General features: G+C 42.5%; 2 protein-coding genes and 1 non-coding gene across 3 annotated transcripts; 2 read left to right on the forward strand and 1 right to left on the reverse strand.

Annotated features, from left to right (window-relative positions):
* The first annotated feature begins 1,564 nt into the window (after positions 1-1,564).
* Positions 1,565-20,876, forward strand: ANKRD66 (ankyrin repeat domain 66). The gene is given in 4 exon segments (XM_038750865.1): positions 1,565-1,601; positions 12,354-12,512; positions 16,947-17,175; positions 20,366-20,876. Coding segments are annotated over 4 exon segments (603 nt in total). The 3' UTR covers positions 20,544-20,876.
* A 3,721-nt stretch (positions 20,877-24,597) lies between these two features.
* MEP1A (meprin A subunit alpha) lies at positions 24,598-53,608 on the forward strand. The gene is made up of 13 exons (XM_038750866.1): positions 24,598-24,613; positions 32,222-32,275; positions 35,193-35,233; positions 35,354-35,429; positions 37,991-38,108; positions 38,748-38,923; positions 42,086-42,307; positions 43,390-43,539; positions 47,130-47,345; positions 47,851-48,315; positions 50,144-50,317; positions 51,263-51,554; positions 53,140-53,608. Exons 1-13 carry the CDS (start codon positions 24,598-24,600, stop codon positions 53,285-53,287), a joined length of 2,148 nt encoding a protein of 715 aa, XP_038606794.1. The 3' UTR covers positions 53,288-53,608.
* On the reverse strand, positions 40,022-40,159 carry LOC119932659. The gene has a single exon (XR_005452403.1). It is a non-coding gene; the product is annotated as a small nucleolar RNA SNORA7 (small nucleolar RNA).
* Positions 53,609-53,886: the final 278 nt, after the last annotated feature.

Below are 53,886 nucleotides of genomic sequence, written 5' to 3' on the forward strand. Positions count from 1 at the left end.
CCTGCTTACATTTCAAAAAAAGTCAATATGCCAACACACATATACATACATATACACAAAATAATGCCTTTCTCTCTAATGCCAAAAATGAAAGAAGTCATATTTTACAAACAGAATCCTTTTCTTTTGCTACTTTCTCTCTTGTGGTCTGATATCTACAAAGCTCTAGGCAGTGTCTTCTGATGGGGCTTCTGCCTGACGTTGAATTCCCTGCACTTTCAGTTTGGCTTGAGTAACCCATTCTTCAGCTTCTACTTCGAATCCATGCCTTGAGTCCAATCTTCCAAAGGTGCCTGGTGTAAATTGCCTAGATGTCTGCTGAACCGCGGGCTGTAATAGTGGGGGTGGCACAACTCCCTGTTTTTCCCAAAGCAAGTCATTGTACTTTATCATCCGTCTTGTCAGACCAGTCTGACATTTCAATACACCCATGTTGTGAACACATGGAGGACGTCGTGAAGTCATTCACTCACAGAGTAAAAACTAGCAGCAGTCACTGAGGCAGCAGGGTCAGAGAGAACTTTTTTACTTCTCACCAAGGCAGGAATGGTCCTGTTCATGCTGAGTTATTTCCAGGTGGATCATTCTTGCTTTTATTTAAAACTGATACATCAGAAATTATTCTGGTTAGGGATCGTGATTATCCCTATTACACTCTCCTAAGCCTTTAGTACAATGCTCTGCACACAAGAGAAGCAGCGTGGCTCAGTGGAAAGAGCACGGGCTTTGGAGTCAGAGGCCATGGGTTCAAACCCCTGCTCCACCAATTGTCGCTGTGTGACTTTGGGCAAGTCACTTAACTTCTCTGTGCCTTAGTTACCTCATCTGTAAAATGGGGATTAAGATTGTGAGCCCCCCTTGGGACAACCTGATCACCTTGTAACCTCCCTAGTGCTTAGAACAGTGCTTTGCACATAGTAAGCACTTAATAAATGCCATTATTATTGTCACTTAACTTCTCTGTGCCTCAGTTACCTCATCTGTAAAATGGGGATTAAGATTGTGAGCCCCCGGAGGGACAACCTGATCACCTTGCAACCTCCCCAGCACTTAGAACAGTGCTTTGCACATCGTAAATGCTTAATAAATGCCATTGTTATTATTATTATTATTAAATACCTTAAATGGTTGACCATCAGACACTGTTACTAGCTTTGGCCTTTTTGCAGAAGAGTGGGAGAAAAAAATATGGGTTTAAATTCTCCCAACATGCTGTGGGACATCAACTGAGCATGCTAAGTTAGCCCCAATTCTGGAGCATTTGTAAATTATTATTATATCTGTTAAGCACTTACTAGGTACCAAGCACTATTCTAAACACTGGGGTAGATGCAGGTTAGTCAGGTCAGACACAGTCTGTGTCCCACATGGAGTTCACTGCCTAAGTATATATTTTCTATACATTTCCAAGGACAGCCTATTGAATCCCAGAATGAAGGCATAGATAGAGTCTGCCAGCATGGCCTAATGGAAAAATCATGGTACTGGAATTCAGGAGACTTGGGTTCTAATTTAAAAAAAAAAAAATTTATAGAATTTGTTAAGCGCTTAATAGGTGCCAGGCATGGAATTAACCGCCTGGTTAGATACAAGCTTGTCAGGTCGGACAAAGTCCCTATCCCACATGGGTCCCAGCTCTGCCACTGGAAGACTTGGGCAACTCATTTCATTTCGTTGGGACTTAGTTTCTTCAACTGTAAAATGGGGATAAGATTGGTTGTGATTGCTGAATGGGACAAGGGTTTGTAGATCACCTTGCTGCTAACCCAATACTTATAATAATGGTAAGAGCGATACCTGTTAATCAGTGGTATTTCTTGAGCACTACCTGTGTGCAGAGCACTGTACTAAGTGCTTGGGAGAGTACAACAGAATTAAGCACTTACTATGTTTCAAGTACGGTAGTGGCTGCTAGGATTGATACAAATAATCAGGGCAGACACAGTCCCTGTTTCATGAGGGGCTCACGGTCATAGTGGACTAGTAGTGGAGAAAGCAGGCATTTCATCCACATTTTACAGATGGGGAAAATGAGGCCCCCAAAAGTGCAATAATAAATAATAATAATAATGGCATTTATTAAGTGTTTACTATGTGCAAAGCACTGTTCTAAGTGCTGGGGAGGTTACACGGTGATCAGGTTGTCCCACGTGGGACTCACAGTCTTAATCCCCATTTTACAGATGAGGTAACTGAGGCACAGAGAAGTTAAGCGACTTGCCCAAAGTCACACAGCTGACAATTGGCAGAGCTGGGATTTGAACCCATGACCTCTGACTCCAAAGCTTGGGCTCTTCCCCCTGAACTATGCTATTTCTTGCAATAAATAATAATAATAATGGTATTTGTTAAGTGCTTGCTATGTGCCAAGCACTGTTCTAAGCGCTGGGGTAGATACAGGGTAATCAGGTTGCCCCACGTGGGGGCTCACACTTTTAATCGCCATTTTATGGATGAGGTTACTGAGGCCCAGAGAAGTTAAATGACTGGCCCAAGGTCACACAGCAGACATGTGGTAGAACGGGGGTTAGAACCCACATCCTCTGACTCCCAAGCCCCTGCTCTTTCCACCAAGCCATGCTGCTTCTCTTATGATGGCCTGCCTAGTGATTCATACCATCATGTCCACCAGAATGGTTTGTGGCATATAAGTTCTTCCACTGAACAAACACATTGCCATTATGAATCCTTGGATCTCACATGATATATTGTACATTTTGTAAGCACCTTTTGGGGCTCTAAATTGTAGAGAAAAGGATTAGTTCCATTTGGGGGTTTCCTATCACCCTGAGAAGGAGTCCCTTAATAATGCTTTCAAAGATTGCAACTATAATACTGTCAATTGCACTTGTGAATCATTTTGGAAGTCCTCATCCAACCTGAAAACAATTTTAGGCAGTGTGAATTTCTCTCCCATAAGAACGTGGATCTAGACCTTCCAGTCAAACACTCCAGATGCATTGCAGCATCCAAACTAAGGGGTTCTCATGGTGGAAAAGGGTCCAGCACTGTGGTCTATACACACAATTGATTGATCGATCAATGGATTGATGGATTTGTGTTTGAGCTGTGGAGTGGCGGAGAAGAGCAAGATAAATAGCTGAAAAGGGAGGAATAGAAACTTATCACTCTCTTCCTATCAGCAATTTATCTTAATGTCTATCTCCTCCTGTGGATTGTTAGCTCCCCGGTGGCCAATTGTAATTTTACAAACATTTAGTACAATACTCTGAACACAGTAGGTCCTCTGCAAATACTACGGGTTGATTCTTGGTGATTTATTGAACTAAGTCCATTGTTGACTGAATAGCCTTGAGGCTCAGGAAAGGTAAACAGGATACTCCTTAAAGCAGACTAAATGATCACCAGCTGCTGCTGATGTCTTAGCCTAACAATGAATGAACAATCATTCACTAGAGGACTGTGAATCTCAATTGTTTTCAGGACCCTGGAAAAGAATGCTGACTTCATTTATTTCCCACTCTATATATATTTAAAGGGTGTTTTTAAGCACTTTCTGTGTGTCAAGCACTGTACTCTGTACTGCATTAGATACAAGATAATCAAGTTGGATATAGTCTGTGTTCCTCTTTGGGTCCACAATTTAAGAGGAAGGACAGGTATTTAATCCTCATTTTTCAAATGAGGAAACTGAGGTAGCTAGAAGTTAATTGATTTGCTTAAGGTCAAACAGGCAGATGGCAGAGGTAGGTTTAGAACCCAGGCCTCTGACTCCCAGGCCTCAACTCCATTATGCAAGTGGCAGAATAAAGTTGGGAGGCTATGCTTCCTCTTCTGTTTATAATAATAAAAATGATATTACCAATAATAATGGCATTTGTTAAATACATGCTATGATGATGATGGCATTTATAAAGCGCTTACTATGTGCAAAGCACTGTTCTAAGCACTGGGGAGGTTACAAGGTGATCAGGTTGTCCCACATGGGGCTCACAGTCTTAATCCCCATTTTACAGATGAGGTCACTGAGGCACAGAGGAGTTAAGTGACTTGCTCAAAGTCACATAGCTGACAATTGGCGGAACCAGGATTTGAACCCCTGACCACCAACCTACTCACTGTACCTCCATCTTGTCTGTCTCACCAACTGCCTCTCACCATGTCAAGCCTCTGGACTGACACTTGCTCCCCCTTCACATCTGACAGACCGCCCCTCTCTGTCTCCACCTTCAAAACCTTATTAAAAAGTCACATCTCCACTGAGAAGCTTTCCCAAATTAAGCCCTAATTTCCTCTACTCGTCCCTCTCCAGTTTGTGTAGCCCTGTACTTGGATTTGTAATAATAATGATGGTATTTGTTAAGTGCTTGCTATGTGCAAAGCACTGTTCTAAGCGCTGGGGGAGATATAGGGTGATCGGGTTGTCCCACGTGGGGCTCACAGTCTTCAAGCCCACTTTACAGATGAAGAAGCTGAGGCACAGAGAAGTTAAGTGATTTGTCCAAAGTCACACAGAGGACAAGTGGCGGAGCCAGTTGTGTCAAGCACTGTTCTAAACACTAGGGTAGATACGAGTTAATCAGGTTGGACACATTTCCTGTCCCACATGGGGCTCACACTCTTAATCCCCACTTTACAAATGAACTGAGGCACAGAGAAGTGAAATGACTTGTCCAAGGTCACACAGCAGATATGTTGTGGAACTGGGGTTAGAACCTAGGCCCTTCTGACTCCCTGTGCTCTATCCATCAGGGTATTCTGCTTCTCATCCATTCCATATGTATGGTTATAAAGATAGTCCTGTAATCAATAAATAGTATTTGAATATATTTTATGGGCAGAGTACTGTACAAAGCACTTGGAGAGTATAAATAGAGTTTGTTGGCATGAACCCTACTCTCAAGGAGCTAAAATCTAGAAGAAGAGACAGACACTAAAATAAATGGCAGATCAATGAGTTTAAAGGAATCTACCCATGTGCAAGGGAGTGGAGAGGTTAGGGGAAGTAGATGAGTAAATAAGTGTTTAGGTGATCCAGAAATATTGAAATGGCAGTAGTTGGAGAAGCAGCCTTGCCTATTGGAAAGAGTACAGGCCAGGGAGTTGGAAAGACCTGGGTTCTAATCCAGCAATTTGTGTGCTGAGTGGCCTTGGACCAGTCACTTAGCTTCTTTGTGCCTCAGTTACTTCATCTGTAAAATGGGGATTAAGTCTGTGAGCCACACATGGGACACGGACTTTGTTGTCCACTAGCGGACTTGACATGACTGACTCCATTTTGTGTATGCTGACAGTAACCCTCCATTTTGTGCAGGCTGAGAGAACAACTCCTTTTTGTATTTTCTGCAACAGATGTCTTCAAGGCCATTAACAAGTAACACCTATCTATACAAGGTCATACGGCAGATAACAACAACCTGCACAAGACAGTGAAAACAGAAGATAACGAGAATTTAGAACATCCTGTCAGTCCTAATTGAATTCATGAAATTCCCAAATGCTCCACTCCCATGTTGCTGTAACTCAATAAAAGAAACAGTGTGCATGGGATTGGGGCTGCTTGTCACTGGTACCTCTCCCGGGAGGTGAACGGGCAGGTAGCCACTTTCCTTCTTTACTGCTCTATCTGAACTCATGTCTCCGAGTCATTTTTCCTATTTGCGTCACCACCTTGGGTACCTGAACCGTGCCGCGGATTTACACCGATTAACCTATTTTGCACCCTACTTGTCGATAACAGACTGTCCAACATAATTAGCTTGTATCTTCCCCAGTGCTTAGAACAGTGCCTGGCAGATAATAATAATTATAATAATGATAATAATAATGGCATTTATTAAGTGCTTACTATGTGCAAAGCTAAGTGCTGGGGAGGTTGCAGGGTGATCAGGTTGTCCCATGGGGGGCTCACAGTCTTAATCCCCATTTTACAGATGAGGTAACTGAAGCCCAGAGAAGTGAAGTGACTTGCCCAAAGTCACACAGCTGACAGTTGGCGGAGCTGGCATTTGAACCCATAAACTCTGACTCCAAAGCCCGAGCTCTTTCCACTGAGCCACGCTGCTTCTCTGGCACATAGTAAATGTTTAACAAATATCATACAAAAAAGAAAAAGAATGGTGGGGATAGCAGGAAAATTGGGTTGGGGATTAGAGATTAATCAGGGAAGGCTTCCTGGAGGAGATGGTTTTTTTTTTTTTTTTTTTTTGGACAGTGAAGATGAGGAAATCAGTGGTTTGCCAGATGTGAAGCGGGGGAGAGCTGGGCAGGAACTCAAACATTTTTAAAGACAGAAACAATCTTAGATAATCTGTTACAGCTTTTGTCTGTTCTTGTGCTGATGATCACATTATCACATAGAGGTTTTTATCTTCTGGTAAACATTATTATTATTGTATTTGTTAAGCACTTACTATATGTCCAGCACTGTCCCAAGTGCTGGAATAGAAGTAATCATATTTATTGAGTACTTACTCTGTGCACCCGATATATAGATATATACATAAGTGCTATGGGGACAGGGAGTGATGTAAGTGCTTATGGGGTGAGGACTAAAGTGCATAGGTGAAACAGTAAATTGGGGAGATGAGACACTAGTAAGGGAAGGCTTCCTAGAGGAGGTGATATTTGAGTAGGCTGTGAAGATGGGGATCTGTCAGTGAGTAGGTTGGTGTTAGAGAAGCAAAGTGGGAGACCTGATTTGAGTGCTGATGGTCAGAAGTTTCTGCTTGATGTTGAGAAGGATTTTTCATTCATTTGATAGCATTTATTGAGTGCCTACAGTGTGCAGAGCATTGTACTAAGTGCTTGGGAGAGTACAATGTAATATAATATATATTATAATATATATTATATGATATTGAAACAGATGCATTCCCTGCCCACAGTGAGTTTACAGTCTAGCCACCACTGGCTGATTTTGAGGAGTGGGAGGACATGAGCAGGACACTAAAAAAAAAAAGATCCAGGCAGCAGAGTGAAGTATGGACTGGTCAGAGGAGAGGCTGGAGGTGGGGAATGAGGTTGATGCAGTAGTTGAGACAGAATATAACCATCATCATCATCATCATCAATCGTATTTATTGAGCACTTACTATGTGCAGAGCACTGTACTAAGCGCTTGGGAAGTACAAATTGGCAACATCTAGAGACAGTCCCTACCCAACAGTGGGCTCGCAGTCTGAAAGGGGGAGACAGAGAACAAAACCAAACATACTAACCAAATAAAATAAATAGAATAGATATGCACAAGGGCTCTGGCACACAGTAAGCGCTCAATAAATCATCATCAATCCTATTTATTGAGCGCTTACTATGTGCAGAGCACTGTACTAAGCGCTTGGGAAGTACAAATTGGCAATAGCAAGGTGGCAGTTAGGATGAGAGGAAGGGGTGGTTTCTAGTGATATACTGTCTAGATAGAACTGCAGGATTTGGTGGCTGACTGAATGTGCAGGTGGAAGGACAGAGATGAGTCAAAGCTGATGCCGAGGTGGTGGGCCTGAGAGACGGGGATGATGGTGGTAATGTCTACTGGGATAGGAAAGTCATGGGAAGGAGCGGGTTTGGGGAGGGAAGATGAGGAGCTCAGTTTTGAACATGCTGAATAAGAATCTTTGAGCTCCCTCTGGGTGTAGTGCAGTGGACTACGCATTAGGGAAGACTGACCTGCCACAGAATTAGAAGCTAATTTCATAAGAGTAGTAAGCACATAATAAGAACTCAATAAATACCACTGACATTGATTGAACAGAAACTTTGTGAAGATTGTGAGACAAGTAGGTAGGTCTGCACACAAACATGAAGGCATAACAAGAGATGTCCTTTATGTTTGCATAGTGTGATTAAGACTGTGAGTTCTACACGGGCTTTTCCACTCCAAACACCACCCACAACCGGAATTGTCTACTTTGAGTAATAAGGAAAACTAAATATGTATGATGTATTTTAGAAGAGACCTCAAAGCTTTCTCCAAAGTGAGAAGCAGTGTGGTCCAGTGGTTAAAGCAAGGGCCTGGGAGTTAGAGCGACATGGGTTCTAATTCCAGCTCTGCTACTTGTCTGCTGTGTGACCTTTGGCAAGTCCCTTAATTTACCTATGCCTCAGGTACCTCACCTGTGAAATGGGGATTAAGACTGTGAGCCCCATACGGGACGGGGACTGTGTCGGATCTGATTACCTTACATCTGTCCTTGTACTATGAACAGTGCCTGGAACAAGGTAAGTACTTAAGGGCAGGGAACTTGTCTGCTAATTCAGTTGTACTGTACTCTTTCAAATGCTTAGTACAGTGTTGTGCACATAATAAGTGCTCAAACAGTACCATTGATTTTCTTATTAACAAATACCATTAAAATGCATTACAATGATCACAATTCCCTTTAACCCCATGGCAATTCATATAAAGGGATTTTAGATTCAAAGCATAATGAACACCAGGTACATTCAGACCTATGTATGCACTTAGTACAGTGCTCTGTGCACAGTGAACACTCAATAAATATCACTGCTTGATTTCATGATTTCAGGGAGGAATAGGGGAGAGTTCCCCACTAGGGTCTCGGTGGTTTAGTCCCCTAAGGCTGAAGTCGGGCTGATGAACTTGTAGCTTTAAGGAGGGAGGAGTCAGTTGTCATGGTGAATGACAACAAAAGAGTGCTGTGGTCTGGGACATTTTTTCATCCCTTCTGCGTTCGGTTCTGGGTGACACAACATTGCATCCTTTCCAGTTTTCTTCCCCTTCCTTCACATCTGACCAAGTAAGTCCAGTTGAAGAAGGCAATATTGATTGTTATTAGTTCTTTACAGAGAATTTTCTATTTTCAGAGACCTTCATGATTACAACTTTCTAAAACCTCGTTTAATTAGATAAGTCCATCAAATTTAGCGAAAGATGCAAGGCTGCAGTTTGCAAGAAAGAGACAAGAAATGCCAGGATTAAACTCGCTTATTATTGTAGCATTTTAAAATAAGTGACTTTGTGTTTGGCAGCTGTGTGACTTTGGGCAAGTCACTTAACTTCTCTGTGCCTTTGTTACCTCATCTGTAAAATGGGGATTAAGACTGACTGTGAGCCCCACGTGGGACAAGCTGATCACCTTGTAACCTCTCCAGCAATTAGAATAGTGCTTTGCACATAGTAAGCATTTAATAAATGCTATCATTCTTATTATTATTATTTACATACTGCACTAAACTCTGGGGCTAGTACAAGATAAGCAGTTTGGCTATTTCTGTTTTCCCACTCCCTTCTGCATCACCCTTGCATTTGGATTTGCACTTTATATTCACCAGTCCTTCAGCACTTGGGTATATATCCACGATTTATTCATTCATATTAATGTTGGTCTCACCCTCTAGACTGTATGTTCATTGTGGGCTAGGAACATGCCTACCAACTCTCCCAAGCACTTATTACAGTGCTCTGCACACAGTAAGCACTTAATCCATATCTTGTTAAGCAGCCCATACAGAGAACAATAGATCCCTTCCCTTGAGGATCTTAGGAGAAAAGTTACAGGTTGAAGTTACGATGAAAGCGGAGTAGCCTAATGGAAATAGCACAGGCCTGGTAGTTAGAAGACCTGGGTTCTAATCCCAGCTCCATCACTTTCATTCATTCAATTGTATTTATTGAGTGCTTATGGTGTGCAGAGCACTGTACTAAGCGCTTGGGAAGTACAAGTCAGCAACATATCAAGACGGTCCCTACCCAACAACAGGCTCACTGTCTAGAAGGGGGAGACAGACAACAAAACAAAACATGTAGACAGGTGTCAAAATTGTCAAAACAAATAGAATTATAGCTAGATGCACATCATTACCAAAATAAATAGAATAGTAAATATGTACAAGTAAAATAGAGTAATAAATCTGTACAAATATATACAAGTTCTGTGGGGAGGGGAAGGAGGTAGGGAAGGGGGGATGGGGAGGAGGAGATGTGGCACTGGACAAGTCACTTAATTTCTCCGTGCCTCAATTACCTTATCTGTAAAATGGGGATTAAGACTGTGAGCCCCATGTGGGACAGGGACTATGTACAACGTGATTATCTTGTATCTATCCCAGTGCCCAGTACAGTGCCTGGCACATAGTAAGTGCTTAACAAATACCCTGAAAAACATGAAGATAAATAAATACAATTGACTGATATGGTCCCTGTCCCACAAGGGGCTAATTGAGGGGAAGAAAAGAATCCTAGAAAATAGTAATGAATTACAAACAATAAAAAATTCAAAGTTTAAATTAACAACATTTTAAAAAGTAGCAAAACCAGTACTTGGAGAGGACAGTAATTAATTCAACTGTATTTACTGAGCATTTACTGTGTGCAGAGCATTGTACTCTTCAGAGAGTACAAATCAATAAACAGACACATTCCCTCCCCACAATAAACTTACAGTCTATAAACAGTCCTTAGACTCCTGGACAAACTGGACATACTACTGGACAAACTACTGTCCCTACTGGACAAACTATCCTTTAGCAGATTCAAACTGGCTGCATGTTCTACATTCTGACCTGCCACAGAATTAGAAGCTAATTTACTTATTATAGGAGTTTGTGGAATCTTCATTTCTGGAGGTCTTTAACTACAGCTGTTGTGGTCAGAGAACATGTCTACAGAACATGTCTACCAACTCTGTTATATTGTATTCTCCCAGGCGCTTAGTACAGTGCCCTGCACACAGTGAGTGCTCAATAAATATGATTGATTGAACAGGAAATTTCTCAGATTTTAGAGTCTGGAATGATAATTGTGATCCAAACTGAAGGTGGGACAGTAGAAGGGGTTCAAAGGAGTGATTCACTTCACATCTCTGGGCCTCAGTTCCCTCATCTGCAAAATGGGGATTCAATACCTCTTCTCCCTCCTACTGAGACTGTGAGCCCCATGTAGAACAGTAAGCGCTCAATAAATACAATTGAATGAATGAATGAATGTAGAACCCGATTATCTTGTATCTATCTGAGTGCTTAGTATTCATTCATTCAATTGTATTTATTGAGCGCTTACTGTGTGCACAGCACTGTACTAAGTGCTTGGGAAGTACAAGTTGGTGACATATAGTGACTGTCTCTACCCAACAACGGGCTCACAGTCTAGAAGGGGGAGACAGACAACAAAACAAAACATGTGGACAGGTGTCAAGTCATCAGAATAAGTAGAAATAAAGCTAGATGCACATCATTAACAAAATAAATAGAATAGTAGATATGTACAAGTAAAATAAGTAGAGAAATAAATCTGTACAAACATATATACAGGTACTGTGGGGAGGGGAAGGCGGAAGGGCAGGGGGGATGGGGAAGAGGAGAGGAAAAAGGGGGCTCAGTCACATCCTTAATAAAATAGAGTAGTGATAGTAAGCACCTAATAAATGCAGCAATTACTATTATTGTTTTTACTACACACAATACATAGTCTGTGATTATCATTATTACTAGTAATAATAATAACAGTGATGATCACAAGACTGTGTTATTATGTCTTTTTTTTCCCTCCCAGTTTAATGGCATTCTCCTTTAGATTGTACATGTTACCTGCGGTTGTTTCCGTGGAGGTTATTTTGACATGAACTGAGTATCTTCACTGTGAACGAATATACCAGACAAACATAGAGCAGAGTCGTGAAGAGATAATGAAGAGTAGGATGGGATGGGAGGCAGAGGGATAACTGGATGAAGAAGGGCGTTAGTGTGGTTTAGTGGATAGCGCACAGACCTGGGAGTCCTCCTGACTCCCTCCAGACCTGCCACTTGTCTGTGTGACCTTGGCTAAGTCACTTCACTTCTCTGTGCCTCAGTTACCTCACCTGTAAAATGGGGATAAAGACTGTGAGCCCCGTGAGGGACAGGGACTGTGTCCAACCTGATTTTCCAGTATCAACTCCAGCACTTAGAATAGTGTCTGGCTCATAGTAAGTTCATTCATTCATTCAGTTGTATTTATTGAGCGCTTACTGTGTGCAGAGCACAGTACTAAGCGCTTGGGAAGTACAGGTTGGCAACATATAGAGACAGTCCCTACCCAACAATGAGCTCACAGTTGCCACAGTTGTTATTGTTATTGGGGTTGTCTCTCTTTTCATTCATTCAATCGTATTTATTGAAAGCTTACTGTGTGCAGAGCACTGTACTAAGTGCTTGGGAAGTACAAGTTGGCAACATTATAGAGACGGTCCCTACTCAACAATGAACTCACAGTCTAGGAGGGGGAAACAGACAACATTGCTGTATCACCCTTTCCAAGCGCTTAGTACAGTGCTTTGCACCCAGTGAGTGCCCAATTAATATGATTGAATGAATGAATGAATAAGGGGTCTTGGGCAGGGGTAGGCATGAGTTGAAAAGTTGCCAAGGTAGCGTTCTATTGTTCTCTGACCAAGCACTGGCCAAGATGATGGAGATGACAGAGCTACACGAAGCTGTCGCCATCGGAGATTACGATTTAGTGGAAAAGATTCTGAAGAAAGGATCTTGCAATCCAAACTATAAGGACGTTGACTGGAACGACAGGACACCACTCCACTGGGCTGCTATTAAAGGTAATCGATTGGCCAGTCAATCCGTGCTATTTATGGATCACTTTACTCTGTGAAGAGCACTGAACTCAGCTCTTGGGAGAGCATGACAGTACAGTTGGTGGACACGATTCCTGTCCTCAAAGAGCTTACAGGCCTCTGGGGGGGGCAGATATTAAAATAAATTATACACTGGGGACCAGCTGAGTATAAGGATACATAATTAATTGATTAAGGAGTGGGACTAAGTTGATGGGAGAGGGAGAAAGGAGGGAATGATAGCTCTTTTTGTTTAGGGAAGTAGTGTGGCCTAGTGGAAAGAGTACAGGCCTGGGAGTTCAAGGACCTGGGTTCGAAGCCCAGCTCCGCCACTTGCCTGCTGTGTGACCTTGGTCAAGTCACTTAATTTTTCAGAGTCTCAGTTACCTCATCTTTAAAATGGAGATTAAGACTGGCAGCCTTTTGTGGGACTGGGACTGTGTCCAATCCGATTAGCTTGTATCTATCCCAGCAGCTGTTAGGGTGCCTGACACATAGTAAACGCTTATCAAATAACAAAAAAAAAACAAAAACCCTCCACACTTCTTCTACATCTCAGCTTGTACTCTTCAGTCCTCCCAAACTAACTTTCTAGTCGTATCTTGCTCTTGACGCTCCCTTAGCTGACTCACCGCACGGGTCCCTCCCCGTTCTGAAGCTTCCAAGCCACATTCCTCCTCATTTTCAAAGTCTTCTGTAAAGCCACTCTCCCCAGTAAGAAGCAGCATGGCATAGTGGATAGAACCCCTGGCTTGCAAGTCAGAAAGTCTTGGGTTCTGATCCCTGTTCCACTGCTTCTCAGCTGCGTGGCCTTGGTCAAGTCACTTCAATTCTCAGTTATTTCATCTGTAAAATGGGGATTGAGAATGTGAGCCCCAGATGGGACAGAGACTGTGTCCAGTGTGATTTTGTGGTTTCCACCTCATGCTTATTACAATGCCTGGCACATAGTAAGCACTTAACAAGTACCATAATTGTGATTATCTCCCTGATCATTCAATAATCAATAAATAGTATTTATTGATCACTATGTGAAAAGCACTGTACTAAGCACTTCAGAGAGTACAGTATAGCAGAATTGGAAGATATATTCCCTGCCCAGAATTTATGTACGTATCTGTAATTTATTTCCTTATTTATATTAACGTCTGCCTCCCCCTCTAGACTGTAAGGTCATTGTGGGCAGAGAATGTGTCTATTGTTATATTGTCTATATGAGTCTGTTGTTATATTGTACTCTCCCAAACAGTACAATAAGCCCTCAATAAATACAATTGAATGAATGAATGAAGGTTATGAAGTAATCCGTGGGTGTTATGAAGATAAATAATAATAATAATAATAATGATGGTATTTGTTAAGCACTTACTATGTGCAAAGCAGTGTTCTAAGTGCTGGGGGGATACAGGGTGATCAGATTGTCCCACATGGGGCTTACAGTCTTAATTCCCATTTTACAGATGAGGTAACTGAGGCACAGAGAAGTTAGCTGACTTGCCCAAAGTCACACAGCTGACAAGTGGTGGAGCCAGAATTAGAACCTATAACCTCTGACTCCCAAGCCCGGGCTCTTTCCACTGAGCCACGCTGCTTCTCTTAAGTGCAATACATTATGGGTTAGTCAGGTGGGACTGAGGTAAACAACATACCAAATCAATCTCTTGACCCAATTCCATCATGAGGCAATAGATAACGCAGATTGGGCTATCCCTTTCAAATGAGTAAAATTGTGAGACAAATATTAAGATAGTCTTTTTTTTTCATAGTACTTGCTAAGCACTTATTATGTTGCAGGCACTTTACTAAATGCCGGAGTAGATACAAGATAATCAGTTGGACCCATTTGTAATCAGTTGAAATTATTCCCTGTCCCACATGGGGCTCACAGTCCTCATCCCCATTTTACAGTTGTGGGAGCTGAGGCACAGAGAAGTGAAGTGATTTGCTCAAGGTCACAAAGCAGGTAAGTGGCAGGGCAGGGATTAAAACCCAGGTCCTCTAACTCCCAGGCCTGGGCTCTAAACATTAGGCAACACTGCTTCTCCTGAGCGCATACCATGTAACCACCACTTGTCTGCTTTGTGACCTTGGGCGAGTCCCTTCACTTCTCTGTGCCTTAGTTCCCTCATCGTCTCCTCCAATTCTCTCCTTGACCCTTTCCAATCTGATTTCTGTCCCCTTCACTCCACAGAAACCATCCTCTCAAAAGTCCCAAATGATCTTCTTGCCAAATCCAGTAGCCTCTACTCCATCCTAATCCACCTTGACCTGTCAGTTGCCTTCAGCACTGTCAACCACCCCTTCTCTTTTTTTGATGACATTTATTAAGCACTTACTATGTGCAAAGCACTGTTCTAAGTGCTGGGGAGGTTACAAGGTGATCAGGTTGTCCCCTGTGGGGTTCACAGTCTTAATCCCCATTTTACAGATGAGGTAACTGAGGCACAGAGAAGTTAAGTGACTTACCCAAAGTCACACATCTGACAAGTGGCTGAGCAGGGATTTGAACCCATGACCTCTGACTCCCCAATCCCAGGCTCTTTCCACTGACCCACACTGCTTCTCCTGGAAACATAATCCAACCTTAGTGTAAATGACATTATCCTCTCCTGGTTCTCTTCTTATTGTTCCGGCTGCCCATTCTAAATCTCTTTCGAGGGCTCCTCCTGTGCCTCCACCCCCTAATGTGGGGGTCCCTCAAAGTTCACTTTTGAGTCTTCTTTTATTCTCTATGTACTTCCACTCCCTTGAAGAACTCATTCACTCAGATGGCAACAGCTACCACCTCTAGGCAGATGATTTCAAAATCTACAGCTCGAGCCCTGATCTCTCTCCCTCTCTCCAGTCCCACATTTCCTTCTGCCTTCAAAACATCTCTACTTGAATGTCCTGCTGTCACCTCAAACTTAACATGTCCAAAACAGAACTTCGTATCTTCCCACCCAAACCCTGTTCTTCCCGATTTTCTCATCACTAGAGACAGTACCACCATCCTTTCTGCCTCCCCCAATCTTGTCATTATCTTTGACTCATCTCTCTCATTCAACCCACATATTAAATCTGTCACTAAATCCTGTCAGTCTGACCTTCCCAACATCGTTAAAATCCATCCTTTCTCTCCATCCAAACTGCTTCCACATTAATTGGCACTTATCCTATCCTGCTTTTATTACTAGATTAGCCTTTTTGCTGACCTCCCTGCCTCCTGTCTCTCCCCACTCCCATCCATATTTGACTCTGCTGCCCAGATCATTTTTCTACCCAAACCATTTAGTCCATGTTTCCCCACCCTTCAAGAACCTCCAGTGGTTGCCCATCCACCTCCGCAGCAAACAGAAACTTCTTACCCTCAGCTTTAAAGCACTCAATCACCTTGCTCCCTCCTACCTCACCTCACTGCTCTCCTAAAACCCAGCCTGCATACTTTGCTCCACCCAACTTACTGACTGTACCTCGTTCTTGTCTATCTTGTAGCCAACCTCTCACCCACATCCTGCCTCTGGCTTGAAATTCCCTTCCTCTTCATATCCGATAGACAATTACTCTCCCCACCTTCGAAGCCTTATTGAAGGCGTATTTCCTTCCATGTGGAGGAGGAAATGCCTGCTTAATAAATACCACTCCTTCTTCTCTGTGCCTCTGTTCCCTCATCTGTAAAATGACAATTTCGACTCCTACTTAGACTGTGAGCCTCATGTGAGACCTAATCAACTTGTATCTACCCCAGTGCTTAGTACTTATCTTGATATAAAGTAAGTGCTTAATGAATAGAACACTAGCGTGGCCTAATGGATAAAGCCCAGGCCCGGGAGTCAGAAGGACCTGTGTCTAGTCCTGATTCCATCATTTGACTCCTGTATGACCTTGGACAAGTCACTTTGCTTCTCTGTGCCTCAGTTACCTCATCTGGAAAATGGGGATTAAGACTGTGAGTCCCATGAAGGATATGGACAGTGTCCAACCTGATTATCTTGTATCTACCCCAGCACTGAGTACAGTTCCTGGCATATAGTAAGTGCTTAATAAATACAATAAAAACAAATGAACACAGTTATTATTATTACTGCACAGGGGATCAGACTGGCTAAAAACGGAACGGTCTGGAATAAAACCAGTCAGACGAATGTCCTAATTATGGTATTTGTTAAGTGCTTACTATGTGCCAAAGGCTATACTAAGCACTGGGATGGATACAAATCAGGTTGCACACAGTCTCTGCCTCATGTGAGGCTCACAGTCTCAATTCCCATTTTACAGATCAGGTAACAGAGATGCATAGGAGTGAAGTGACTTGTCCAAGGTCACCCAGCAGACAAGTAGCAGAGCTGGGACTAGAACCCATGACCTTCTGAGTCCTAGGCCCATGCTCTATTCATTATAGCATCCTAACTGTCTCCCTTTTCCTCTCTGGACCTTAAGGGCAAACAGAGATGGTGAAGCTGCTTATTGACTACGGAGCCCGGCCCTGCCTGACTACGGACGTGGGTTGGACCGCTGCCCATTTTGCGGCTGAGTCGGGGTGACTGGGAGTTCTCAGGACCCTGCATGCTCTGCATGCTGCCATTGATGCCCCCGACTTCTTTGGGGATACCCCAAAAAGGATCGCCCAGATATACGGGCAGAAAGACTGCGTCAAGTTCCTAGAGACGTGAGTTTTATTTCATCCAGGTCTCTACAGAGTCGGTAGACACATTCCCGTCCACAATGAGCTTCCAATCTAGCGGAGATGGGGATGGGTTGTGGGGAGTGAGGAAGAGGGACAGAAGAAAAGGAGAGAGGGATGTCAACAGGGTACAACCTGCTCTACTGTGAGTGAACGTTTGACTGAAGACCACCTGATTGGACCCCTGGTGAGATGGCTGATAGGGAGAACGGATAAAGTCTGTAGTCAGAGAACAAAGTATCTTTGGGACCCTCAAGGGCAGAAGATATGCATCCAGCTCTCTCTTTAAGAATGATACTCAGAGGCTTAGTAAGCATCAGGAGTGCTCTTGCCCACATAATAATAATAATAATAATGGTATTTGTTAAGCACTTACTACATGCTAGGCACTGTACTAAGTACTGGGGTGGATACAAGAAAATCAGGTTGGACACATCCCCTGTCCCATGTGGGGCTCACAATCTCAGCCCTCATTTTCCAGAGGAGATAACTAAGTCACAGAGAAGTGAAGTGATTTGCTCAAGGTCACACAGTAGACAAGTGGCTGGGCTGGCATTAGAACCCGTGACCTTCTGACTCCCAGGCCGGTGGGAGTCATTGTGACATGGTGCCTCTGTCCTGGAGCACTCTCCCTCTTCCTATCTGACAAACAATTACCCTCCCCACCTTCAATACCTTATTGAAGGCACAACTCCTCCAAGAAGTCTTCCCTGACTAAGCCCTCTATCCTCTCTTTTCCCATTCCCTTCAGTGTCACCCTCATGCTCAGATTTTCTCCGTACCCAAAAAGTGCTCAATAAATCAATTGATTGATTGATTGATTAATTGAAGGGGCTAGAAAAAATACCCTTCTATACTTTCACAGCCCCAGTGCTGAAGTGAGCAGGAAACTCTTCTCTCAATGATATTCACCCCCTGAGGTTACCATTTCACAAACTTACAGTGCCATTTTTAGACCGAAGGACAGCCCTGCTACTACAGTGATAAGAGGCCTAGATCAACATCTCTGGAGAGATCAATCAATGTCTCTGAAAAGTCCAGAGAAAGAAAAATTTTCAATCTCTGTCCTGATCCTTCAGGCAAGTTGTTCTTTATATATGACAGCAACCCCTCCTTCCTGTGAATCTTTACTATCTTAATCTTCTTAACAGTTTGTTCATACATACTTAGTTACCCCATCATGCATTTTCCAATTTGTGGGCTCAGTTCTATCTGCTGGGTTAAAGCTGGAATAGAATCTGAAAACTCAATTTGGGGGTTCTCCTCCTGCCTTCAAGACATCTCCATCTGGATGTCTGCCTGCCATCTAAAACTCTATATGTCCAAGACTGAACTCCTTATCTTCCCTCCCAAACCCTGCCCTCTCCCTGACTTTCCCATTACTGTTGATGGCACTACCATCCTTCCTGTCTCACAAGCCCGCAAACTCGGGGTCATCCTCGACTCTGCTCTCTCGTTCACCCCTCATATCCAATCCGTCACCAAAACCTGCCGGTCTCACCTCCGCACCATCGCCAAGATCCGCCCTTTCCTCTCCTTCCAAACCACTACCCTGCTGGTTCAATCTCATTCTATCCCGACTGGATTCCTGCATCAGCCTCCTCTCTGATCTCCCATCCTCCTGTCTCTCCCCACTTCAATCTATACTTCACGCTGCTGCCTGGATCATCTTTGTGCAGAAACGCTCTGGGCATGTTATGCCCCTCATCAAAAATCTCCAGTGGCTACCAGTCAACCTATGCATCAGGCAAAAACTCCTCACTCTCGGCTTCGAGGCTCTCCATCACCTTGCCCCCTCCTACCTCACTTCCCTTCTTTCCTTCTACAGTCCAGCCTGCACCCTCCGCTCCTCTGCCGCTAACCTCCTCACTCTGCCTTGTTCTCACCTGTTGCACCGTTGACCCCTGGCCCACGTCCTCCCCCTGGCCTGGAACGCCCTCCCTCCGCACATCTGCCAAGCTAGCTCTCTTCCTCCCTTCAAAGCCCTACTGAGAGCTCACCTCCTCCAGGAGGCCTTTCCAGACTGAGCTCCCTCCTTCCTCTCCCCCTCCTCCCCCTCCCCATCCCACCCACCCTACCTCCTTCCCCTCCCCACAGCACCTGTATATATGTCTGTACAGATTTATTACTCTATTTATTTTACTTGTACATATTTACTATTCTATTTATTTTATTTTGTTAATACATGTTGTTTTGTTGTCTCTTCCCCCCTTCTAGACTGTGAGCCCATTATTGGGTAGGGACCGTCTCTATATGTTACCAACTTGTACTTCCCAAGCACTTAGTACAGTGCTCTGCACACAGTAAGCGCTCAATAAATACGATTGATTGATTGATTGTTTCCAGTTGGTGAGTAAATCTGCTCATCATGGTGCCCTATTGAGACATAGCAGTTGTTCCAGCTTTGGTGTGAAAGTTATTCATTCCACCACTGTTTCCGTTTGTGTCCAGACAGACATCCATTATCAAAAGAATATTCCATTATCCTTTAACATCATTTATACTGCATAGAGCACGAACCTGGGAATCAGGTCATGGGTTCTAATTCTCGCTCCACCACTTGTCTGTTGTGTGACCTTGGGCAAGTGACTTCACTACTCTGGGCCTCAGTTACCTCATCTGTGAAATGGGGATCGAGACTCTGAGCCCCACATTTGTCCAACCCGATTTGCTTGTATCCACCCCAGTGCTTAGTACAGTGCCTGACACATAGTAAGAGCTTAGCAAATACCATCATTATTATTATTATTGTTGCTGGTGGTATTAACCAAAACATGCAAAGAATATTCACTCTGATTCTGTTGTAAATAAACTCCCTTTGGCCAGGAGTATACCACATAAAGGGGGAAGGTATGCATTTTTGATTTGGGCTTGGCATTCAATTTGAAAAATATAACCAAAATAAAACCAGATAACTAATTAGCTTGATTAGCAAACTATGCTGACTTGGATTCACTGGGGTTTTGGGTTTTTTTGGTTTTTGTTTTTAATATTGGAAAGAAAGCAGTCAGGGAGACTGGGATTCATTCACCTGGGCTAATAGATCAAGAAGTCAGTAGCCCAGTTGGACCACACTCACCCAGTTAACCAAAGGAGATGGTGACAATTCAGAGACATTAAGGATTTTTCACCTGGAAAATGGTTTAACACCACATCTTTCTGTTTTGCTTTACAGAGCTGAAGCTGAGTGCCGTGCCTATCAGCTGCAAGCCCAGCAGAAAGGTTTACACCTGGATCAGAAGGATGAGGAATGGGAATTCAAGAGAAGAGAGGTCATGAGAACCTCACCCTCTTTAGGGCAAAATCAAAATAATAGGAAGAATGAGAAATCAGGGGATCTCCAAGTTTGCTAGAGTTAAAGAAAGTCACATGAGAGAAGTCTGAGAAGGAAAACCACAGATAACAGCGGTATTGCTTCAGATGAAGTTCCTGAAAGAGAGGATGATTCTAGAGACTGTTCTGTGCTGTGTGGGAAATGACCTGTCCAGGCCCCCTGGGGAGAAAGTAGTACATTCCCTATTATTCACTGGGTCATGTTTTTGTTTGCAGTCTGAAAATATGATCACCGCTGCTTACCCATAATCATTTCCACAGTACGGGAAAAGGACTTCAGAGAGAAATGAATGCTCGCACCCATATGAATGCTGGGTTCTAGTCCCGGTCTGATGAATACCTATTCTGTGATCTTGGGCGAGTCACTTAATTTCTCTGTGCCTCAGTTAACTCATCTGTAAAAGGGAGATTAAAATTGGGAGCCCTGGATGGGACACGGACTGTATCCAACCCAACTGTCCCATATCTACCCCAGAGCTTACCACAGTGCCTGGCACATGGTAAACACTTTACAAATACCATAAAAAATGCTCTCAACATAAGGTGGTGGTGCCATCTTGAAAATCCCACTCCCTTCCGATCTACAGATTAAGGAAGCCAAATGGCTGATGAGCTCTAAAATAGGCCCAGAATCAATCAACAATCAGTGGTATTTACTGAGCACTTACTAAGTACAGAACTCTGTACTAAGTGCTTGAGAGCATACAACAGAATTATTAGACACGTTCCCTGCCCATAACGAATTAACAGTCTAGAAGGAAGTGAGTCTTCAAGACAAGATTCAGGCAACCTCCCCCTTGAAAGGACCTTCTAACCCTCAGGAGCCAGGAAGCAGTTCAGAAGAGAAGCAGCATGGCCTAATGGATAGAGCATGGCCCTGAGAGTCAGAAGGACCGGGGTTCTAATTCCGCTACTTCACTTGTCTGCTGTGTGACATTGGACAATCAGTTGACTTCTCTGTGCCTCAGTTAACTCATCTGTAAAATGGGGATTGAGACTGTGAGCCCCACATGGGACAAGGACTGGGTCCAATCCGATTGGCTTGTATTCACCCCAGCACTAAGTATAGTGCCTGGCAAATAGTAAATGCTTAACAAATACCGTCATTATTATTATTAAGTTCTTTGTGCCTCAGTTACCTCATCTGTAAAATGGGGATTGAGACTATGCCCCAGGTGGGACAGGGACTGTGTCCAACCTGATTAGCTTGTATCTACCCCAGTGCTTAGCACAGCGCCTGGTTCATAGTGAGTGCTTAACAAATACCATTATTATTATTCATGTTCTCTGACTCTGGGCCCTGAACATTGCTCACTAATGCAGTTTAGGTAAGTAAATCTTCAAATCCTTTTTCCTTTCTCTATTAGCCTAATAGATCAGCCCAACCTAAACATCAAGCTGTAGGGCATCTTTACAGAAATTAGGAGACACCCTTTATTTTTTTAAAAAAAAGCTGGTAATTTGAGTCCTTTTTAGCTTCTCTGGATTTCCTTATCTTTCCCCAGGGATTTTGCTGGAGCCGATTGGGTTGTCCTTGGGAAGGGAAAAGGAATCTATTCTTTCAAGAAAACCCCAAACTTCTCTTCCCTGGATGTCTTAGACACCAATGTTTCCCTTTGCCTTGGAACCCACCTTTATTACTAATGATATTTACTATCACTATTATTCTCCTTATTATTGTAGTATTTAATAAATTTGCAATGTGCTAAGCACTGTGCTAGGCTCCATTCAGGGCTCACATGTAAGGGGGAGGGAGAACAGGTATTTAATACCCATTTTACAGGTGAGAAAACAAGCATGGAGACTCCCCAGGGTCCCACAGCAGGGAAACTTTATTACAGTAATTTTAATCAAAATGTTCTCTGGTGCATTCATTTCATTTTTAATAGTTGCCTAACAGCCAGATGCTCTTGAAAGAAAATGGAATTGGTGCCCAAGACCAACTTGACAATAACTGATTCTGGCCCACTCTTTTTTCCTCTCTCAAATTAAAAAAACACAACCAGGAGAGCAATAGTGCCTGGATGATATATATATATCTCAATCCAACTTTTCCATGATGATGCAATGCAAAGTGAACTAAGTGAACTAAGATACTGTGTTTTTCATAACCTCCTGGACTTCCTCTTCATTGAAATTCCAAGAAAACTACATTTCACAGGTGTCAGCACAAAACGAAGTGCAGGATCCAACAACCTCCCCATCTGTACTCTATTGCCAAATTACTGGATTCTGGAGTCTGTCCTGAGATTATCCAAATGAGCAGTGGGATTAGGGGAAAGGGCTAGGCAAAGGGTGGAGAAGAGGAAATGTAGTCTGTTAAATAGGAAAAGTTCTAGGGTCAGATATTTAGATGGGATCTGGGGTTCCATGAAAACTTTGTCATTGACTGCTATCGTTAGGTGGGGTTTGCACTGGTCAGATTGTTTGTTCATTCATTCATTTGATCATTCATGCATTCATTTTTTAGTATTTATTGAAAGCCTAAAAATGTGCAGGGCATTGACTTGGTGTATGGGAGAATGCTTCAAAAATGAAAGACATGGTTATTGTCATTAAGGAGCTTACAGTCCAAAGACACTAGAGATCACTGGAACTGAATAATTATTTTCTGGTAGAAAATTCTATTAAAAAGATATCCCAGTTCTGTATTGACTTAGCCAAGATGGAGAAATGTGTTTCTCAAACAGTTACTGTGACTACACTTTGCTCCTTCATTCTATCCTCACAGATAATCAAAAAACTATTCCTTAGACTCATCTAAAATCCTTCCTGATTTTACTGAAACCTGTTTCTTTTGTTCAATCCTCAGTGACCAACTCCGGGAAAGTTTCCTTTCCATATGAACCCTTCAGATGTCTGGAGACAATATTGGCCTCGGTCTTCTCTTCTAGAGATTAGAGAATTCCATTATTTTACTCCTTGGACCTATTTTTACCCCTCTATCATTTTTGTCAATCTTTCCTGACGCTTGCTAGGGTTTAGAAGATAGATACAGATACAGTCTCTATCCCACATGGGGCTCACAGTCTAAATGGGAGTGAGAACCTTAGAGAAGCAGCATGGCTCAGTGGAAAGAGCATGGGCTTTGAGGTCAGAGATCATGGGTTCAAATCCTGACTCCGCCACTTGTCAGCTGTGGGACTTTGTGCAAGTCACTTCACTTCTCTGAGCCTCAGTTACCTCATCTGTAAAATGGGAATTAGGAGTGTGAGCCCCACGTGGGACAACCTGATCACCTTGTAACTTTCCCAGCGCTTAGAACAGTGCTTTGCACATAGTAAGTGCTTAATAAATGTCATTTAAAAAAAAACCCAAAAAACCCTCCAATTTTACATCTGAGGAAGCTGAGGCATAGAGAAATAGTGTGGCTGAGAGGAAAGAGCGCAGGCCTGGAAGACTGAGAACTTGACTTCTAATCCTGGCTTTGCCACATAGCTGCTGTGTGACTGTGGGTAAGTCAGTTCACTTCTCTGTGCCTTAATTCCTGCGTCTGCTAAAGGGAATTCAGTCTGCTAAAGGGAATTCAATGACTGATCTCCCTCCTATTTAATGAGCCCCACTGGGACCTGAACATCTTGTGCATAGTACAGTGCTTGGTATTTAATAATGCCATGGGGGACACTCTTAATCCTCACTTTATAAATGAAGTAACTGAGGCCCAGAGAAGTGAAGTGACTTGCCCAAGGTCACACAGCAGACAGGTGGTAGAGCCGGGATTAGAATCTAGGTCATTCTGATTCCCAGGCCCATGCTCTATCAACTAAACTACAAAGTGCTTAACAAGTACACAGGTATTATTATTATTAATAAGCAACGTGGCCAGAGGACACACAACAGGCAAGTTGTGGAGCTGGCATTAGAACCCAGGTCTTCAGACTCCCAGCCCTGAGCTCTTTTCATTAGGGTCACATTGATTCTACCAGCGGAAAGCCATTAGAACTCAACTAACATGCAACACAATTCTCGGCTTCTCCTTAGCAGCTAAAGCCCAAATTTGGATTCCCAGAAAAGTACTCAGTGCTCCTGAGTGCTTCTTCAATTGACAAATCAAGAAAACAATGTTGAGAAATAATGCCCCTGCGTGCAAGTAAGATGTGTGTGCCATGTGTTCGTTAGTGAAGATAAAAATTCAGAAGTCTTGTATTCTCTCTTGTTCATAGATGAGTGAATACTTCATTGTAATGTGTACTACTATGCCTTGCCCATAGTTTTTATTTATTTGTTTGTATAGTATTTGTTAAGAACTTACTATGTTCCAGGCACTGTATTAAGCGCCAGGGTAGATACAAGCTATTCTGGTTGAACACAGTCCAAGTATCATACTGGCTCACAGTCTTAATCCCCTCTTTACAGATATGGTAATAATAATAATAATAATAATAATGACATTTATTAAGCACTTACTATGTGCAAAGCACTGTTCTAAGTGCTGGGAAGGTTACAAGGTGATCACTGGGGGCTCACAGTCTTAATCCCCATTTTACAGATGAGGGAACTGAGGCCCAGAGAAGTTAAGTGACTTACCCAAAGTCACACAGCTGACAATCGGCTGAGCCGGGATTTGAGTCCATGACCTCTGACTCCAAAGTCCGTGCTCTTTCCACTGAGCCATGCTGCTTATCGAGGCACAGAGCAGTGAAGTGATTTGCCCAAGGCCACACAAAAGACAAATGGCAGATATAGGATTAGAACCCAGGCCCATGCTGTTTCCACTAGACCACCCTTAAGTACCTGACAATTTAGCAAGAGTCCAGAGATCTATGAAAAAACTCAAAGTACCTTTATAAAAAGAATACTTTCCCATTGTCTGCAGTAGTTACCAGATCAAAATGACACTAATGACACACTACGTAATAATAATAATGGCATTTATTAAGCGCTTACTATGTGCAAAGCACTGTTCTAAGCACTGGGAAGGTTACAAGGTGATCAGGTTGTCCCATGGGGGGCTCGCAGTCTTAATCCCCATTTTATAGATGAGGTAACTGAGGCACAGAGAAGTTAAATGACTTGCCCAAAGTCACACAGCTGACAATCGGTGGAGCCGGGATTTGAACCCATGACCTCTGACTCCAAAGCCCGTGTTCTTTCCACTGAGCCATGCTGTTTATTCATTCATTCAATTGTATTTATTGAGTGCTTACTGTGTGCAGAGCAGTGAAGTGATTTGCCCAAGGCCACACAAAATCAATCAATCGTATTTATTGAGCGCTTACTTTGTGCAGAGCACTGTACTAAGTGCTTGGGAAGTACAAGTTGGCAACATATAGAGACAGTCCCTACCCAACAGTGGGCTCACAGTCTAAATATGTATATATGTGTGTATATATATACATATATATACACACACATATATATATATACACACACACACACACATATATATACACACATATATATACACACATATACACACACATATATATACATATATACATATATATACACATATATAATATATACATATATATGTATATATGGTTGCACATATTTATTACTCTATTTATTTATTTATTTTACTTGTACATTTCTATCCTATTTATTTTATTTTGTTGGTATGTTTGGTTTTGTTCTCTGTCTCCCCCTTTTAGACTGTGAGCCCACTGTTGGGTAGGGACTGTCTCTATATGTTGCCAATTTGTAGCGCTTAGTACAGTGCTCTGCACAAAGGAAGCGCTCAATAAATACGATTGATTGATTGACTGATTAAAAGCGGGAGACAGAGAACAAAACCAAACATACTAACAAAATAAAATAAATAGAATAGATATGTACAAGTAAAATAACAAAAGTAAAAAAACAAAAGACAAGTGGCAGAAGTAGAATTAGAACCCAGGCCCATGATCTTTCCACTAGACCACCCTTAAGTAGCTGAAAACCTAGCAAGAGTCCAGAGATCTATGAAACAACTCAAAGTAGGTTTATAAAAAGAATACTTTCCTATTGTCTGCAGTACAGTTACCAGATCAAAATGACACTACTGACGCACTACGTGTCACAAATTCTTACTCTCGGCATTATACATAAAATGTTCACTGCCCCCCAGTGTTTCTGAAAAAATTACTTTCTAAGGTGAAAAGGAATCATAGTTTCAATATAGGTATAGATATCTATATCCATCTATAACTATATCTGTATCTTGCAAAAGGAAGGATAAACCGTGAAGTATGTCTGGGCTTTGTTTAATACTGCACTGACTTCTGCAAGTGAACCTGAGAGATAACGTTTTCACGGTTTTTTAAGGTTTCGCCTCATTTTTTTTATCCTTTATAATGAGAAACCCGGGCGCCCTCTCCTGGATAGAATTCTTTAGTAAAAGACGACTGAGTACAAGTGCTTAAAGAGAGCTTTAGGCTCTATGAGCTCAGACCCTGTTTAAAAAAAGCTCTGCAATTAAAATCACACTAATTTACCTCTTATCTGCAGCATGGAATGAAAAGAAGTCGATGTCTACACCCTCTGCACCTATTTGAATGGAAACTTCCCTGATTTCTATATTCCTTGAAAATCCACACCCCCTCAGCCTGACCCACTGAAAGAATGAGTAGGGAAACAGGGAATTAGCTATTTAATCCTGCTGTTTATCAGAGGAGGGCAAATGACAACGTAGATTAGCTATGAGCTGTTCCCTCCCTGAGCCCCATCTCCTTCCACCTAATCCCTTGGATTCAGGTTGTTGAAGGCTGGATTGGGGCTCCCTTATAAGACATTCATTTCTTTTATTGGTATTTGTGAATAATTTACTTTGTGTCAGGCACTGTACAAAGTGCTGTACAAGCTAATCAGGTTGGACTCAGTCTGTGACCCACATGGGACTCAAAGTCTTCATTTCTATTTTATGGATGAGATAAATGAAGTACAGAGAAGTTGAGTGACTTGCCCAAAGTCACAAAGCAGACAAGTGGCAGAGCAGGAATTAGAACACATATACTTCTGACTCCAAGGCCCATGCTCAATCCACCAGGTCAAGGAATGAAACCTTTCATTCTTGTGGATGGGGAACATGTCTACCAAATCTGTTGTATTGTACTCTCCCAAATGCGTAGTACAGTGATATTTGTTAAGGGCTGGGGCACTGGGGCAGAGGCAAGCAAATTGGGTTGGACACAGTCCCTATCCCTCATGGGGCTCACAGTTTTAATCCCCATTTTACAAATGAAGGAACTGAGCCATGCCCTCAGTTCTGTCCCTCTGCCTTACTCCCTTCCCCTCCCCACAGCTTCTGTATATTTGTACAGAGAAGCAGCGTGGCTCAGTGGAAAGAGCACAGGTTTGGGAGTCGGGGTCATGGGTTCTAATTCCGACTCCGCCACTTGTCAGCTGTGTGACTTTGGGCAAATCACTTAACATCTCTGTGCCTCAGTTCCCTCATCCATAAAATGGGGATTAAAACTGTGAGCCCCACGTGGGACAACCTTGATTACCTTGCCATCCCCCCCATCTTACCTCCTTCCCTTCCCCACAGCACCTGTATATATGTATATATGTTTGTACATATTTATTACTCTATTTATCTTACTTGTACATATCTATTCTATTTATTTTATTCTGTTGGTATGTTTGGTTTTGTTCTCTGTCTCCCCCTTCTAGACTGTGAGCCCTCTGTTGGGAAGGGACTTATCTCTATGTGTTGCCGATTTGTACTTCCCAAGCGCTTAGTACAGTGCTCTGCACACAGTAAGCGCTCAATAAATATGATTGATTGATTGATCTCTCCAGCGCTTAGAACAGTGCTTGGCACATAGTAAGTGCTTAACAAATACCGACATTATTATTATTATTATTGTACAAATTTATTACATTATTTATTTTATTAATGAGGTGCATTTATCTATAATTCTATTTATCTATTCTGTTGGCATTGACACCTGCCTACTTGTTTTGTTTTGTTGTCTGTCTCCCCCTTCTAGACTGTGAGCCCATTGTTGGGTAGGGACCATCTCTATCTATATGTTGCTGAATTGTATTTCCCAGGGACTTAGTACAGTGCTCTGCACACAGTAAGTGCTCAATAAACACGACTGAATGAATAACAAAACCATAGTCAATGGAAGGTAGAAGAAGCAGCAGCATGGCTTAGTGGATAGAGCATGGGCTTGGGAGTCAGAAGGATCTGGGTTCTAATCCTGACCCTGTCACAAGAATGCTGTATGACCTTGGGCAAGTCACTTCACTTCTCCAGGCCTCAGTTGCCTCATTCGTAAAAATTGGGATTAAGAGTGTGAGCCCCATGTGGGACAGGGACTGTGTCCAATCTAATTATCCTGTATCTTCCCCAGTGCTTAAGTGCAGTTTTTGGCACATACTAAGTGCTTAACAATTATTATTATTACTTATTATTATTATCATTATTATTAGGGGCTAATCATATTAATTTAGAAGCCTATGGGTACAAATTCCTAGTACTTAGCCCTGCATACAGTAAGTGCTCAATAAATACCATTGATTGATTGATTGGGACCATATTAATTGTCCCAGAATGAAACTATAAACCATCCCAAAGATCCCTGGTGGTATTTGCCTGTATATTTATCTTTCACTTTAATTTCAGTTGAGACATTTGTATCTGCAATTTCCAGGATGGGGTGCTATGTTTGATATCGAGAGTGCTCTTAAATGTGCTTGCTATTTTTTGAACAAGTGAACAGTTAATCTTGTGGGTTACCAAGTGTGTAGACCTCTCTGTTCCACGAACGGCAGCCCATACATTCTGTTTTTTGCAGTCGTGATGATACGTGGTGCTGTGTCATTTGCAAAGCTTCTGCTAGTCCCCCTTTGACCCCACAGCAAGCCTTGCAAAATTGCAAGTTTGGGATTGTGAAGGCAATAAAAAACTTGTTGAATGATTGACTCACTGCAGTTACTCTGCTCTATTCATACACAAATCTATTTAACTTTGTAGGACTCAGAAATGGATGCTTTTTCAATTATCATTTCCCTTCTGTTTTTTATTTATCTTTTTAATTTCAGTTCTCTACATAAACCAGCTCTTCATTTCTTTGACCTTACACTGGTGGGAAAATCAGTCCATCCAGCAATTAATGGTATTTATTGAGTGCTACTAAGTGCAGAACACTGCACTAAGCACTTGGGTGAGTTCTATACAATAGAGTTGGTAGAGATAATCCTACAACATTCCTTCTCTGTTTGCCCGGCCTTTGAACCAACTCTCTTTAATCTATAGGGCTGATTAACACACCTTCTCTATTTAGAACTCAGGAAAGAGAAGCTGTGAAGTGTTAAGCTTCAAAGACTTCATTGGTCCTCAGAAGAAAAGTGTTCTGTTAAGGCTAAACTCTGCTAGTCTGTGTCTACACCCTGAGAAGAGTAGAGAAAGGATATTAGACACTTTGTTTAGAAAGTATCTTGTAGGGCAGGAAAGACCTAAGAATTGTAGCCCTGGTCCAAATCTGTTCTTAATTGGCCACATGACTGGGACAAATGCTACAATCTCCGGGTTATTAATGTTAATAGTATTTGTTAAGCACTTACTATGTGCCAGGCACTGTACTAAGCTCCAGACTGGATACAAGCGAATCTAGTTGGACACAGTCCCTGTCCCACGTGGGGCTCACAAAATCAATCCTCATGTTACAGAGGAGGTAACTGAGGCCCAGAGAAATGAAGTGACTTGCCCAAGGTCACGCAGCAGACAAGTGGCAGGGTCGGGATTAGAACCCATGACCTTCTGACTCCTAGGCCCTTGCTCTATCCACTATGCCATGCTGCTTCACATCAAGCCTGAATGGGGACTTGAACCCTGGACCCTCAGATTAAAAGTCTGATGCTCTAACTACTGAGCTAATGATATATTTGTTAGGCACTTACTATGTGCCAAGCACTGCTGTAAATGCAGGGTTGATACAATATAAGCAGATCAGATACAATCCCTGGCCCACCTGGGGCTCAGTCTAACTGGGAGGGAAAACAGGTATTGGGAAATGGGGATTAAGACTGGGAGCCCCAGGTGGGACAGGGACTGTATCCAACCTATCTTATATCGATCTACCACAGTGCTTAATAGAGTGTCTGGCACATAGTAAGTGCTTAAAAAATGCCACAAAAAACCGGGTAGTGAATCCCCATTTTACAGATGAGGAAACTGAATCATAGTGATGCTAAGTGATGCTTAACGTGAACAGGCAAGTGGCAGATTGAGGTTTAGTACCCAGGTCCTCTGATTCCCAGGTCCACACTCTTTCCACTAGGCCATGCTGTTCCTCAAGGTTATCTTTGAAATGAGGGTGTTATACTTGAGGGTGATATACTTCACTTGGATCCTACCAAGTCTGATAACAGTCAGTCCCCTCTCTGGCAAATGTGCACGGTCAGTGGTCCATGCACCCAAGTATGTTTGCCCTTCTTTCTCACAGATGAATCTCAGAAGAGGAAATAAGTCACTTCATCCAGATGAAGGCTATGGATGGGAAATATGTGTGTGTATATGTGGGTTATTTGTTTGGTTTTTAGGGTACTTGTTGAGCACTTACTATGTGTCAAACTGTTCTAAGCACTGGAGTAGGTACAAGTTTTATTAGGTCGGACACAGTCCTTGTCCCACATGGGGTTCACAACCTAAACAGAAGGGTGAACAGGTATTTAATCCCCATTTTAAGGTTAAGAAAACGGAGGCATATAGAAGTTGTGACCATAATAATAATTCTGGTTTTTGTTAGATGCTTACTGTGTGCCAGGCACTGTACTAAGCACTGGGGCAAATACAAGCAAATCGTGTTGGACACAGTCCCTGTCTCACATGGGGCTCCAAGTTGCTATCTCCACTGACCACTGACTTGCCCCCATTGTTCCAGAATGCATCATATTCCCCTCCTAGGTGTCTGAAAATATAGACACTGCTTCTGAACCAGGCTGGACGTTTTCAAAGTCATCCCTCGTGTCCCTTCCTCACATACCTTCTGAAGCCAGTTCTGCAAAGAATTTGGGTGTGAATGATCATTTTAGAAAGAGTGAGGCAGGTGCCAACTTCAGAGCCTATTCGAAATTCCAGTCCCATATAGTTAATGATCAAGAAGGAGAAATGGTTTAAGGAGAGAAGGAGAAATGGTTTCAAGAAAGCAGGAGGCAGCAAGGGCAGTATATGTTTTTTAAAAAATTCCTTGATACGGAGATAGCTATGTACCAGACTTTTCCAGGTAGTCACATATACTGATAAGGGAACTGCTGATTGCAATTTCAGGTGGCCATTTTCCTAGCCCTCTGGTAAATACAGAGAGTTCAAAGTTTCCAATTTGATAGCCAGTTCAAAGTACAAAAGATGTATATTGGTTTGTGTTTCTGTAAAAACTAACACTGGGGACAATGGCTTCAAGGAGCTCCATTCTCTTCCTCCTTCTCTCCTTTCTGTTTGTTTCCACTGCACCATTATCGGTAAGTAGTGGAATACCATCCTGCTACATTCAAAGCTCATTGTGGGCAGGGATTGTGTCTGCTTTTTGTTATATTGTACTCCCCCAAGTGCTTATCACAGTGCTCTGCACACAGTAAGCACTCTATAAATATGACTGAATGAACAGATACTGAGGAATATTTGCTTTGGTGAATATCATCCAATGTCTGGATCTTCTTTTTCAGATTAGACAACATCCAAAGGAAAATGGTAGGAATGAAATCAGAATGGGCCTTAGGGTGGGGATAATACCTGCTTCTCAGGGATATTGACATATGTTTTCCTCAGGGCATGATGCAGAAGCTGGTGAACTGAGGAAGGATATTCCAGAAATCAATTTAGGTAGGCCTCCTCATGTGCGGTTAATGTTTCTCGAAAAGGTTGAATGAAATTCTTCTGCTGATGGAAATCTAGAAGCAGCATAGCCTAGTGGAAAGAGCACAGATCTGGGAGTTGTAGGACTTAGGTTCGAATTCCGGCTCCTACACTTACCTGCTACGTGACCTTGGGCAAAACACTTAACTTCTCTGGGCCTCAGTTACCTCATCCCTAAAGTGGGGATTAAGACTGTGAGCTCCATGTGGGACATGGACGGTGTCCAACCTGATTGTCTTGTACCTGTCCCAGGGCTTAATACTGTGACTTACACATAGTAAGTACTTAACAAATACCATAAAAAATAATCAGGCTGCAGCTGTGCCTAGTGATAATGATAATAATGATGGTACATGTATACTATATCTAGGGTGCCTTTTAATAGATGAGACAGTTTAGTGTTTTCCAGGATTCTGGTAAAGAAATACTGGACTAGAGCCTACCAGCTTCATTTTACTTGTGGACCCTTTTTTCCTTAAGAGTCTCTTCAAGGGGAGTCTGTGAATCGCAGGCAAGCATGGGTTCAAAATACTCAGAGGTTCTATTTCTGAGCTAGTTATGGGCACGGAATGTGGATCTACCAATTCTGTTGTATTGTACTTTCCAAAGCGCCTGTTGTTTGGCCTTGGGCAAGACATTAATTTCTCTGTGCCTCAGTTACCTCATCTGTAAAATGGGGATTAAAACTATGAGCCCCATATGCGACAGGTCTAACCAGATTTCCTTGTGTCTACCCCAGTGCTTAGTACAGTGCCTGGGACATAGTAAGCACTTAGCCAATACCACTATGATGATGATGATGAGAACCCTACAGATAGTATGCCGTCAATATATATAGTTGATTTCTTGTTTGACATAACCAAAGAGAGATTTTTATGTCCTTAAATAAGGAGGCACGGAAACCAGGGAGAAGGTTCAGTTGGGCCCATATCTTTATCCTTGTTATGTGTTGCCATTCAGATTGGATGCATTCACCAGTTCTGAAAGCCTCTGGTGATTGCTGAAGACATTTAATAATAATAATAATGATGGTATTTGTTAAGCACTTACTATGTGCAAAATACTGTTCTAAGCACTGGGGAGGTTACAAGGTGATCAGGTTGTCCCACGGGGGGCTCACAGTTTTAATCCCCATTTTACGGATGAGGTAACTGAGACACAGAGAAGTTAAGTGATTTGCCCAAAGTCACACAGCTGACAGTTGGCGGGGCTGGGATTTGAACCCATGACCTCTGACTCATTCATTCAATCATTCATTTAATCGTATTTATTGAGCACTTACTGTGTGCAGAGCACTGTACTAAGCGCTTTGGAAGTACAAGTTGGCAACATATAGAGACGGTCCCTACCCAACAGTGGGCTCACAGACTCCAAAGCCCGTGCTCTTTCCACTGAGCCACACTGGTTCTGGGACCTTGGTTCCCAGCTGCAAAAGCCCATCAGAAGGTGGGAGAACAGCCCTGAAGATCCCTCTTGCAGCCTGGCCTCAGTTTCCCCTCAGGCAGTGACAGCAGAAGCAAGAACACCCATCCTCCATTATGCCAAGCAGCCTGGCTCCATGCTTTCCAAGGGCTGCTGTGACAGTGCTCCGGTTTTCCACACCAAAGTCTGGGAAGCTGGCAGAAAAGTGAGTGCCCCAGAGCCGATTCTACTATTTCCTCCAGGTCCCCTTTCTGAAGTGGAGTCATTTATTTCCTCTCAACATTTTGGTGGTGGTTGTTATTATTAGTAGTAGTATATCTGGTAAGCACGCACTATGTGTCAAGCACTGTTCCAAAGCACAGGGGTAGGTAGGTTAATCCGGTTGCACAGTTTAAATAGGAAGGTGCGCAGGGATGGAATCCCCATTGTACAGATGAGGAAACTGAGGCACAGAGAAGGCCCAAGGTTATACAAACAGCCATCTGGCAGGGCTGGGACTAGAACCCAGGTCCTCTGCATCCCAGGCCTGTACTTTTTCTCCAGGGCATGATGCTCCTTGTGGGGAAAAAAAATAACTTTAACCCCGTTTTTGTAAAGAACTCATCTCCCCATTTTTTCCTCACTGTCTCCAATGGCAGTCTGATAGAAATATTGATCCCTCTCAGGGCCCTGTTCTTTCTATCTACTGCGTTTCCTCAGGTCTGTGCAGGAACTAGAGACCAATCTATATCTTGCCAATTTGTATTTCCCAAGCACTTAGTATAGTGCTCTGCACACAGTAAGCACTCAATAAATACTTTTGAATGAATGAATGAAAGAGGCAGTAGCAGCCTCTTCTGTCAGAGTAGGTGCCTCAGCTGTCAAAGACAGGAGATGGGCCCTCCAGCTAAGTGCTGTTCACTGTTCTCTGCTTTTTGGCTCCACCCAGCTGTCCTGCAGGGTTCATAGAGTGCCAAAAGAGCCCAACTGTGAGCCCCAGGATGTGGATTGGCCAATGAAATAGAAAGAATCCAGATTTCCTTATTTCCAGAGAAATTCCAGCCCATCAAACTTTACAGGAAATGAGTGAACCAACTCTATTGTATTGTACTCTTCCGTAATGCTTATTTCAGAGGTCTGTACACAATAAGCACTCCAAAATGCCATTGATTGATTGATTAACCCAATTGGGTGACCCAAATCATGAATCTCTATTTCAATTCTGGCTCCGCCATTTGTCTGCTATATGACCTTGGGTAAGTCACTTAAATACTCTGTGCCTCAGTGACCTCATATGTAAAAAGGGGATTAAGACTGTGAGCCCCATATGGGACATGGACTCTGACCAACCCGATTAGCGTGTACCTTCTCTAGTATTCAGTACAGTGCCTGGCACATAGCAAGCACTTAATAAATACCATAAAAAGAGCTAGATTTTTTAAGCATATTAATCACCATGTTATTTTTTCTAATCCATTTCCAGCTGCAGGCTTAGACCTCTTCCAAGGTGACATCCTCCTTCCGGTGAGTATTTCGCATCTGTAGCAGAAACATCTCTACTGCTCATGGTTATGAAGTTTTGAGTTAACCCTCCCAGCTGGAGAAACACAAAGTACGTGTCTACATCTCCTTTGTCTCCTGCAGGAAGTTCGGAATGGGCTGAGAGATCCAGCTACCCGGTGGAAGTTCCCCATTCCTTACATTTTGGCTGACAATCTGGGTAAAACTGATTTTTGTTCCTTCCTTGGGATTGTTTTGCATTCTGCTTTTTCTCTCCTGCAGAAATGGCAGTTGCTCAAATCTCTAAGATGGCCTACAAATCCAATCTAGGGTGAAAATGAGAAGCAGCAAGGCCTAATGGAAAGCATGGGCCTGAGAGTCAGAGGACCTGGGTTCTAATTCTGGCTCTGCCAATTGCTTACTTGTGTGACCTTGGACAAGTCACTTATTTTCTCTGTGCCTTAACTTTCTCAGCTATAAAATGGGGATTCAGTATGTAAGACTGTGAAACCGATGTGGGACAGGGACTGTGCCAACCTAATTAACTTGTACCTATCCCAGCACTTAGAATTGTGTTTAACACATAGTAAGTGCTTAACAATTACCACAAAACAAACAACGATTGAGACAGCACCATGTGGCAATTCACCTCTTTTAGCACTTGGGAGGAGCCACAGTAAATGCTTAATCAATAGTATTTACTATTATTATTATTATGATAAAGCTCAATTTGGGTCAAAAATTCTCTCTTTTCCAGGTCTTTCCTCCTCATCGTCAAGATGCTGTTTCTTTACAACTTAGGGTGAATCCACTTCTCTACCCAAAGGTTCGATTAGATTTTAGATTGTGAGCCCTCCAGGACCAGGGACTGTTTTCAATTTCCACCTGTATATTCTTTCCCAGTGCTTCATACAATGCTCTGCACATAAGCACTTAATAAATACTATTCGTAATTGTGGTATTTGTCAAGCACTTATTATGGGTTGAGCACTTTACTAAGAGCTGGGGTATTTCATTCATTCATTCAATCATATTTATTGAGCGCTTACTCTGTGCAGAGCACTGTACTAAGTGCTTGGGAAGTACAAGTCGGCAACATATAGAAACGGTGCCTACCCAACAATGGGCTCACAGTCTAGAAGGGGTATGGGGCTCACAGTCTAAAATTGTACACATTTTACACATGAGGGAGCTGTGGCCCAGAGAAGTTAAGTGATTTGCCCAAGGCCACACAACAGTAAGTGGCAGATCACAGATTAGAACCCAGGTCCTCTAACTCCCAGGCCGTGCTGTTTCTCACTGCTTCCCTTTACTACTATTCATTGATTCATTCAATCATAGTTATTGAGTGCTTACTGTGTGCAGAGTACTGTACTAAGCACTTGGAAAGTACAATACAGCAATAGAGACTATCTCTACCCCGAAGACAGCATGGTGTAGTGGATAGAGCACAGGCCTGGGAATCAGAAAGTCATGGGTTCCAATCCTAGCTCCTCCACTTGTCTGCTGTGTGACCTTTGGCAGGTCACTTCACTTCTCTGAGCCTTAGTTTCCTCATCTGTAAAATGGGGATTGAGACTGTGAACCCTACGTGGGACAGGGACTGTGTCCAATGCACTTTGCTTGTTTCCACCCCAGTGCTTAATACAGTGCATGGTGCATAGTAAGTGCTTAACAAATACCATTATTATTATTAGGACATAAATAGTGTTCAGTGTAGCTCTGAGAACATTCACACTTCTATGTTCGGGGAAAGAACAGTGAAAGAGCATCTCTGCTCCTTAGTGATGTAAGGTCTTGTTTTATCTTCGATAGTCTAGCTTGGCCTCAGGATGGACTGACTAGCCAGTGGCTAAGGTATTTTTTTAGCCACAGTTGAGGATTGGGGGCCAGAGGATGTCTTACTCACTCTGGTCTGGAGTCTAAAAGGGAAGAATTGAGCCAATGATGCCTTGCTGGACTGTAAGCTAGACTAAAGCTTATTTTGATCAGGGACTGTGTCTACCAGTTCTATTGCACTCTTCCAAGTTTGTAGTACAGGGCTCTGCACACAGTAAGTGCTCAATAAATATGATTGCATATGATGATAAATATGCTTGACTCCATTGTATCCAGGTTGAAGAGTATAGTTTTATGTTGGGTTTCAGTCTCCTTTTCACTAGAAGGTAGAAGCCAAGAGTCTTCGTGAGGGCAAAATGAAGAATGCAAACCCACCTACTGGTGATTTCCCCTGGAGAGGAAACTTGCTTGGGACAGGCTTATTCCCACTGCACTAAATGCAGAGATTCGGGTCCTTAAGGTTGGAGGTAACCAAAACTCTTGGGTAGGAAATGTGTCTACCAACTCTGTTGTATTGTACTCTCCCAAGGACTTAGTATGGTGCTCTACACACAGTAAGCTCTCAATAAATACCACTAATTGACTGCTTTTGAGTAGAACTTGAACAAACTCTTTGTGGATAGGGATTGTGTCTACCTATTGCATTGCTCTTCCCCAAGCTTACTGAACACAGTAAGCATTCAGTAAATACCACCGATTGATTGACTGAGCAACCATTAACAGTTCATCCAAAGTTGCTTCATCCCAAATTTTCCAGAATGGTTAACCCAAACTGTTTTCCACTCAGAAATCATATCTCTTGGAACCGTCAAAGCTATTTCTAGGGCATAGGGTTATAGATGTATTTAAATATCTTTTTAGACGGAATGTCAAATGTATATGTGCTCAGGCAGATGATTAATTGCATATTTAAAATATGTGTTTCTGCCATGTGTTTTCCAGGACTGAATGCCAAAGGAGTCATTCTTCATGCTTTTGAAATGTTCCGTCTTAAATCTTGTGTGGATTTCAAACCATATGAAGGGGAAAGCACTTATATCATATTTCAACAATTTGGTGGGTAAGTAGTATGAAAATTTCACAAGTCAGTATTTTATGTAACCAAAATATCTATCTTAATGCCATAGGGGAAAAAAGAAATATCTGGGGGAAATAAAGAGAAAATAAAATCTCCCAGCTTGGCATTTTAAAACTGGGGTTGAGGGAAGGAGTCTTAGATTTGCAAAGTTTCTGTCTTTCTTTGTTGTTGTTTAAATACAGTGTCTTTGCTCGCCACCAGTTGAACCATGTTGAAGGAGAGTTTTCTTGGCAGAAAATTGTAAAACACCAGGGGTGGACAGGGAACACGTTTACTGACTCTGTTATAGTATACTCTCCCAAATGCTTAGTACAGTGTTCGGCACACACAGCAAGCACTCAATAAGCACCATTGATTGATTGATGGGGGATAGGCTTAGAGAAAGGGAGATGATCTAGTTGACCAGGGAACATGTCTACTAACTCTTTTGTATCGTACTCTTCCAAGCGCTCTGCACAAAGCAAGTGCTCAGTAAATATCATTGATTGATTGATGACCCTTTAATCCTCTGATTCTAGGATTTTGCTGCATGAGCTTTGCTAATTTTAGCCCCATACATCGATTATTAGAGTTTGTAGGGCCACTTGACGAGGGCCATATCTCATTTCTCTCTGTACCAAGGTGTTGGTCTATGGTTGGAGATCAACGAACAGGGCAGAATCTCTCCATAGGCTTGGGATGTGACTATAAAGCCATTGTAGAACATGAGCTCTTACACGCTTTGGGATTTTACCACGAACAGTCAAGAACAGACCGGGATGACTACGTGAACATCTGGTGGGATGAAATTCTTCCAGGTGGGTGTTCAACTACATGATGGAGCTAGACAGGTAAAATGTACATAGTTCTGTTTTTCTCTTACTGCATGTAATCACCATATTTTGAGCTCTGCTGGAGTTGTCCAAGTGGAACCAAAGAGAGAAACAGAGTTTAGGAATGGTGAAGTCACCTGAGTATCCTGGAATCTTGAGCTCTCTCAATCCCATTTCACTGCATTTGAGGAAAGATTCTTAAAGTACTCAACGAAATAATAAAATGTATTGAGTAATCAATAAAATCAGAATAGGCTAGGTTAGTTTCCCCAGTTGCTAATAGAAGCCCCTTCCCTTCCCCGTTGACTGGAATAAGGAACACAGTTTTTTTTTTTCTGAATTTCTGTGATCTGACTGGATTTTTCCAGATTTTCAGTTTGTCTTCTTTGCCACACCCTCGCAGTAATTTTGTTCCTGGTGGGGCCCATCATGATATTCCCATTCTTGATTGACACAGATGTGTATATTCATTCATTCATTCAATCATATTTACTGAGTGCTTACTGTGTCCAGAGCACTGGACTAAGCACTTGGGAAGTACAAGTTGGCAACATACAGAGACAGTCCCTACCCAACAACGGGCTCACAGTCTAGAAGACTGTATATGTATATATGTATGTGTATATGTACATATGTATATATGTATGTGTATATGCATTTAGTTCCCCTAGGGTAATTTAAAACTAAACAGTGGTTCCTTTTTCCAGAGTGAGAAAACTGGTACTCCTTATCAATGAAAGATAACATCCTCATGAGGTTGACAATATTTACGGCCTCCTGATTATCCGCCACTCCAGTTACAAAGTCCAATTAACTCAATTCACCTCCTAGAGACCATAAAACATGATTCAAGGCTTGCTTTTTCTTATGCTGTCGAGTCATCTCCGACCCATAGCAACGCCATGGACACATCTCTCCCAGAACACCCCGCCTCCATCTGCAATTGTTCTAGTAGTGTATCTGTAGAGTTTTCTCGGTAAATATACAGAAATGGTTTACCATTGACTCCTTCCACTCAGTTATCTAGAGTCTCCGCCCTTGGCTCTCTCCCAGGCCGCTACTGCCCAGCATAGGTGAGTTTTGACTTGTAGCAGATTGCCTTCCACTCGCTAGCCACTGGCCAAGCTAGGATTGGAATGGGTGTGTCTCTGCTTGACTCTCCCTCTCAAAATTGAGACTGGTAAAGTACTGGAAATTCTCCAGGTGCGACCCTGAGAAGGGGACTCAAGATTAGTTGTCAAAATTCAGCAACTTTGCCCCCTCCAGGTGCTGGAGGAAGGATACAAGAGAGTAAAAAGGTTCCAGATCCTACTACTCCCCTGTCAAACCAGATTCTATTTCTCAGTCGGAAGTCTGTGAGATGTGACATATGACCCTAGCTAAACTTTTATTAGAGGAGCAGATTGAACTGTTGAGCCTACAAGAATGGCAACTCAGATGCAAGTAGCAGCAAAATTTGTCAAAGATTGGTAAATTTTCCTTAGACCCCATATTGATTTTTCTCTTCTGTGATCATGCTTTAGTTTAATTTGCTTTATCTTCTGGGCTCTTTCTAATTTATTTAGATGAATGTTAGTATTAATTAGTATTAGTTCTGTATTTTAAGTTGTAGTGGCTAGAACCCAGGCCTGGTATTCAGAAGGACCTGGGTTCTAATTCTGGCTCTGCCACTTGTCTGCTGTGTGACCTTAGGCAAGTCACTTCAATTTTCCGTGCCTCAGTTACCTCATCTGTAAAACGGGGATAAGACTGTTAGCCCCACGTGGGACAGGGACTGTGTCCAACTTGATCAACTTGAGCAACTGTGCCTACCTGAGCAGCATGGCTCAGTGGAAAGAGCACGGGCTTGGGAGTCAGAGGTCATGGTTCTAATCCCGGCTCCACCACTTGTCAACTGTGTGACTTTGGGCAAGTCACTTAACTTCTCTGTGCCTCAGTTACCTCATCTGGAAAATGGGGATTAACACTGTGAGCCCCACGTGGTACAACCTGATCTCCTTGTATCCCCCCAGTGCTTAGAACAGTGCTTTGCACTTAGTAAGCACTTAACAAATACCATTTATTATTATTATTATTATCATGTTGTAACTATCCCAGCATTTAGAACAGTGCCTGGCACATAGTAAGTGCTTAAAAAAATACTCCAATTATTATTATTATTACTGACATTGCAAAGACTAAGTTGTATAAACCCATCAGTTATCACTAGCACTTATGAACTTATTTACATCCAACCTCAGCACTAATAATAATAATCTCATCTGTTAAGCACTTACTTTGTGTCAAGCACTTTTCTAAGCACTGGTGTAGATACAAGCTAAACAGGTTGGACATAGTCCCTGCCCCCATTGGGCTCACAGTCTTAATCTCCATTTTATAGATGAGGTAACTGAGGCACAGAGAAGTGAAGTGACTTGCCCAAGGTCACACAGAAGACAAGTGGCAGAGCAGGATTAAAACCCAGGCCCTTCTGACTCTTAGGCCCATCCTCTTTCCACTAGGCCACACTGCTTATTCAATTTTACATTCAAATATTTATTTTGTATACTGTATTTGTAAATATTTCTATGTCTGACCCTCCCATTAGAGTGCAAGCTCCTCCTGGACAGGGAATGTGTCCCTTCTTCATTTTATATTTCCTAAGAACTTCATTAATTGCATTCCCGGTAAAGGTTATTGAGTATACAATAAATGCTACCATTTCTATTATAGCTAGCAAAAATATGCTAACCACCTGTGGGAAGTGGCTACAGCAAATCTCTAATGCGTTATGCTGTCGAATTAGTAACCACCTGGGCCTTCGATATTTGTTTCAGTTTCAAAATGAAATTATGATTCAAAGTTCCCAGTAAAGTGCCCGTGAGGAATTTACTGTCCATTTTGGCCTCGTCCGGAGCCCACATGATTCAATTTAACTGTTTTCTCTCAACAATCTTTTCTTCTGGCTACTCTAGAAATATGTAGTATTTCTTAAGCACTCAGTTGGCACAATATGCTGTACTAAGCACTTGGAAAATACAAAACAAAACAAAAAGACATATTCCCTGCCTCCAGAGTTTAAATACATCTATAACCCTATGCCCTCTAATTCCAATAATCCCAGTAAAAGATTTTCAGAATTGCTAATGAACTGATTCTTTTTGACAGATTCAGAACACAACTTTGTGACGTATAATGATGTTTACATCACTGATCTCAACACTCCCTACGATTATGAATCTGTGATGCATTATGCTCCATTTTCCTTTAACAAGAATGAAAATGTCCCCACTATCACCACCAAGATCCCCTACTTCAATGACATCATTGGACAGCGCCTAGACTTCAGTGCCATTGACTTGGAGAGACTCAATCGCATGTACAACTGCAGTGAGTGTTCACTAACACAATTTACTGTGCGAGGACTTGGATGGCCCAAAGTCAGGGATCTTAAACTAGTTGTCTTGTTTCTCTGTCCTTTTTCCCTTGCTATAATAATAATAGTAATAACAATAATAAATATGGTATTTATTATTCATTCAATCATTCCATTCAATCATATTTATTGAGAGCTTACTGCATGCAAAGCACTGTACAAGCACTTACTATGTGCCAAGCACTGTTCTAAGTGCTGAGCACTGTTCTAAGCGCTGTGTGGATCTCATTCACTTAGAAGGCGTTCCCATATGTTGAGGACCAGACAAATGTTACAGAAGCAGTATGACTTAGTGGATAGAGCATGGGCCTGGGATTCAGAAGGACTTGGGGTTCTAATTCCAGCTCTGCCACATGTCTGCTGTATGACCTTGGACAAGTCACTTAACTTCTCTGTGCCCCAGTTACCTCATAAAATGGGGATTAAGAGTGTGAGCCCAATATGGGACAGGGACTGTGTCCAACCTGATTAAATTGTACCTATCCCAGTGCTTAGAACATTGCTTGGAATATGGTTAGTGCTTAACAAGTACCATTATTATTCTTATTGCTTTGGGAGAATTTATTCAGTTGGTAACAGGGTGAAGGGAAATTGCCATCTGATCACAGGGATCTTCAAAAATCATTCCAGACTCCTTCAGAAACCTTGATTTTAATTCACCAGGAATCAGTCAATCCTGGTCTCCTGAACTAACTACTCTCAAACAAAGTTCTCCTGCAGATAAGAAGTCTACATAGAGAATTCATTAATTTCCAAAAGAAATGAATCCTAGTTCAATTTATCCCAACTGTGGAATTTTACATTAACAGTTCTTTGAGTTATGAAAACTCCTACTTTGTGAGTTCAGTTGTGAGAGGATATATAATCCCAAACGACTCTTAATCGTATCGTACTCTCCCAAACTCAGTACAATGCTCTGCACACAGTAAGCACTCAATAAATACAACTGATGATGATGAAGTGAATCTGATGATATGGATACTTTCTAGAAATGCAAAGTCTGAAAGTATGCTTACAGTGTACATATTCTTTGCAGCAAGTACCCACACCCTTTTGGACCAATGTACTTTTGAAAAGCCAAATATATGTGGCATGATCCAAAGCACTAGAGATGATGCTGACTGGTTTCGTGGGAACAGTAATCTTCTCGGCCAAGATGATCATACCCTGACAGGACGTTGCAAAGGTCAGTGGCTTTGGGACTACTAGAAAACTCAAAGGATGTCATATGTGGCCTATTGAATTGTAGAGCACAGCATCAAATCAGAAATGTCGTTGTCCTTTAAATGCCCTCTGGTAGTTGAAAAAAGATCAAAGGACACATTTGATGGTTAAATTACCAGCTCAATAGTCATAAGCAGGGTCTGCCCTAGGCATACAAAACAGTGATATAAATGAGAGATGAGATGATTGGTGAGGAATAACTGTTGCAAGATAAGATATAAGTCCATAAATCCAAGTGCCTTAGGAAGTATAATCCAGTTAGTACCCAGTTCATTGAAGACATTTTTGTTGATTTGTTAACTGTAAAATGGTGTTCTTGATCTGAAATACTTCAGACCTGGTAACTAGATCAGAGTAAGGTAATTAAGCTTAGTTGGAGTAATTTCGTGTATCACCTCCTCCATTAGAGTATAAGCTCCCTGTAGGCAGGGAAGACATACTTTGTTATTCTGTATTTCACCCCATAGATTGTATTGCATTAAGTGGGCTCTCAATAAATGTTGCTGCTATTACTATTACTACTGCTACTACTAGACCACCCAATTTCACGCCCCACCCAACCACCATACACATACACAAAATTTCCTGGCACTAGCCAAAATTACTGAAATCTACCCAGAGTGCCCAGAAATGGGTAACAAACAGATTGTCCAACTGATCAAAGCAGCCTCCTGGGCAACGGATCTTTGGAGTTGGCTACATGGTCATGCAAGAGACAACAATTCATATCATAAAGAAGGCTAAAAACCAGTCTCCTGGGAGGAGGCTAATGTCTCCTGGAGGAATAAAAGACCTTCAAGACTCTCTGTGACCAGAACAACAGTCTTCTAGACTGTGAGCCCACTGTTGCGTAGGGACCATCTCTATACGTTGCAAACTTGTACTTCCCAAGCGCTTAGTACAGTGCTCTGCACACAGTAAGTGCTCAATAAATACGATTGAATGAATGAACAACAGAATCAGAAACCTCAGCTATAAGGAATGATGTAGAATGTGTCTCTGACACAGTGGATATCTGGAAACTGTTGACAATGTGGGCCTGGTGAAGCAACACCATCATGACTGATTTGATGAAAACAGTTTGAAGATGATAAAACTATTCTAGGAAAGCCAGAGTCACCCAGATTATCAAATGGGGATTTATTTTTAAAAAACCTGTATTAGGGCATGCAGATCAAGCTAAGAAACCCATATGATCAGGGCTTTCATGTCCAAGCTAAAGCGATCCAGGAATATGTAGCGCACCATTAATTGAGAATTTTACTCGTCGCTAAAGAAACTCTGTGACTTTATGCACACTGCAAAAGTATCTCTGAAGAGTACAGATGGACTCACTTTCAACATAGACAATGAGAAAATCGTATACAGGTGACAAGAACAATACTGCATGATCAACTGGGAAGAGTATGGGCCTGAGAGTCAGAAGACCAGGGTTCAAATCCCAGCAATGCGGTTGATCTACTGGGTGTCCTTGGTCAATTCATTTAACTTTTATGGGCAACATTTTCCTCATACTTAAATTGGGGACAAGGCAGATGATGAGTCCTTTGTTGCAGAGGGATTGTATCCAATTTCATAACCTCGTACCTATCCCAACACTTAGCATGTGGTAAACTCTTACTAATCAAACAAACATATTTATTGAGAGCATACTGTATGCAGTATCCAAGTGCTTAGTACCATGCCTGGCACATAGTAAGCACTTTACAAATACCATTATTATTATTGAAGTACAATATAGCCATTTTCCCTGCTCATGATAAATTTACTAAATTCCATGTTTATTATTACAATGATCTTCTGGACATGCCTCCCACCACTGAAGGTAAGGTGTTTCAAAGCATAGGAAAACCAGCTAAAATGTAAAGGCCTGGCTTCAGCTCTGACTTTTAGGCAGTATCTTCCATGGACAGACATGTGAAAAATGAAAAACAAAGCACATCTGAAGACTGTCTTATGGAAATCTACAAGAAAGGAGGGGATTGAATTCTAAATATCTCCACAAACTCTTCTTCAAGATAGAGAACACAAAAGAAATGTCATTGTCATGAGATTGCAAAGGTTCTGTTGTAGTCACAGATGTCCAAGAAGAGTTGCAGTTAGAGCCAAAGTTGAGTTGAAAACTAGGTGGGGCTGGAGTGAGTTTATTATATGTTTAGGATTAGGAGTTCATGTTGACAATTGCTTTATTGACCATAAATTGTCAGGGACTGTACTGCATCTGATTGACTCTGTGTCCTATTGTACTGGAAGGTTGTATATCAATCAGTCAGTGTTATTCAAGGATAACTGTGGCATTTGCTAAGCCCTTATTGTGAACAGAGCCCTGTACTACACTTGGAAAAGTAAAATAGAATAAAGTCGGCAGACTCAATCCATATCCACTAAGTATTTTGATACCCTACTCCTCTCAGCTCTTATGTATGAACCCTTATACTCAGTTTATATACCTGTAATTTATTTTAATGGCTGTCCCCCTTCCACTAGATTGTAAACTCCTTGAGGGCAGCGATCTTGCCTACCTTAGTAAAGCGATTTGTGCATAGTAAGTGCTCAACAGAACTCTCCTAAGCACTTAATGCAGTTCTTGGCACACGGTAAGTTCTCCACAAATACCATCGATTGATTGATCCAAAACCAGATATGCCCATTTGTATGAGATTCTCTGGATAATTCACTAGTGAAATGTTGCTATAACAATAATAATAATTGTGTTATTTGTTAAAGACTGATTGTGTGCCCGCTGTTGGGTAGGGACCATCTCTATATGTTGCCAATTTGTACTTCCGAAGAGCTTAGTACAGTGCTCTGCACACAGTAAGTGCTCAATAAATATGATTGAATGAATGAATGCCAAGCACTGTAATAAGTGCTGGAGGAAATACAAGATAATCAGATCGCAGTCTTTAATAATAGTAATGGTATGTGGTAAGTGCTTACTATGTGCCAAGCACTGTTCTAAGCTCTGGGGTAATACAAGGTTATCAGGTTGTCACAGGTGGGGCTCTCAGTCTTAATCCCCATTTTACAGATGAGGTAACTGAGACACAGAGAAGTTAAGTGACTTGCCCAAAGTCACACAGGTGACAAGTGGCGGAGCTGGAATTAGAACCCAAGACCGCTGACTCCCAAGCCCACGCTCTTTCCACTAAGACATGCTGCTTCTCACTTGGAGCGCACAGTTTGTCTGAGTTAGGAAGCAGAACCAGTACTGAATCCCCATTTTAACACGAGGAAACTAGGACCTAGAGAAGTTAAGTGACTTACTCAAAGTCACACAGCAGATAAGTGGTACTGCTGGGATTAGAACGAAGCTCATCTAACTCTCAGGCCCATGTTCTTTCCACTAGACCAAGCTGAGGCAAAATGAAGTGAAAAAATTACCTGAGAAAGACAATTGATGTAGATACATAATAGGGATAATTTCAGAAAAAAAAACTACCCTCTCGACAGCAAAGTTTTTTTTTGTGTGTGAATGTTTTGTACTGTTCCCACAATTTCTCCTTTCCCTTTGCCTATGTCAAAGGGTGCTCAGGTCTGTTTTCTTGGCAGATGCGGGATATTTCATGCACTTCAACACCAGTTCTGGAAAGGAAACAGAAACAGCTCTTCTAGAGTCTCGAATCCTCTACCCCAAGAGGAGACAGCAGTGCCTCCAGTTCTTCTACAGGATGACAGGAAGTGATACAGACAGCCTCGTGATCTGGGTGAGAAGAGATGACAGCACAGGGAATGTGCGGAAGCTCGTCAAAATGGAATCATTTAAAGGTATTTTAGAGTCTTTCAAACCTGGCTTCTGGCATTTCCCACCTCCTCTATGATTTTCCTCCCATTCCTGTTGAACCATCAATGTATGGGAAAGCATGATTGACTGGCAAGTGGGAATTAGCCTGCTAATAAATAATAATAATAATAATAATTTTGGTATTTGTTAAGAGCTTACTATGTGCCAAGTACTGTTCTAAGCACTGGGGTAGATACAAGTTAATCAGGTTGGAAACTTAGGAGACCCCACGTATTGTTCTGCTAGAGGGGAAGTTCCATGAGAGCAGGGATAGGGACTCCTATCTCTACTGTACTCTCCAAAGAGCTTTACACAGTGTTTGGCACTGAATAAATGCTCAATAAATACTAATTGATTGCTTTTTCTTGGAGAGACAACTGGAGAATCAAGTATCTGGAAGTTGGAGTTGAACAACTGGATTTAAAATTTTGAAAAAGACAGACAGGTCATGTTCATTTGCTCTTTCACTGACTCTCTTTCTCCCCTCAGGAAATTCTGATCCAACTTGGAGGATTGGTCATGTGGCCTTAAGAGAGGAAGGGAAGTTCCGCTACCTTTTCCAAGGTACCAAAGGGAATCCCCAGAACTCCACCGGAGGGATTTTTATCGATGACATCGCACTGACAGAAACCCCCTGCCCCATGGGGGTGTTGACCATCAGTAACTTCAGCCATGTCCTTGAGGAGAACAAAGAGCCCATGATCAGGAGCCCCTGCTACTACAGCCCGGAAGGGTATCGTTTTGGAGTGTCCGTATTCCCCCATGGCAGAAGCAACACCAGTTTGGGCTACCTCAGTCTGACCTTTCACCTGTGCAGCGGGGAGAATGATGGCATTCTCGAGTGGCCAGCGGAGAATAGGCAGGTCATCATTACCGTGGTTGACCAGGACTCGGATGTCAAGAACAGGATGTCGTTAAGCCTGACATTCACCACCTCCAAAAACCATATTTCAGGTAGGTGACCCTCATATCTAAAAGCTCAAGGGTCATCTGGAAAGGTAGTCAGACAGGTGTGCTAGTTTTCCTGAAAGACATACGTTTCCCCCGGCACTCTGTTGAACACCAAGAGGCAGGTAATAGGCTGAACCCAAAAGCGGAACTCCAAAAAGCCTTCAGCTTTTTCTCTGACATCATCCCATTCACTTGAACCTGCATAGTTCTCCTCTGCAAGCCTAAGTGAGCTTTAGCAATGCTCCTTCAGGCTGGCCTCATCCAGATCTCAACTCCCAAATTTGCACACATGTGGCACCTAGGCACCAGTGCATACAAGGGTGTGTTTGGACTTTCCTTGGGAGGAGCAGAGAAGAAATGTTGCAGAATGCTGATTATGGACATTAACAGAGGAGTCTGCCATGTTTTGTGGTTTGGGTGATCCATGAAGACCAAGTTACCCCACAGCATGGCATAAATTTACCCTGTCTAGGGTACGCTTATACCCCATCATAATAATTGTGATATTTGTTGAGAGCATACTCTGTGACAAACACCGTACTGAGCACAGGGGTAGATACAAGTTAATCAGGTCAGACACAGTCCCTTTCCCACAAGAGGCTCACAGTCTAAGGGGAAGAAGGACAGGTATTTATTTAATCCTAATTTTACAGATGAGGAAACTGAGAGCCAGAGAAGATAAGCAACACCCCCCCGGCCAGATTACATAGCCAGCAAGTGGCGGAACCAGGATAAGAACCCAAGTCCTCTAAGTCCCAGATCCATGCTCTTTCCACTGTGTCACATTTCTTCAACACGAACAATCTATTCTCCCATCCTGGGGCATCATTTAGGCCATTATGTTCATGAAGCAAAATTACTTACCCCAAGAGTGGACTTGTGGCGAGTCCTCGTGTCCAAACCTTCTATTAGGGCTGACCTCCAGAGAAATATCCAGAGAGCTCCCTGTTCTTGGAGGAGAATCACATAGGTGAGTGAAACCTGACCACTTACAACTTCATTCACCTGACTCACCCCGAGAGGAACTTTAGTCTTTATGATCTACTTTCTACTTCTGGGATATCCAGAGGTAACCTAGACTCTCAAGCTGAATTACTACCTTTCCCCAGTTGTAAGGAGAATGTGCTTATCTCTCAACGAACAGCAGGAAATACTCATGATACAGGAGAGAGTACAGTGGGATAGGAATCAGGTGCAGGCCCTGATTGGTACTTGGCTGGTATTCATTCATTCATTCATTCAATTGAATTTATTGAGCGCTTACTGTGTGCAGAGCACTGTACTAAGCGCTTGCGAAGTACAAGTTGGCAACATATAGAGACGGTCCTTACCCAACAATGGGCTCACAGTCTAGAAGGGGGAGACAGACGGCAAAACAAAACATGTGGACAGGTGTCAAGTCATCAGAACAAATGGAATTAAAGCTAAATGCACATCATTAACAAAATAAATAGAATAGTAGATATGTACAAGTAAAATAGAGTAATAAATATGTACAAACACACATACAGGTGCTGTGGGGAGGGGAAGGAGGTAGGGCGGGGGGAATGGGGAGGAAGAGAGGAAAAAGAGGGCTCAGTCTGGGAAGGCCTCTTGGAGGAGGTGAACTCTCAGTAGGAGATCAATATTGGTATCAATATTATTAATCAGTCATCTCAATTTTGCTGTCTCAATTTTCTTACCTGGAAGACAAGTTGCCCTGAAGGAATTGAGTTGTCCCTAAGTGTTTGGAATTCCTTGGAAGATGTTTTCAGGGAATTTCCAGTTAGTACAATTTGAGAAAAATCAGCTGATTACATAAACCATTTGTAATTTCCATTTCACCTTGCAGCCATTAATAATGCCTCCATCTGGGATAGACCTTCTCTTGTGGGGAAATTTGACTCTGACTGCAAATGTTTCCGAAGTATTGATTTTGGCTGGACCAACTTCATTTCCCATCAGCAGCTGCAGCGACGGAGTTTCCTTAAAAATGATAACCTCATCATTTTCGTAGAGTTTGAAGGTACCATACAATGTTTCGTTTCATGGATTCAAAGGCATTTATCGAGCCTGTTTTGGATGAAGAGTACTGTCCTAGGCACTTGGAAGAAGTAAAATTCAAAGTCCTTATCCTCAAAGAGCTTACAATCTAATGGGATAAATGGGCAATCCTCCATTGAACTGGCTGATTCTCTAAAAAAATAATGTGCCCCTCCAAATGCTGGAATCACTTGCGTCTTTTCTTTGATTTTATTGGTCTTTTAGGGGGAGGAACCTTCCCTTTGGAATCAGTCAGTCAATCAGTCATATTTACTGAGTGCTTACTGTGTGCAGAACACCATACTAAGTGACTGGGAGAATACAATATAACAGACGCATTCTCTGCCCACAATGAACTTACAGTCTAGAATAGACTGAATGGAAGGAAAGTCAGGGATGGTGATTAAAAAATGAATGGGGCAATGAAAAAAACTGTTCTTTATTCATGGAGAGACTAAGAGGTCTTTCCTAAGCTCCCGTTTCCTCTTCTCCCATTCCCTTCTGCTTCATCCTGACTTGCTCTCTTTGTTCTTCCCCCTACCCAGCCACACTTGGGTACATTTCTTTAATTTATTTACTTACATTAATGTCTGTCTTCTCCAAAGCTAGACTGTAAACTCGTTGTGAGCAGGGAATGTGTCTGTTTATTTCTGTATTCTACCTTCCCAAGTGCTTAGTACAGTGCTCTGCACACAGTAAACACTTAATAAATACATTTGGATGAATGGTTAATGAGCCTAATTCATTTGGGGGCCTTCCATCATAAACTTAATTATGACATTTTTTAAGCACTTATTATGTACTAAGGCCCAGTGTAGATACAAGGATAAGAGATCAGATGCAGTCCCTGTCCCACATGGGGCTCACAGTCGATCTCTGAATGAAGTCACCAAGTGTGCTGTATTGATGTGCTTCTGTTTCTTCTAAGATTTAACCCACCTGAGCAAGACTGAAGTTCCTGTAGGGAACCAGAATCCAAGCATAGGCGGGCTCCTTCTTCAAAGACCAGAGGCTCCCAGGACCATCCACAAGGAAATTCCCAGAGAAGATGTCTCACCCGGCAGGAGTGGGCTGGCTTCCAAGAGGCAGAAGCGATCAGTGGAAAACACGGGCCCCATGGAGGATCACAACTGGCCTCAGTACTTCAGAGATCCCTGTGACCCCAACCCTTGCCAAAATGAGGGCATCTGTGTGAACGTGAAAGGCATGGCAAGCTGCAGGTAGAAACTCACTTCTCTGCACGGGGAAAGGGGAGGCGCTGAGACAGAGAGGCTAGGGACTCTTTCAGAATCACCCCAATATACAGGAAGTGTGCAATAAATACCGGGCCTCTGCTATCAGTGGGTCAGAACCTGAGTGAAATTCCCAGCATCCTCCAGGCCACAGTCATCTCCCAAAAACCTCCAAAAGTGACTCTGGGAAAGATTTGATTTCTATCAAATCTGATGCTGCAGGCCTGACAGATACTTGGTTAAACCAACTCAAGACCCCTATCTCCCTACCCAAAAACTGTCAACCATCTCCCTTTTCCATGCTCCCAGCCAGGTTATTATAACCTGATGAAGTGACCTTGCTGACTGAAGACTTTCTGAACTTTTACCAGGCTCATCCTGTTCATAATTATAATTATGGCATTTAAGTTTTTATTGTGTGTTAAGCACAGGAGAAGATACAGTCAGATGACACAAAGTCACTGCCCTACAAGGGGTTTCCCATCAAAGGGGGAAGGAGAACAGGTATTGAATCCCCTATTTTAGATGAGGAAACTGAAGCCAAGAGCAGTTAGTAACTTGCCCAAAACCACATAGTAAACAAGAGGTGGAGCCGGGATTAAAACTCAGGCCTTCTCAGTCCCAGTCCTGGGTTTTTTCCACCAGGCCATGCAGCCTCTCTCTACCAGGCCCATTTTCAGAGTTTTTGACAAGCCTTGCTCCTCTGAAATGTGGTTGACAGACCCCAGGTGGGAGCCATTTTCAAACCCTGAGAGAAGAGATGGTACTTTCTCCCCACCTGCTCCTCTCCCAGGCTCTAAGGTCTGATCAATCAATCAATCAGTGGTATTTATTGAGCCCTTACTGGGTGCAGAGCACTGTGCTAAGTGCTTGGGAGAGTACAAGGTAGACACATTCTCTGTCCACAACTAAACTTGATTGCCCCCCATGTGGAAAAATGAGGAATTTAGGGTGTTTGTTTCTAAGCTCCCTACCTGGTTATTTAGTCTACTTCCCTGTCCAGCATTGGAGTCCCATCATATCAATCAATCACTTATATTTATTGAGCATTTACTGCATGCAGAGCACTGTACTAAGTACTTGGGACAGTACAGCACAGCAGAGTTGATGGATCCGTTCCCTGCTAAGTACAAATTTGATGGCTGGAGAAGCCCCTTATGTGGAAAAGTGACAGAAATGCATGTGTTTTGTTTTTAAACTCCTTTTCTGGATATTTAGCCTATCAATTGCTCCAACACTGGAGTCCCATATAATGCCCACTAAAAGTCTGCCATAGTGTTAATCCATGTGTAATCCATAGGAGAAGCAGTATGGCATAGTGGATAGAGCACAGGTCTGAGAGTCAGAAGGTCACGGGTTCTAATCTCATCTCCACCCCTCATCTGCTGTGTGAACTTGGAAAGTCACTTAAATTACCTCATCTTTAAAAAATGAGGATTAAGAGTGTGAGCCCAATGTCCAACCTGATTAACTTACACCTGGCCCTGCACTTAGAACAGTGCTTGACACACAGAAAGTGCTTAACAAGTGTTATAATTATTAATTATTATGTGTTTTTCCAATATATTCCCAGGTGCACTTCTGGCCATGCTTTCTTCTATACCGGAGAGAGATGCCAAGTCGTGCAGGTCCACGGCGGCGTCCTTGGGCTGATGATTGGTGGAGTTGCTGGGAGCATCGTCATGACCTTTGCCATCATCTCTTTCAGGTCCAGAGGGTAGATATTCTGACCAACCCCAGCGGGTATGAGGCTGAATTTCCCATGAGGTTTCTCTGCCCCTATCTCTCCTTGTCTACAGTTGGCAGTTCTTCCACCCTCATTCAGGGAGTTCTTTGATGTCACCGCACCTCTTAGTTGGCCGCTCGCCATTTGGCTTGAGAACCTCTTGGTTCTTGGTAAAGGAAAGACACAGGATAAAAACCCACCGGATATGTTATTGGCCTTGTGTGATGTGAAAATCATTTTTGATAACAGACCAGGCCTGGAGTTCTCATGTCTGTGGATGAGGTTTGAAGTAAAGTTTGTTGTTTTTTTTAAAGAATGACTCTGGCCTTTTTCTTTTTTGTGGTAGGCAGTGAAGATGTCCTTTTAATACTTTTCCTCTGATTCCTGGAAAACACATCATCTTGTCCTGACAATTCTATTTGTCTGTCGCTGTACAAACAGATGAGGTAATTAACTGGATAAATTCAGGCCAAGAAATCCACTGTCCAGGGCTTCTCCTGATGTTCCATCCAGCCTGAAACCACTCAATTTTACACTTTAATAATTATCATGGTATTTGTTAAGCACTCACTAGGGGCCAAGCGAGCACTGTAA

This window comes from Tachyglossus aculeatus, chromosome 9 (assembly GCF_015852505.1).
Source record: "Tachyglossus aculeatus isolate mTacAcu1 chromosome 9, mTacAcu1.pri, whole genome shotgun sequence".
Classification (NCBI taxonomy): domain Eukaryota; kingdom Metazoa; phylum Chordata; class Mammalia; order Monotremata; family Tachyglossidae; genus Tachyglossus; species Tachyglossus aculeatus.

Excerpts from the sequence above, each read along its gene's own strand:
- MEP1A (XM_038750866.1), top strand. Across the intron at positions 35,234-35,353 it reads AAGGTGACATCCTCCTTCCG|GAAGTTCGGAATGGGCTGAG; the intron begins GTGAGTATTTCG and ends TGTCTCCTGCAG. Across the intron at positions 43,540-47,129 it reads CCTGACAGGACGTTGCAAAG|ATGCGGGATATTTCATGCAC; the intron begins GTCAGTGGCTTT and ends TTTTCTTGGCAG.